The sequence below is a fragment of the Crinia signifera genome, chromosome 1, assembly GCF_055691185.1.
Source record: "Crinia signifera chromosome 1, ASM5569118v1, whole genome shotgun sequence".
NCBI classification, from domain to species: Eukaryota; Metazoa; Chordata; class Amphibia; order Anura; family Myobatrachidae; genus Crinia; species Crinia signifera.
The window spans coordinates 49,391,164-49,452,111 of NC_139217.1; the positions used below are offsets into that span (position 1 = coordinate 49,391,164).

At 46.2% G+C, this 60,948-nt stretch overlaps 1 protein-coding gene across 4 annotated transcripts; it reads right to left on the reverse strand.

Annotated features, from left to right (window-relative positions):
• Positions 1 to 27,618: 27,618 nt before the first annotated feature.
• Positions 27,619 to 59,720, reverse strand: LETM1 (leucine zipper and EF-hand containing transmembrane protein 1). Of its 4 annotated transcripts, none has more exons than XM_083151227.1 (14): positions 59,471 to 59,719; positions 48,487 to 48,544; positions 46,914 to 47,367; positions 42,131 to 42,274; positions 41,450 to 41,587; positions 37,876 to 38,079; positions 37,273 to 37,392; positions 36,748 to 36,879; positions 33,200 to 33,361; positions 32,471 to 32,596; positions 32,012 to 32,146; positions 29,360 to 29,553; positions 28,380 to 28,536; positions 27,619 to 27,937 (listed from the first exon to the last, which is right to left on the reverse strand). In XM_083151227.1, exons 1-14 carry the CDS (start codon positions 59,544 to 59,546, stop codon positions 27,785 to 27,787), a joined length of 2,253 nt encoding a protein of 750 aa, XP_083007353.1. In that variant the 5' UTR covers positions 59,547 to 59,719; the 3' UTR covers positions 27,619 to 27,784. The 4 variants fall into 4 exon arrangements, with proteins under 4 accessions (XP_083007353.1, XP_083007263.1, XP_083007396.1 ...); XM_083151137.1 differs by having other exon boundaries at positions 46,914 to 47,370; positions 59,471 to 59,718; XM_083151270.1 differs by having other exon boundaries at positions 28,380 to 28,518; positions 46,914 to 47,370; positions 59,471 to 59,717.
• Between the last annotated feature and the right edge of the window lie 1,228 nt (positions 59,721 to 60,948).

Sequence of the window (60,948 nt, forward strand, 5' to 3'; positions counted from 1 at the left end):
GACCAATGACCACTGAAGATTAGCACCCATTAATGATTTTCTTTCAATAGTAGAGGTTGTTGTGTGGGAGACAGTCACTGGCTCACAAGTGGGCTCACAGGTGCGTCTGTACTGGGAAACTTCCCTGTACAGTCTATGGCCAATCTGACCCTGGGAGGAGAAGTGGGTGTGTCAAAATGTTCAGTGTTGGGAGGTTTGACACAGCATAGCCGTTTTGAAACTAATACCCCTTTTACACCAAAATCCCTGGTTGGACCCTGCTCTTTGAACACTAGAGTTTCCAGGGTCGGACCCAGCTTCATATTCTGTAAGCTGAGGCAAGGAAACAACAGATAACAGATAACACAGGCAGCAAAACAGCACAATGGTGCCACCTGCTGGACACACAAGAGCTGACACCAGGGATATTAGCATGTGGATCTTTGAATATATCTGTGACCTACACATACGATTTGCCTGGTCATGGCAAGCCAAGTACTGTAAGTACCAAGTTCCTGGTACATGGGCACTAATGTGCCCCATGCATGATAAAGGATACCAAAGAGGAGAAGAAGAATGAAGATACAAAAAATTAATTTTGAGTAAAGAGGTGTAAACGCAGCACAGAAACTTATGTTACATCATAGCATTATCCCATAGGCAGGTTCTGGAATGGGTCTCACTATTACTTCTAGAAACCGCTGGAGCAAGCTTCACCATGCAGACACTAGGAAAAACGTCACCATACTGACCCCTTCCCCACCCCACACTGCCACCAATACCCACTTTCCAGAATCCAGCCCCACAAGTAAAAGTGTGAAGATGGCAACTAAGAAGTTTTTGCTTTGGGCAGTGGGCATGTGCTGTGGTTCTCCTTCTCCCTGAATGGGTTCTGCTGGGGTGGAAGAAGTGAATGTGGAAGGAAAAGGTGAATGCGGTCTGCAGGAGATGGAACGGGGTTTGGGTAAAAACTGGACCCGGCAAGATCCCGGAACACCAGACTGGACATCAAACTGCATTCTGGAGCTTGTAGGGTCTGGTCCAGGGGGTGTCCCGTCCGGGGGGCTTCACGTGACAGCTTTTACCAGAGGAGGAGAGAGAGAATAAAGACGCCCTGTATGGTCCGAGCATGTAGCAAAAACCGGAACGGTCCGGACCACACGGGGAGTGTGTAATCTCCCCTCCCCTATGTCCCTGGTGAAAGCTATCACTGCATACCTCCCAACTGTCACGATTTTAGAGGGACAGTCCCGATTTTCGGGTCCTGTCCCGCTGTCCCACCCGCGGCAGGCATTGTCCCGCTGCGGGGGGTGGCAGTTGGGAGACCCCCCCAATCTAGTAGAATAGACGCTGTGCATGCGCACAGCGTCTATTCTCGTATGAAAATGAGGTCGCGGCTAATTAGCATAAGCCGCGCCCTCATTTGCATACGCCCCGCCCCTTTCCGGACGCTATGTGTCCCTATTTCTTCAGATCAAAAGTTGGGAGGTATGTCACTGGCATCCCCCCCGGACAAGACACCCCTGGACTGGACATTACAAGCTCCAGAATGCAGATTTTGGTGTCCAGTCCGGCAGTCCGGGGTCTTGTCCGGGTCCGGTTTTTACATAGTCCCGGTGGAACGCTGTGTGCCTTCACTCATTATAGACATGCCAACGACCCCTAGTCATACACATATATATATCAGAGTGCTGCAGCCATTATTCTATACATATTCGGTACTTGTGACTTATCTGGGCGTCTGATTTTCTTCATCGCACCTAAAAATCACGTCAAATCATATCGCATACAATCAGATTGCATGCGATGCGATTTGATGCGATTTGAATATGTGAAGGCACCCAGACCCCATTTTTAATTGTATACCCACCCTGATGGCTAAATGCCCCCCATTGTTAACGCCACCCCACTATCAACGCCAACCCGAAGCGTGGCGAGCGGCGACGGTACGCGTCCTCCGACCTTTTCATACCCCCACTATCCACGTCGGCGTGGAGTTGATTTTATATAGTGTGGCGAGCCACCGAGCCCAAAGCGTGGCGAGCGCACGCGGATACCTGTGAAAACCGCGAGGGGACGCCTATAGCTGTGAAGGTATCCACGTCCCCTCGCGGGGCTCGCTGCGCTCGCCACCCTTCGGGCTCGGTGGCTCGCTGCGCTCGCCACACTATATAAGATCAACTCCACGCCGATGTGGATAGTGGGGGTATGAAAAGGTCGGAGGACGCGTACCGCCGCCCCTCGCGGGCTCGCTGCGCTCGCCACGCTTCGGGTTGGCGTTGATAGTGGGGTGGCTTTAACAATGGGGGTCATTAAGCCATCAGGGTGGGTATACAATTAAAAATGGGGTCTGGGGGGCCATTTCACATATGAAACAGGCATCTGGGTGCCTGTACATATTAAAATCGCATCAAATCGCATCAAATCGCATCGCATGCAATACAATAGCATACAATGCAACGCGGTTTTCTCTTCAAGGGAATTTCAAGGGAAATTGAGTCAAATCGCATCAAATCGCATGCTTAGGGTACTGGCATACAATTTCAACATCGGGCGCCCAGATAAGTCACAAGTACCACATATTCTTTAGCAAATACATCCCAAGTCCCCACAGGACAGAACCACAACCACCGCTCCGTCTGAGAAAGCTGCGCGTTATGCAGAGCACCAGTAATTGCGTAGCTTCGCTAGCGTGTTGGGTAAAGTAACCAGCGTGACACAAGCCAGATGTTTAACAATTTGGCACTTTCCTGCAACGTGGAGAAAGCATTTCTCCAATGTTAGGATTTCATTTCAGGTATTTTAGCATTGGCAGAAAGCATTGTTACGTTCCCCAGAAACGCGGAGGGACGGGGGCTATGAATAGACGCCTGTGCTTGCTGACAGGCAGACGCGTGCTCTCAGAGTGTAATATTATTCTATCTGCTTTCTCGTAGGACATACTATACCCAGGAATTTCACATGGCAGAAATATATATGTTTTCATAATGCTTTAATATCGTGCTTCAGCACATGTTGTTATTTCTTCTAAGTGAGTGGTGCATTACTGGTGATTACTACTGCACAATGTGTGTACTTTACTACAAATATGTCACAGTGCGGCCAGCAACAACAGCGCTCCTGCACCTGCCAAGCATAACACACTCTAGAATATCTCTTTTGTCATGGAAAATGATCCATCCTGAGTGGCAGATCCTTCTGATAATTGTCCGCCAGGGCTTTTATATTATTTATAGAGCAAAATCAGCTTCTACCGAGCTCTGGGGTTTTTTTCCTTTTAAGATTTTAAGGTGAGTTTGACAAGAGGGTTCAGAACGCATTCCTGTCATCAGTCTGAGGGCCAGATGTACTAAGCTTGAAAAGTGATCAAATGGAGAGTGATAAACATCCAGCCAATCAGCTTCTACCTGCCATGTCACAGGTTGTGTTTGAAAAATGTCAGACAGGAGCTGATTGGTTGGTTGTTTATCGCTCTCCATTTTATCACTTTTGAAGCTTAGTGCAGGCAAACAGCAGAATGTTCACAGGGGCACGGAGTATTTCAGGAAACTTGCTGATCTTGTCAGAAGGTAGCGATATGTCCATTTGATGTGTCGTGTTCAGGAAGGCAGGGCTACATGTGACGGGGAAATGTATACAGCAGGAAGACATAGACTGTATACCTCTCCTGAAAAAGGGTGGAGCATTGCACGGTGGGGCTGAAGTCTTGTAATACATGATGCTGGGCTCTCTCTGCTCCGTGAATAGATGCTGTGCGCACTGTTCACGTGCTGATCTGCATAGCACAGCAGCGGTGAGTGCTCCTCATCGGCAGGACTCTGCAACCCGCAGGTTGGCACAGCGGAATAGTGCCAGAAAACCAGGACAGCTGAGTGACATGTGACCAACCAACACGTGGTGTGAGGGGGAATGGGACAAACAGGGGGCTGCAAACTGACAATTATATATTGGAAGGAGCAGTGACCCACAGCAGCCCAGAGTATATCAGGAAGGGACTCATATCATATAATATTTGTGATTAATTCCACGAAATCAGGTGCAAATATTAAGTATCCCCGAATGTAAATAGGAGGGACCACAGCAGGAAACTACCACAGGGTTGCTGACTCTCCCGGAATGGCCGGGAGTCTCCCGAAAATCGGGACCCCCTCCCGGCCCCCCGGAAGGGTGGGCAACCCTCCCGGATTCAGGGGGGACCCCCCCTGCACCCCGGATCACAGCATTAAAATGCCGCAATTCTCAGGTCTCAGAGGAGGGGGCGGAGCTAAAATTACACAATAGCGTCATTTTAGCCCAGCCCCCTCCACAGAGATCCGTGAATTCGGCAGTTTGCCATCATGGGGGTGGGGCTTACTGACGTCACACTTAAGCCCCGCCCCCTGAGCGGCTGCTGGAACTCTCCTCTCTGGGCTTCTCCCGGAGAGGAGAATTATAAAGTCGGCAACCCTGAACTATCATCAATGCTGCAATTCCTCCTGCCCAGCTCATGGCCACATCCCCCATAGGGAATCCGTAGCTGCCTGATGTATCAATATCGGGCAGCATCACAGTGGGTCCCTGGGTTATCCCCTTTCTTAGATGGTGGTAGCCCAGACCACACTGCCAACGTGGCAGTGCAGTCAGCGCTATCTAGGGATGGCCATCGTTGCCTTTGCCATCGATGGTTGCCATTGATGGCAAAAGTGCAACAGGCCATCGATGATGTATAATTATGCAATGGGTGACCATCGATGTTTTTACATATCGATGGTCATCCATTTGCTTTGAAAGATTGGCCTGTGGGCCAATAAAAATACTGGGGGTGGGGCTTCGCAGGTGTTGGGGGCGGGGCTATGCTCTGTGTCCCGACCCCTTAATGAAAAAATAAAAACAAAACTATTCAGTTAAGCCTGACATCGATGGTGGGAAAGCATCTGGTTCTCCCCCATCGATGTCAAAACTATTCGACATCGGCCATAAACCATCGATGATTTGTAATCATCGATGGTCGATGGCCATCCCTAGCGCTAACCGCACATATGCAGACCCAGAGCATAGCACAGTGCAGGAACGGGCTCCTTTCGGAGACCCTATCCCAGGATTCGATATTGCAATGCTATCCTAGGAGGTAAATGCCACCCAGATCGCATTGCATATGTGATTCAATAATAAAAGGACCCCTTAGTTTGGACATAACTGCATGTGACAGGGTAGATGTGAGGTGAGTTCATACTTCCAAACTGTCCCGAATACCGCGGGAATGTCCCAGTTTTCAGGGATGTACCCGCGTCCCTCCCACGGCTGGCAGTGTCCAACGTCGAGGGGGTGCAGTAGGGAGTCGTCGTCCCCCCCCCCCCCCCGAGTTGCTGACCAGCGCTAAATAGATGCGGAAGCTCTTTCTATTAACCTGGCCCCGTGGAGGGTTCCACTTTAACCCTTTGTGCACCCACTAAGATAGGTTACATCAGGCATGTCCAAACGATGGCCCTCCAGCTGTTGTGAAACTACAAGTCCCATCATGCCTTGCCATAGTTTTAGCATGCCCTAATATCAAAACTGTGGCAAGGCATGATGGGACTTGTAGTTTCACAACCGCTGGAGGGCCACAGTTTGGACATGCCGAAGTTACATATAAACCCAAAGGACATACCGACCGGCCACAGCTCAGGCCAGTATTATTATCCGCATGAGAGAACGATAACCTGAAATACAGAAGAGAACGGCGCAGACAAGCACGGAATGTATTTTATTAAGCCTATAAAGCATCTGTTTCCTCCATCCTTAGGAGTCCCACTTAAATGAAGGCACATGTGCTGCCCCCCTCGGCCCGCTAATGACAAGCTCGCACTGGGGATTGTTAGGCCATATGGGCTTGTTTGGTTTTGGGTATGAAAATACATCAGGCCGCGCTGCGTTACCGGCTTAATTAATGTAAGCATGATTTAAGAGGCAGGCTCTCGCCCGATGAGTGATAGGAGGGTGTAATGTAAACATTCCTACTATTAGCTAGTCAGGAGCAGCCTGTGAGTGGATGCGGCCCTGGCCGCGCATTGGGAACACTGGCTGGATTCATTCATACTGCAATAACCGGCTCCTCTCATTTCATGCTCGGTGTGTACGCAAGTTCCAGCGGTGGCTTATAAATCACGTCTCTGTGTTACATCTGACCCCAAGTGCTGAAATACCTCTCGCTAGTTACATAAGTCATCATTCCATCAGGGCAACACCGGCCCGCAGGATAGGCCGCAATAAGGACTGACTGACATGTAACCTGAAAGCAGCTAGCACACTTCTGACAGACAATGCAGCTCACACACAATGGGCCTGATTCAGTCTCAGTTGTAGTTTGTCGAAAGTTTGCTAAACGGCAAATGCCGGCGGTAGGGGGCACGTCGCTGAAGTGCAAGCGCTTCGCTACAACGAACGAGCACTTCGCTACAACGAGCAGCGATTTCCGCACTTCAGCATTTGGGTCTAAATCAGGTCAATGTCCATTGCACGGGTTCCCTCTCTTACGCAGTGCACTGTATGTGGCACTTGGGTTTGGGCACTGACTATTGCAGCCGGCAGTGGTTTTTTTATTATTTTTTATTTCTTGGAACACAAAATATTATAACTTAATTTTTATTTTGTTTTAGGGAAAAGACGACACCTGTGGATTTACAATATAATGTGTCAGTATATTTACACAAACGTGTATAATTTATTTTGTTTTTGTTAATGGCCAAAGACGATAAGGGACGACCAAGACCAGGGGCTGGCTGGCAACTTTTAGCCTGGGGGGCAATTCTAGAGCACTGGCTCATAAGTAGCGCATAAGTGGCCCATACAGTAAGTAGCGCATTGTTAAATGAAGGTTTTTAATTAATATAATTTATTATACAGAGGGAGCAGCTAGTGGTGCCATGGCATTACTTTTTTTTTTAATAAAGTGTTTTTATTTCACAGGTCATAAATACAGAACAGAACATCAAATCAAGCAATGTGCATATGCAGAAGTCAATCAAAGTCCAGCATTATATGCCAAGATGTACATTATGTTTACAAACAGTGTCGTCAAGTTGCACATGTATTTGAAGTAAAATAAAGTGTCAATTAATGGAGAGAAATTATATCACCGTCCTATTCTGACTGAGTAGCGATATTTTGATTTTTTGAAATATTACATTGAAATAGCAAAGGAAAAAAAAAAGAAACGAAAGAGAGAGAGAGAACATTAGTCATGCATTAATGTGCATATTAGGGGTTCCATCCCACTTAGGGTGGTATACCTATGCAAAATCTTAGGTTGAACAGTTCTTACATATATGTGAGCGGTGTGGCTACCAGTAACTACAATTAAAGTCATTGCCCAGCTTTGCAGCATCAGGAATGTGAGGAGTGTGGAGACTCCAACCACCTGCCCCATATCTTGTCAAATTTAGGCAGGGTGCCCCGAGACATATAGACATATCTTTCATGCTGTACAGTGGTGTTAACTAGAGCTCTCCATTCCACCATCGTGGGTCCCGAGCTAGCCATCCAATGCCTAGCTATGACGACTTTAGCTAGGGAGCATAAGTTGATCACATATTGTCCCTCCGTATTATTCAATGATGTATTTTCCTTACTTCCCAATATACACAACTTGGGCATCAAGGTTTGCCCAGAAATCCCAGTTGATGTAATGGTTGATTTAACCGCCACCCAAAAAGAGTTAACCAGAGGACAGTCCCAGAGGAGATGCCATAGGTTCCCCTGTGAGAAACCACACTTTGGGCAGGCCGGGGAGGCCCGTCCACCGAATTTAACCATAGTACACGGTGTTAGGTATGTTCTGTGCAAAATAAATAGCTGGACTTGTTGGAATCTTGCGGAAACCGTGGCATGTCGTGGTAAAGCCAGTGCCTCCTCCCACTCCTCCTCGAGAGCACCCACATCAACCTCCCATTTAGTTTTTAAAGTGGAAAGTGAATCCTTGTGTAGAAAGGATGCCATGGCATTACTTTTATATTATACAGGGGGAGCAGCCTGTGGTGTCATGCCATTATTATTATACAGAGGGAGCAGCCTGTGGTGTCATGGCATAATGCCATGACACCACAGGCTGCTCCCCCTGTACAATAATAATTATGACACCACAGGTTGCTCCCCCTGTATAATATAAAAGTAATGCCATGACACCACTGGCTGCTCCCTCTGTATAATAATAATGCAATGACACCACATGCTGCTCCCGCTGTATAATAATAATGCAATGACACCACAGGCTGCTCCCGCTGTATAATAATAATGCAATGACACCACTGGCTGCTCCCTCTGTATAATAATAATGCAATGACACCACCGGCTGCTCCCTCTGTATAATAATAATAATGCAATGACACCACAGGCTGCTCCCGCTGTATAATAATAATGCAATGACACCACAGGCTGCTCCCGCTGTATAATAATAATGCAAAGACACCACAGGCTGCTCCTGCTGTATAATATAACAATTGTAATGCCATGACACAAATTATTATACAGGGGGAGCAGCCTGTGGCGTCATTGCATTATTATTATACAGAGGGAGCAGCCTGTGGTGTCATGGCATTACTTTTATATTATACAGGGGGAGCAGCCTGTGGTGTCATGGCATTATTATTATACAGAGGGAGCAGCCTGTGGTGTCATGGCATAATGCCATGACACCACAGGCTGCTCCCCCTGTTCAATAATAATGACACCACAGGCTGCTCCCCCTGAATAATAATTTGTGTCATGGCATTACTATTATTAATAGTAATGCCATGACACAAATTATTATACAGGGGGAGCAGCCTGTGGTGTCATTGCATTATTATTAATATACATGAAACAGCAGATATATCCTTTTAGGTGTTTAATGTTAACTTACTGTCTTTTATCCCTCAGGCTCCTCCTGTCCTGCTGCGGCTCCACGAATTTCAATTCCCCTCTCTGCGGCCTCCTGAAGCGGCCCCCAAGACTTGTCCTGCGGCCTGCCTGCCTTCCTCCAGTCTCTGCAGACGCGTGGGTGGGAGGCGTCATCGTCATGACGTCCCTACCCAGTGTCTGCTACTGCCGCCGGGGATAACAGGGATTCAGGGAACAGGCTGCCGGGGCCCTCCTCCACGTAGCCGTGGAGGCCGGCGGCCACGTTCCTGTGGCCGCAGACATCATTTAAAAGACCACAGGAACATGGCCGCCGGCAGTGAAAAAAAAACTGTAAGGCGGCCTCGGACACGGCCTCGGCCCGCAGCACACCTGCCAGAGTGGCCTGGGGGGCAGATGGCACCCTGCCCCCCGGCCTAGCCCACCCCTGACCAAGACGATAAGGGAGTGCCAAGGTAGTGATAGTTATGATAGGATATTGCTGTATTATGAGTACAACATATGGGTAAAATGCTCAGAGCACCCAGTAGTTAAAATAGGATTGAAACGGTGGCACTTTTTATAGTGATGGAATGTGATAAGGAACTAGCCAATCAGCTGTGTTTGAAAAATGACAGAAAGGAGTTGATTGGTAAAGTTCTAAAAACTCAACAACCAGTCTTAATACATCTGCCCCCCACGGTTCCGAGTTGAGTCAGACCCAGGACTTACCTCATTCCCAGGTTGGTGCTGTTTACACTGCACACGAGTGCAGTCATGTTGTGGGGACCCTGAGGTGTGGCCCATTAGGCCATGCCCCCTTATTGATGGCACTCCACATCATGCTGGCAGGTAACATAGCCTCCATCTCTGGGCACTGAATGCGTGCAGCATCCATTTACTTTCACAGACAGCGCAGCTCAGAAAAGCAGCAGCTGTAAGCACCTGTTCTTGGCAATGGCGGGGTCATACTGACTCTTTGTGGAGGCCCTATGGTCCCCGTGGCCCCTGATTTCCTGATCTCCTGAAGTATATATAAAATGAAATAAGCTGTGCTTCTATGTCATCCTGAGGTTCAGTAATGAGGTGAAGGACGGGATTTGCTTCTATTTGTCACATAAACTTAGTTTGCCACCAGCACTGGTTTTGTCGGTTACATTGACCATAAATAGTTTGAATTGGTCCTGAACCACCAACCCGAGTCACCCCTTCAAGTGCACACAGTTGGGCAACCATTGCCTTAGGTTAATTTTCCTAACCCACTTGTCTAGGTCCTTCTGGTGCTCTATAACCCAGGTTCCCAAAGTCGGTCCTCAGGACCCCAACACAGTGCATAATTAGAACCACAAATGGATCTTTCAAAAATGTGTCAGTCAGTAATGAGTTCTGGGTGACCTGGAAAACATGTACTGTGTGAGGTCCTGAGGACAGAGCTTGAGAACCACTGCTCTATAATTTTGGGGAATTTAACCATGTTCTCCAGGGTAGTACCGTATTAGTGGCAATCGATCCTTGTTTATCCTTTGATTTATTTATCCTTTCTCCCGAAGCCATAACATCGGTCACCTACTGTTTAATGGGTTCAGCAATATCCGCTTGCATGATGGCAGTGCAATAAATAATAATCCATACAATGTATTTGCCTCAGTACATGGAAGTTTACGGTCACCGGCATCTTCCTGCACAGGCCTCCTCCACGTGCTGCAGGTACAGTTGGAGATCTCGGTTTTGCATCTGTGTCAGGTTGCTCACCTGACCTTCTCACTATTTCAAATGAAAACTCAATGTAGCCATTTATAGACAGCGTACTGAATAGGGCCAAATTCTACCATACATGGGAAATTCCACAGCCAAATGTGAAAAGAGCTGAACAGGCCTGAGAATTCCATTGCTCTGGATTGCCATCCCCGGCAGTGTGCTTGTTGTCTTGCACTGTGAAGTACGCTGCTTGTATTTCCTAACTACAAGACACCTGAGTGCACCTTTGTTCATTTGCTTACTTTCATTCACGTACAGGACTTGTTTTCCTCCGTCTGAGAAATGTGTCGTATTTTCATCCGATGTCTCTTTTTCTAGTGTTACTGGAACTGTTTAGGAGCCAGTCTGAGAACACCAAGAGGACTGCCCTCAAGCCCAACCCAACCGCCAAATGAGTGTTTATCGTCTGCAGTCACACAGAATATCCCTGTGTATCCTCTGCTTACCCAGTGGTATTTATATTTGATAAAATGTTTCCTTATAGGTGTTCCTCTTCCAATAAGTCTAGGTTTACTTTATTACCGGCACAGATTTACAATCGGCAGCGGAAGCGGCTCAACCCCATGAATCAACAAGTAATGCATCTGCCTCTACTGGAAAGCCGGCAATAATAAAATAATTCAGATGTAAATGTCATTATATAAAAGAGCAAAAAATGTAAAGAAAAAAAATACTTTTTTTTCTTTTTTAATTCAAACTTCTAGACACAGATTTGTGTTTTAGTGGGAAATGTTTATTGAGTTGTTCTATGCTGAATTACCTCAAAATGATAGTTATACCTTGTGTACAGTCGTTTCGGCAGTGGACAAGCAAAGAGGAGAGAGACTAGAGTACAAAGAGACAGGTACAAAAAAGGGGCAATAACGCAGGAGCTGGGATTAAAAAAAAAAAAAACTTTTGAATTTTTTGTTTTTTTAAAGCATTACTGTGCCTTTATAAGCCATGATGAATGCAGCCAGAGCGCCCCCCCGTGCTTCTCTCCCATGGTTTTTCCATCATAATGATGTTTCAGACAATTCCGCATAAAAAAAAAAACCTGAATAAAATTGCTTCTGATCATTCTATTAAAAATAGCGACTTTTTGTTGATTTTCAAATCAACTTCTAGTTAATATGGTTTACAGATAAAACTCGTTGTTAAAGTTCTATTGCAGTTCCGTTGACGTGCAATGCTGTTTTAGTCCATTTTGACTTTAGTAAATACCTGACAGACAAAAATCGACAGAAGATTGACTGTAAAACCCAAATCCCCCTTTAGTAAATCTAACCCTTGGTCTTGACTTTCAGAAACCAGCAACAGCACAGCCATACATACAGGATATAATACTGAAATAAGGAAAGGGGAATTCTATTCATGGCATGGTTTTCTCTGCCAAGGATTGTGTGAGGAGAAACTGCCGGGACCACATGGCTACCGCCATCTTGCCACCGGCACATTTCCCGCTTGCTATAGGAATGTGGCTGTAGTCGGATCATCCTGTGGCTGCACTGGGGGTGATACAAGGCAGATCAGCTTTCTGCTACTCTGCTCCAGGGTCAGGCAGCTTCCCTCCCCTCTGGCCCAAGGTTGATTCACATGTGCCCAGCTCTGCCATCGCCTGCCCACGAAAACCCCCAGACATTGTCCCTGTCTGAGGAGGACATGGCTGCTGGAGGTGCTGGTGGGAGATACACAGACTTTATTTTGTTTTGCTAGACTCTCACTTGCAAAACTACCCAATGAAAATGCCACCTACAGCCTTGTATGGTTTATCTCCTACACCATAACCTTCATAGTGAGCCCAACATGGCTGCTGCATGTGGTATGCTCGTGGACTGGATGAAGGTAACATGGACCAGATAGTTACAGTGGAAATAAATAAACATAGAAACACAGAATGTGACGGCAGATAAGAACCACTTGGCCCATCTAGTCTGCCCCTTTTTTAAACATGTTACCTCAAACCATATTTGATCCTTATTCCTTTGTAAGGATATCAATATGCCTATCCCAAGCATGTTTACATTGTACTACTGTATTTGCCTCTACCACCTCTGATGGGAGGCCATTCCACTTATCTACTACTCATTCTGGTGGCGATGTACTAAAGGGAAAATGCGGTAAAACCCCCGTTTTACCGCATTTTCCTATGTACTATTACCCGACCGCACCGTCACCGCAGGGCAGGGTATCGCCACCTTTGGGTGGCGATACCCTATAGAAGCCTATGGGCTTCTTTTCGCCGCCCGCCGCGTCGCCGCAACACCGCCACCTCGCCGACCCCCCCTTTCCCCCCTCCCTTGGGCTTACCTTCTTGCAGGTCCTCCTGGACCCCGGAAGGTAAGCCCTTCCTCCCCCTAGCAACGCAGCCGGACGTCCTTCCGGCTGCAGGGGGAGGAGGAAGCGCCGGGGACAGCTTGCTTAGCTGTCCCCGGCGTGAAAGCTGCAGAGAAGCCGGCTGGGAGGTGACGGAGACCCCCCGCAGACCACAGTACAGGTATCGCGGGGGGCCTCCGTCTCCGCATCGCGATGCCAGCCGCATATGTTAGTACATATGCGGCGGGGGGGGCGCAAAGGGCGGCGATGTATTTTAATACATCCCGCCCTCTGTGAGGTAATTTTTCCTCAAATTTCCCCTGAATCTTCCTCCCTCTAGTTTCAGTGCAATAATATTAGTCTTCTCTGTAAACAGATGTAAGTTTCACACAAATACATATAATTGTATACTTCAGCAATAAAGTGTAACATTTAAAGTAATATTTATAATTAAGGGCACAATTTAAAAAATAAATTGATTGATGTAACCTATCTGAAAACAGACATTGCCTGGCATACTCCAGAGCTACAGAAAGTCAGCATTTTCCTGTAGTCCAATTGTGCCATCTAGTGGTTACATAGAAACATAGAATTTGATGGCAGATAAGAACCATTTGGCCCATCTAGTCTGCCCCTTATTTATCCTTCAGGTAATCTCAACCCTTTTTGATCCTTATTTCTTTGTAAGGATATTCATATGCCTATCCCAAAAATGTTTAAATTGTTCTACTGCCTTAGCCTCTACCACCTCTGATGGGAGGCTATTCCACTTATCCACTACCCTTTCTGTGAAGTAATTCTTCCTCAAATTTCCCCTGAATCTTCCTCCCTCTAGTTTCAGTGCATGTCCTCGTGTTCTATTACAACTTTTCCTTTGGAGAAAATTTCCCTCCTGTACTATGTTAAAACCCTTGATATATTTGAATATGTCTATTATGTCCCCCCTTTCCCTTCTCTGCTCCAAACTATACATGTTAAGATCTTTTAGTCTTTCCAGGTAAGTTTTGTGATTGGTTCTCTTCAGTCATACAAGGATTAAACATGAAAATAAATCACCCTCCTAAAATATGAAGGTTCATATAAAAAAAAAGGGGTCAGAAGATTTACCATTAATCTTTACACTACAAAATATGTAGGGATAGAACAAAATGGCAATAAGCAGTACACAAAACACAAGAGAAGTTTCCACAGCACTTCTGGAATAATCATCACCATAATAAACTACTGTATCTGGATTGCAGTCCCTCCATGTTCACACACAGAAGTCTCCATGATGACAAGGCAAATAGAATAAGAAAAATAACAAAACCCCCAACCTCCCCCCTCTCGCGATTCACGGCACCCTCCCCTCCCGCAATTCACGCCCCCCCCCCCCCCCCCTGTGACTCCCCCCCTCCCTCGATTCGCGGCAAGCCCCGCAACCCCCCCTCCCGCGATTTGCGGCACAACACCCACCCACCCACCCCCCCCCCCCCCCCCCCCCGTGACGCCCCCTCCCGCGATTCGCAGCAACCCTGCCCCTGCAACACCCCCCTCCCGCGATTCGCGGCACCCCCCCTCCCGCGATTTGTGGACACACCCCACCTCCCCCCCCCCCCCCGTGCGATTCACGGCAACCCCAGGATTAAATGGCACATGCAAAACACTGACATGGCTCTATGGTCGACAATGAAAAAGGTTGACATGAGTTTTTGAAGATATATTTTTCAATTTTTGAATGTTTTCATATTCATTCTCATGTGTCGACATGGACACCAATGAAGTGCCACACTTATGTCAACGTTTACATGTGTTGACCTTTCTGTGTTGATTTTTTTCTTGTGGCGATTCGCGGCACACACCCCCTCCCCCCACACACACAATTCGTCCCACCCCCGCGACCCCCCCCCCCCCCCGCGCAATTCTCGGCACACACCACCCCCCCGCGCGCGATTCGCGGACACCCCGCGATTCACGGCAACCCCAGGATTAAATGGCACAAGCAAAACACTGATATGGCTATGGTCGACAATGAAAAAGGTTGACATGAGTTTTTGAAGATTTCTTTTTCATTTTTTGAATGTTTTCATATTCATTCTCATGTGTCGACATGGACACCAATGAAGTGCCACACTCCCCCCGTATGCCCACACACCCCTATCACTACCCAGCTTCCTGCTCTCCTGAACCGTATCTTCCACCACTGGGGAGTCGCTGAAGCTGTGTTGCCCACATACCCCTATCATGCCTCATAGCCCAGCCTCCTGCTCTCATGCACCCTAACTCCCACCCAGTAGGAGGAGACACTGACTCAGGGCCACCGTCCTGTACTCCTGTACTGCCATGCTGGACCCCCACCCACTGCCAGAAGCTGCACAGTGTCTCCCACCCTCCTCTTTAGTCCCCCTTATGCCCACACACCCCTATCACTACCCAGCCTCCTGTTTTTCTGTGTCGTGACCTCCGTCAGTGGGGAGCCGCTGACTCAAAAACACCCTACTATACTATTGCACACACACGCACACACAGCCACCCTCCCACACCCACAAATGTCACTGTACCATCCACACTATCAATGTACATCTTACTCTGTAACCGCTTTTTAATTAAACAGAACAATACACACCCCCTTCCACATCATATGCTCTCTATGTAACACATTTCACCTATAACTCAAGTTGCAATACAGGGCATCTTTCATACAATTCTAACCATATTTCTCATATACAAACATTCACAAATTAAGGGGGCGCAGCCCCTTACGACGGTGTGAAGAGCGTCCGTAGGGCGCGATGAATCACCTAGTACATAATAAGTGGATAAAGTCCCACAAACCAAAAACATGCTACTCTACCTCTGTTAGCGTCTGACAGAAAGATCAAAGTTAAAAGGTGCTTTCTACAGCATTATACATGGAAGGGTGAATAAAATCCCTTCACATAAACCAATACAGCCTTATGGGCAGTCTCTTATGCAATATAATATGAGACGTGTCTTCCTCAGGTATCTTTACCTGCACACCGCCCCGTTCAGAGAAGTACAGTATTCTTCTTCCCTTCTGTCTCCATATTGTACGCAGAAACCAAATGGAAGGAGAATACTTCTCCAACCTAGGAGGTTTGCAGATCAACAAAATAAAAATATGTCATTAAAGCAGCATAGACAACTACATAGAAGCTAACATGCAAAGCCGGCAGCTACACAGATACTATACATACTATATAATATAAATAAAAAGGTAGATGTGGAAAAAAATTATGCAAAGTAAGAATGCTTTCAAAAATAGAAGCGTTCCTTTATTTTTATCAATTAACAAAATGGAAAGTCAATGAAACAGATGAGAAATCTCAATATTTGGTTAACCACTTATTGCCTCCAAAGAAGCATCAATTCTTCTACGTACACTTTTGCAAAGTCAGGGATTTTGTAGGATTATAGTCAGGTGTAGGATTAACCAATCATACCAAACAGATGATAATGATCATCATTTTCATATGGAGGTTGAAACCTCATTAACCGAAACTGCTGTGTAGGAGGCTTTAAACTGGGTGAGGAGCAGCCAAACTCTGCTTCAAAGGTGAGGTCGTTGAAGACTGTTTCATGCCACAGGTCGTACACCATGGCAAGACAGGACAGCAATAAGACAAAAGCTAGTTTATACTGCATTAGCAAGGTCTCTCCCACGAAAAGATTTCAAAGCGGACGGTGGTTTCCAGATGTACTGTTCAAGTGTTTTTTGAAGAAGCACAAAGAAATGGGCAGCATTGAGGACCATAGATGCAGTGGGACCCAGGTACTGTTCTGGACAGACCTCTCCGATGCGGTGTTCATGAAAGAATTGCAGCCAAAAAGACGTACCTTCAATGCCGAAACAAGGCCATGCAACTCAACTATACACAAAAACATAGGAACTGGGGTGCAGAAATATGCCAACAGGTGCTCTCGACTGACGAGACAAAATTTAAAATATGTGGCTGTAACATAAGGCAGTTTGTTCACCAAAGGGCTGAAGAGTGGTACAATAATGAGTGTCTGCAGGGAACAGTGAAGCATGGTGGAGGGTCCGTGGAAGTGTGGGGCAGCATTACAGCAAATGGAGTTGGTGATTTGCTCAGGTGTCCTCAATGCTGAGGAATACAGGCAGGTACTTATCCATCATGCAATGCGCCATCATGGAGGAGTCTGATTGGCTCCAAACTTAATCGGCAGCAGGACAATGACCCCAAACATGCAGCCAATGTCATGAAGAACTATTTTCAGTGTGAAGAATAAGGAGTCCTGGAAGAGCCCTGAACTTCACATCATTGAGTCTGTGTGGGATTACATGAAAAGACAAAAGGATGTGAGCAAGCCAACATACACAGAAGATCTGCGGTAAGTTCTCCAAGATGTTTGCAACCACCTCCCTGCAGAGTTCCTGTAAAGACTATGGGGGTGATTCAGGTTGATTTGCAACTGCGAATGGATGTTTAATAGGCTGCAGGGGAACACCCACATTCGATGGTCGTTGACCATTGAAAGATGACGAAGGTGCACGCATATAAAAGTGACAAGTCTCAAATGTGTGGACGCTCGGGAGAAAGTAGTCTGGCAGCTGACATCCGGTGATGTCAGCTGGCCGCCCCCGGCGTCATCGGGGCATTTGCATGGGAACGCCCATGAAAGACTGGGCATTCCCATATGTAAATGGCCCGGCGCGCCACCCCATGCCCCCAATATTCATTGGTGGGTAGTGGTGCCAGTAGTAAATACATTGCTGGCATGTGCCAGCAATCTATATATTACTGCCTTATGAATGTCATTGGTGCCAGTGATATATACATTGCTAGCACATGCCAGCAATGTATATATTACTGGCTTATAAATATCATTGGTACCCAGTGGTGCCATTAATATATACATTGCTGGCACATGCCAGCAATGTATACATTACTGGCTTAAAAAGGAAAACATTGGTGGACAGTGGTGCAGGACGGAGGGAGGTGGAGGAAGCAGAGTGTAGGGGGGCGTCAGCGTGACCGGGTGGCAGAGCTGGGACCCAGGAGGACAAGTGCGGGGGAGCGGGGCTCTGCAGCATCCTGAGTGGGGCGGCGCAGACCAATCCTGCAGTATGACAGGCGGGGGGAAGCGGGGCGGTGCACCGGGCTGAAAGTGGTTGATCTTTTAGCCCGGCAGGCGTACACACATGGCGATGATGGATGAAAAACCATCCATCATCGCCACATCTGCTGGTAAAACCAGCAGATGAACCACTTTCCTAGCGATAATGCGGGAGCGCGCATCATCGCTAGTAGGCAATCTCTGGGCCATACACACTGGGTGATTTGCAGCAGATTTTTCAGCTGAAAATCATCAAGTGTGTATGGGCCTTAAGACAGAAATGAAAGGGAAAAAAAAGTAAGTATCATTGAATAAAATTGCAGATGTAACATGTGCAAAGTGTGTTATATATGGGTGGGGGTGTCCTGGCTGAAATTAAAATTGCAGTATACAAATATTGTTGTCTGACATGTGGGCTACATGCAAAAGCAGCCAGTTTTAACCCTGCACAGAGAAAAAATAAAAAAAGAATTTTCTCTTCTTGTATAGCAACATGATTTGTTCCAGACACCAAGGGTGAAATGTAATAGGGTGGGACATTTGGTAAGAAACTTCCAATTTTATAAAGCGGCAATCATTTACACTGCAAAATTCATACTGGTTTGCAATGTAAATGATTGCCGCTTTAAAAAAACAAACTGAGATTTCTTACCAAATCTCTCACCTTCTGAATCTCTCACCCTATTAAAATTCACCCCAAGTTCTTGCAGACATGAATCAGACCCATATGCAATGATGTAGAAGTGCTGCTTTAACATGTGCAGTATAAAAGAGCCATATTAGCAATAGTCACTGTAGAAGGGAATAACAGACCCTACTACCAGAGCGCTGTACATACCACACTACCAGAGCGCTGTACATACCACATTAGTCACATTAGTAGAGGCCTGAATTAGACAAACATAGTCACTAATACCACGGTAAACGGATCTGTCCATGTAAAAGCAGCTTTAAGACAATGATTTAGGCATGGTTTTGCACCAGCTTAAGGTACATTTCTCCAAGCTGCATTCCCCTGACGGAGGGACACCGACGAGGAAGACCTCACAATTGTCATCTACTGATTACTAAAAGGAGTACACTGTAATATATAAAGAACACAAGCAGTCAGAAAAGGGGGTAGAGTTACTAAAACTTCTAAAAATTAAGTTTAATGTTGTCCGTAGCAACCAATTTCTGGTCCCTCTGTATTGTATAAAAAAAAAAAAAAAAAAGAGAGAGACACCTCTTATTTTTAGAAGCTTTAATTTAATCTTCCACCCAAAAGAATAGTGTGAGACTGCAGAACAGGGTGCATCAGATGCGCCCCCACCAGGCTGGGCTTTCAATGACATGGTCGCATAGGATACGACCGGTCAAAATGCCTAGTAGCACCCCCTTACGTCTGCAGACATTAGCAGCCACTGGAGAGTTGTATAAAAGCAGCGATTTACATTTTCTCTGGACCCTTGAGGCTATAGAGCGGGATGTATTAAAATACATCGCCGCCTGCCCGCCGCGATGCCAGCACATATGTACTAACCTATGCAGCTGGCATCGCGGTGCGGTGCCGGAGACCCCCGCAATACCTATACTGTGGTGTGCAGGGGTCTCCGTCACCTCCCTGCAGCCTGCTTCTCCCCTGCAGCCGGGACAGCTCAGCGTGGCTGTCCCCGGTGCCTCATCCTCCCCCCTGCAGCCGGAAGGACGTCTGGCTGCGTTGCTAGGGGGAGGAGGTGTTTTCCTTTCAGGAAGCTAAGACCAAGGGAGGGGGAGAGGGGTCGGCCAGGCGGCGGGTTGCGGCAGAGGCGTCGAAAAGAAGCCCATAGGCTTCTATAAGGTATTGACACCCAAAGGTGGCGATACCCTGCCCGCCAATATCGGTGCAGCCGGGTTTTAGTCAACGGGGGTTTTACCGCATTTTCATTTTAATACATCTCGCCCACAGAGAGAAGCATGCAACGAAAAAGTGAAGTTGCGCTGCTCCGGCTGTCTATGTACCAATTCTTTTATTTATTTTTTAAAGACATTTTTTTTTTTTTTAAATAAAATTGTATTGGATATACTTAAAACTGCTGTTTTTAAAGTTTTTCAATTATAAAAATGGTACTTGTTTCCTAGAACGGCCACCATCGGGGGTAATTGTGTACCTTAACTTAAGGTACACGATTACCCCCGATGGACCAGATTTCCTTTGAAATCAGGTCCATTTTGCCGGCAAAGGCAAAATCAGGTCTATCGCGTCGGTCAGGTGCATTAACATGGCACGCGACGCGACCGACGCGATGCACCCGATTTTGCCATAGGGTTTAATGTTAAAATATTTTTAACATTGTAATCGGGAAAAAAATGGGAAATGGGCCAATATGGCCAATTTCTCATTGTATAAGTTATACGCATGCGCTCGCCACGCTTCGGGCTCGGTGGCTCGCCACACTTTATATTCTCAACTCCACACCGACGTGGATAGTAGGGGTATGAAAAGGTCAGAGGACGCTATGCCACGCTTCGGGTTGGCGTCAATCGTGGGGTGCTGTTGAGGGGGTTAAAATTGGAGTCTGGGGAGACTTTTACATTGAATCCAATGTAAAATAGGGTCCCAGGGACCCTATTCACATTTCAATCAATGTAAAAATCGGGACCATCAGGTCGGTCGCATCGCATGCGATTTGGTCGCATGCGATGCGATGCGACCCGATCAACATCGGTGTGGCCGTTCAAGGAAACAAGTACCATAAAAATACTTTGAGCGGTTTTTAGAAAAAATATATAAGCCAGTAACATGGTTAAAAGAGTAACATGGTCAGAACGGAAGGGATTGGTTTAGCCCAGGCCTGAACAACCTTTGGCTCGCCAGCTGTTGTGAAACTACAAGTCCCAGCATGCTATTTTTGCAGTTATGGTATGCTGGGATATGTAGTTTTCCAACATCTGGCGAGGCACAGATTAGCCAGGCCTGGTTTAGTCCCCGGGGATAATATTAGTTACTACAAAATAAAAAGACACAAACCTTTTGTTTTGTATCCAGTGACACAAACTATATCAATGTAACAAATACAGTAACAGAAGAAAGCAAACCACAGCCCAAGCAACTTGTAAACATTGTTTTTTTTTTTGTTTGTTTTTATAATAGACTTGTGTATATTTTATATATTAATGTGCAGTTACCAGAAGTAGGTATAACAAATCCTGTGTCACTGTGCATGTGGTATCAAACAGGCGGGGTATAACAAGATAACATTATCAACCAGCAGAGTCCACATCGTAATATAATGCTATATTGAGGTGCAGAACACAAACCCTGCACTGACCATGTTCCTGTACTCAAGAAATGGTCTCAAGAAATATAAACGCTAACAAGGTTTACTAGGAACTTTACAGATAGATGTATGTATATATATTTTATTAGAGATGTGCAGGTTCGGTTTTACTCGGATCTCAAAGCGGGCTCTTATTGGCTATCAAAAATACGACAGCCAACTGAAAAAAAAAAAAATCAAACTTGCGATAATTTGGTGCTAATTTTTGCCGCTATACTTCGCTTTTTGGCCATAAATAGCATCAACAAACATTAAAATGTAAACATTATGTAAAAGTACACAACTGAAGATCGACATGGACTTATGTCGACCGGGTCGTTAGGTCGACGTGGACAACGTTGACATGGAGTTTCTCGTGTTTTTGACCCGAATGTTAACACAGTCGACATGGACACCGCCACATAGCACCACGTTCCTTCGGATGTCTTGATGCGCTGGCCATGCTTAGGGCACCATTTCAATCTCTCTTCACGCCCTAGTGCAGGGTCCTCAAACTATTTTGCTCCTGGACCCCGTCAGACAATACAAAAAATTAAACAGGACCCCAGCAACTTATGGCAAAATGTCCGCCACTTGTGAGGTAATTGAAGTGAAGTGACAGGAAGGCTGTGGGTAATGGTGGGATGGAAAAGGGTGACAAGGGAATGGAATAGGGAGGCCTTGGGTGTAAACTTAATGACTTAACCTGTCCCCCCTACATCCACAGACATATTCACCTGTTGGTCAGCAACAAGTCATGGCCCCCTGCTTAGGTAGTGGGGACCCACTTTGGGGTCACGACCCACAGTTTGAGAAACTCTGCCCTAGTGGATGGTAGGGCATGACCTGTCGGCACAAGCAGACTCAAAAAAAAGAGCCCATGTTGACCTTTTGGCTGTCAACCTAATGACCTTGTTGACCTAGCCCCATAACCTTCAGTCATGTTGACCGAATACACTTCGACCTACCCCTTGTTGACCTAGTGGCCGTACCTCATTTCGTTTACATGTAGTGCACTGCTGTCCTCTCCATCTGTATAAATACAGGAGGAGGTACGCTAGACTTTATTGTGTATCAGATCTCGGTCTCTCCCCTAAAGCTTTAAGGAATTTCTATAGCCCCACCCAGCCACTGGCAGCTTGCACTGCAGAGATCCAATGAGCATGCTCAGGAATACACAGTGACAGCATACAGTAAGTACCCATGTCCGGCGGTCTAACTTATACAGCAGAGTTACACAGGAAATTGAGTCAGTTCCAGATTTCAGGTTAACGTGATGTATTCTTGTTTGTGGTACTAGAAAACTGCTCTAGCTGCCAACTACTTTGTTAAACGATTCCTTTTATTATCTCACCAATAGCAAGGCCAGACCTACCTCCTGACATCCCCTAGCCCAGTGGTGGCCAACCTGTGGCTCTTGAGCCTCATGCGGCTCTCCCCGTTGTAAAGTGCGGCTCCTGCTCCCACTGCTGCCCGCCGCCCACCGTCTGTCCCAGTCCCTCCTGCTGCCGGTTCCCTGAAACCCTTCTCCTTCTGAGGGGAGGAGAGCGTGCATCGCGCATCTCTCCTACCCCTTACTGTGCATCCTTGTGACTGGGCCGTCCGCCAATCAGAGCTCATGGGCCAGCAGCCAATCAGGAGCCGGCCCATGAGCTTTGATTGGTGGGCGGCCCAGTCACAGGGAAGTGAGGGGGAAGGAGACGCGCGGTGTGCTGTGCTCTCCTCCCATCGGTGACATGACAGGAGGACTGCAGGGGGACACCAGACTGTCCTCTCCCTGCCTGGCAGCAGGAGCAACAACGGTGAGTGCTGCTGCTGGGAAATTTTGCACTGTGGGGGCATAGCAGATTGTGGAACTGTGGGGGCATAGCAGATTGTTGCACTGTGGGGGCATACCAGTTTGTGGCACTGTGGGGGCATACCAGCTTTTTGGCACTGTGGGGGCATACCAGCTTTTTGGCACTGTGGGGGCATACTCGGCACCGTGTGGTGCATACCTGGCACCGTGGGGGGCATATGTGTATCTGGCACTATTGGGGGCATATGTATATATGGCACTGCACTATTGGAGGCATATTTGTATCACACCCACCCAAGGGGACAAAATAGCTACGCCCTTTTTTTGGCGCATGCGCCTTTGGCGCTCGCATGATGTCGGCTCTTTAGCTTGACTACCGACATTTTTCGGCTCTTTACCTCTGACCGGTTGGCCACCCCTGCCCTAGCCCATCCAGGATAAGGTTCACTTTCACCTTCCTGAAAGTTCTAAGGATTCTTATTCATGTTTGATCTACCTGAAGCCGTACACTATAGAATACAAGCTTCAGTTACACCTAAATGTTAAGTCATATTAATCCTTTGAGTGCCAAGTAAATTTGGTTCATCATAATGACCTGTAATTATTTCCTTATATAGGAAATATCTTTTTTTTTTTCAAAACTTTTTTTTTATTTGAAATGATATAACAAATGTGAGCGACGCTGGAATTTTTAAGTGGCTATTTTGCCCAATTTTTTGGCACTCAAAGGGGTTAATAACCCAAAAGTACAAATAGAATAGAAAAAAAATCCACACAAATGAAAAACTGGATGAAAAAGGCAAACAAATTTATTTAAATTAAAGCCACAACATTTCTGTAATTCATAATTTAAACTGGATTTAGAAAGAAAAAAAAAAGTTGTGTATCGAGTGTGTTATTTCTGGAGTGCGGAGGTTCCATTCCGTGGTTTACAGACCATCTATAATCAGGTGGTGATTCACACCCATCTTACAGGGACCCGCAGATCTGCTAAAGCTATGGTGGGCTGTGCTGGCGCTGACTGGAACATTTTATTTTCATTCCGATCCCAGAAAAGTAGTTCTAGGAGAGGCATCTCCTAGCAAGACTGTCTTTAGGACTGTTATTGTAGAACAGAGATATTGCATTTGTTGCACTCATCTTATATTGCAAGATTTATCCACATATGGCATCACTCACTGTTGTAGTGTGCCAAGATAATATACAGGGTGTATCTTCCAGACACGTCCTCACAGCATGTATAACACGCAACGTGACACTACAGCGTAGTTAATTCCTGCTTACAATCTACTCTAGGCATGGCCAAACTATGGCTCTCCAGCTGTTGTGAAACTACTAGTCCCATCATGCCTTGCCACAGTTTGGCTATTAAGGGAATGCTTAAAATATGGCAAGGCATGCTGGGATGTGTAGTTGCACAACAGCTGGAGAGCCATAATTTGGCCATACCTGGTCTACTCCAAAGTTTCCAGGTAATATGGAAAATATAAGAAAACCACATTAAATTGGCTAAGAAATAAACAATTGGGTTGTAAGTCTTAAGACCCGTACACACTGGGAAACTTTGAGCTGAAAGCCACTGAAAACAGCAAGTTAGAGCAGCTTTCAGCTCGAAGCCGCCCAGCTTGTATGGCCCAGGCGATGAGCACTGCTGCGCGCTCCCACATCATAGCCGGGGAAGCCGCACATAGTCGCCCAGTGTGCATGGACCTTTAATAAAATGCTGATTAAACTTGACATGAAAAAAAAAAAAATGGCGACCGGGCTTTTAATGAAATTTGCATGCCAGTAACATGATTTACTGACGCCAATCTTTGGTATCTAGGATGTGGGCTCACAGCGTAGCTATAGCTAATTATAGGAGATCTACTTGAGGCACCGGGGGGGGGGGGGGGGGGGGGTGCGAATCCCACCGCAAGTATGATATTCAACAAATAATCAGATAAACCAGAACGTAAAACCAAGTACAGACCAACATCCTCTATACAGACACACAGACATGTGTTACATTACTTTGATGAGCGCATTTAGCTCCATGATAAGTGCACTGGTCAACAGATAAAGAATAAAATCATAATTCAATTGCAGAAAAAAAAAGAAATAAAAACATGTCACAAATTTACATTTTCTCAAAAACAAAAAAACAATTTTTCATTTTTTATTTTAAACAAAATACCTACAAAGTTATTTTATAGAACTTCCAATGCTAATGATGTACTTGTCCTATATATAATGCACTGGTACTTATGTAGTATCTGGGCTGCCGATTTTTTGATTGTATGCCTTAAGTTAAGGCATACAATCAGATGCGATGCGATGCGATATCGCATCGCATCGCATCCGATATCGGATGCGATGACCCGATTTTTCCATAGGAATCAATGTTAAAATGATTCCTATGGAAAAATGGGTCCTTTTCATACCCCTACTATCCAAGTGGGCATGGAGTTGGATATAAACCTGTGGCGAGCGTAGCGAGCCACCGAGCCCGAAGCGTGGCGAGCGAAGCGAGCCCCGCGAGGGGACGAATACCGTCCCCTCGCGGGGCTCGCTTCGCTCGCCACGCTTCGGGCTCGGTGGCTCGCTACGCTCGCCACAGGTTTATATCCAACTCCATGCCCACTTGGATAGTAGGGGTATGAAAAGGACCCATTTTTCCCATTGAATTCCATGTTAAAATGGACTCAGTCCATTTTAACATTGATTCCTATGGAAAAATCGGGTCATCGCATCGCATCGCATCGCATCGAATCGCATGGTCGCATGCGATGCGATGCGATCTCCCGATCCGACCCGATTTAGAAATCGGCAGCCCAGATACTACATAAGTACCAATGCACTTTCATGTGCAGTGGTTACATTCAGGTCTGTATTCCAATATAGATGCTGTACTAAAGACCCAGACCACGATACATACCAGCAGATGTCCAATAATTAACAATGCAAAAGCAAGGCAGTGTCCATCGTCAATCAATAGGTGTAATCCCCGTTCCCACCGCTAGAGGTCAATGCAGATACTATTTTCCTATTTATTAATGGCCCCTTATAATAGAGTTTAAGCATAAGGCAAAGCTCAAAAGGTCTCCATCCTAACTATACTCTATCTGCATCATACATCAAAAGATTTAAAAAAAAAATGGTACTGAGTAGCTTTGGCGATAAGGCAACTTTACATTTCACCTTCTGATCTTGATGGTCGCTTACGGCAATTTACATTCAAATCGCTTTAAAAAAGAAGGCAAAACCCTGCAAGGGACACCAAAACCTTCTGCTACACATTAAAGCGAACTAAATAGAAAACTCAAAAAAAACGCAAACGAAAACAGTTAATGCGTAAAAAAAAAAAAAAAAAATTAATTAGACGCACTTTTCTGAAAACTTATTTTCCCGTTAGTGGTCCCCCTAAGTGTAGCAAGATCCTACTCCAATACATCTGAATATTTATCATGAACACCATTGTTTTTAAGGAAGTTCTTTAAAATAAGTATATATATATTGCAATTCCCATGAAAGGAAGCGTACATTCACATGGATATGTTTTACAGACATTGTTCTTATTAAAGCAGCAGTAATAGTAAGTGTGCATACTTAAAAGCGCAAGTTCTAGATTAATTACCTACCTAGATACTAGTCAGATACATTTCTGTTAGGCTGGATACACACTAATAGATATCGGTATCTACATACGGATTGGGCAAGAGTGTTCTCCATACACGCTGCCTGATCCGCTGGGACTGTTGTCACAAATGGGCGGGTGCATTTACATGTGCCCGCCCATTGAGCTGTCAAATCACCGCCAACCTCTGGTGCGAGTCGGCAGATCGACCGTACACACAGTATGATGTGCCACTATACCTTTATATGTCTGTGAATGAAGCCGTTCACAGACATATCGCTGGTACATGCTGGCTGATGGTCCAGCAATATAATCGGCCGTTCAATTAAACTATAATATAATAAAATATATCGGCCAGTGTGTAGCCAGCATTACGCTGCATCTGCGTTTAAGGACAACCAGAGATATTGGCAACTTTATTCACACCAGATTTACTTATAGTATAAACTGATTGGATGCGATATACTAGCCCGTGATTATTAGGTACTGCTGCAATAAAACACATTCCTGGTGTTGAACTCAGAAGAGCACCGCAGGTTTGTTCCCGTAATAAATAGCAGGATTGTTATAGTCTATGAATGAAGGCAATTTCTTAAAAAAAAAAAAAGTAACACTAAAACACAGTAATAGACTCTGCCAATGAGGCACGCTCATGAATTTAAATATTCAAATAATATATATGCCAATATACAACACAAGAGTGTCAAAAAAAAAAGCAATACTTAAAAAGGTTTTAAATCTTAAATGCTCACAGAACTAGCGGTGAGATGACTCCGAAGGCTCTGCTATACACCCAGACACTAAACCAAAAATGGAGGGATGCGTTAATACCAAAAAAATAAAAAAATAATTGTGCTTTGTGATTTTAATTCATCTTCACTCTCTATTAATTCCTTTTTTTTTTTTTTTTTTAAGAGTGACACGAAGATAAAAAATTGCACTAGTCATGTTTGCGGGAAAAACAAAAATGCCTGATACTGATGGAATGATGGTAAATGACTAGAGGAAGCCTTTATTTCACTCCAGATGACAGTGCATACTAATATGTCGCTTGGCAATTATACCACCTGAAAAACTGTAGCAGCGCAATAATTAATTGGACAGGATGTGCAAGAACCATGTGGATCTGATGTCATCCCGTTTCCAGGTTTAATTCTGCACTTCGGCCGCTTGCTCCTTCTCCGCTTTTTCCTTTGCCTTCTCCTTCTCTACCAGTTTGTCTTCCTTCTGCAGAAGCTCCATAATCTCTGCCACTTGGCTGGTGGAGATGTCAATGTCCTCCTTGTCGATCAGTTCCACCACCTGAGGATACAAGATAGGCTTAATGGAATGCTTACTGGTCCTTACGTGTAACTGTATCAAGATTGGAGAAAGATCAAGCATTGTACTTGGACTCATGTCCTTCATTTTATAGATTGTGCACGATACATGGACAGAAGGTGGTTTATCGCTCTAGAAGACCTGATGCATCTCCCTCTCGGGCTTTTAACTGTGCCGAGAGAAAACCTTTTGAAAAAACGATTCATTCAATATTATATATGAACTATAAATGTATCGATAAAGGTGGTTTCCACTCTAAAAGCTAGCCATCACAGCAGGACACAGATGCGGTTACATAAAACATTCCTATGCTGAACAAGGAAGTCCTACCCAACATTGATGGAACTCAATAAGGTGGAAACCATCATATTATATAAAACCCCACTACATCCCTTGCTTTTGGTAATCCCAGATGGATCCATACCTTTGCAACGTCGTCAAGGTCTATCTTCCCGTCCCGGTTTTCATCCAAGGCCTCGGCAAGCCTCAGCAGCTTTTGCTCCGGGATGTTCTGAATGTGCCTCATGATATTTATAAGTTCGTTAATGCTGACCAGATTTTCCCTAAAGGCGAAATACAATCTGTGTACAGCAAATAGTTATAGCCATTAAAATGAGCAGAAAGTAGAAAGAACATAAAAGTTTAAAAGGAATCGGGGGAGTTGCAATTATGCCAGGGGACCTCTGATGATTGCGGATTCACAACAGACCTGAAAGTGATTGTATGATCATGATACGACAGGCACAAATCACATTAATCACCGCAAACTGAGCTAAAAGGCAAGAAAGCAGAAGACACAATGTAATGGAAGATGCCAGACATCACCAATCAAACCTCATGAGGAATCAGTAACATGGATATTCAAAGCGGATTACATATTCAATAGACTGTCCAAACAAAAAAGTGGAGGAAGTCAGCAGCAAGAGCAGTATACGGAAACATGGCTACTGCTCATTTGGTCTTCCCTTTGGCCTTCAAAGTTGATCTAGTTCACATAACCACTATACAATTGGAATGAATGCTGTCGCTAGGAGAAGAGAGCTGTTTACCGCCACATACTGAAGAGTTACCAATCAGCAGATATATCATGGGCTTCACAAAGTCAACATTAAGCATTTGTGAACATTAGGCGCCATTTTGTTTTAGAAGCCATTTTGTATATTCGTATTTAGAAAGTGACAAAATGCAACATCCTTCCATGCACTTAGGTGCCGCCAGAAAACAAGGTCTCTCCAAGTTTGATACATCGCCCCCCTAAATGAGCACACACATTCTTCACACTGATGTTCAGCCTTTGCAGAGAAATCCATGAAGAAATGGGTCTAATCTACAGAGTATTTGGAAGTTTATTCAAATTAAATTTTGATTTAGTCCCCAAGAAAGTGAAAGACGCCCTGCACTTACCCAACAGGTGGAGCAACGCCATCTCCTGTGTGTGCGTCCAACACCCGGTCTTCGTTCTCCAGCTCTGTTATGATTTTGTCGATCTGACCAATCATGTGGTTCACGCGCTTCGTTAGTCTCTTGCTCGCCTTGGTTTCCTCCACAACAGTCTCTTGTCCGGACTTTGAAAGCTCCTTCTTTATTTCCTCCAGATCCTGCAACGGGCACACACATAAAGTACCCACCTCATTCAGGCCAATAAGTCTATCAACTTCTCAATTCTAACAGACTACACACTGCCCAAAAAGTTCAAGGTCCATCAGATTAACGGGGGATGGGGTTCTTCATGCCCAAATACTACACTGGTTATCCACGCAGGAAAGCCATATTCATCATACCTTCTATGCCGACTAGAACCACTGCAGTTAAGACCACGGCGGTTAGGAACCCCACAGTCCAAAAGCGGACATCAGAATCTCAATGATTTAAGACATCAAGTTTTGATACAGTAAATTATGCCAATATTATCTAAATATACCGAGCCTTACAATCAAGATCAACAAGGTTCAACCTTGGTCTCGTTTGCAAAAGAAAAATGAAAATGTATTGCATAATTGAAATGGTCATAGAACACCTTTTTTCTGAAATACAGCTTACACCATGTCAGCCTCACCCATCACAGATGCCTGCCGAATGTGGGACTGGCACCTCTCAAAAATAACATCTATTTGATGTTTTTGAGACCTCCCTAAAAGAACCGTTGTCCAGATAGGATCCAGCAGAAGAAAACTCCAAGGGAATACTACAGGAACTGTGGACTGGTGTATGGGGTTAATAACAGTCCCTTTATTTGACAATGATTTTGAAGGTGACTAACTGAAAACCTCTACAGAGTAATTCTGAAAGTGCCCGCAACCGGAATATTATAGGATTTGTATTTTTTTTCATATGAACAGAGTTCTCCGAGCCACATTAAACGTTTGACAAAGTCAGACATGATTTATCTTTACATTATATTTAAGATCATAAAAAATGGCAATTGCAATAAGGGGGTGTAGACTTTTCGTATCCACCATGCTTTCACTGCTTGAAGAATGTTGTCATGTTAAGAGGGAGGTGCTTCTCCAATCAAAGCAGTGATATGGTTATAGACAGACTTGTGTGGATTTGTGGTCTCATGCACACATTCTCAGTGATGTTACAGCAGCTCAAATGACTGCAGTCTTACATGGGAACTAGCATGCCCACCTCACTGTACCCCCCCCCCCCACTAATACAACACAGGACCGTGCATTCTACTGCACTGTACCCCCCCCCCCCCCCAACCCAACTAATACAACACAGGACCATAATTTTTACCTCATTGTATCCTCCCAACCAATACAACACAGAACCATGCATCCTACTGCACTGTACCCCCCAACTAATACAACAAAGGACTGTGCCTACTACCTCACTGTACCCCCGTACCAATACAGCACAGGACTGTGCCTCCTACCTCACTGTAACCCCCAATCAATACAACAAAGGACTGGGTACTTGTGTACTTTCACGGCTCTTATCGCATGCCATATGTAGTGGCATGCGATGCAATGCGATTTTCCTGTGGTTTTGTGCATTTTTTATAAAATCGCATGCGATTGCATGCGATCTGATGCGATGCGATGTCATTTTTCACAGAAATTATGGACATGAGTTGACATAATGTAAAATGCACCCCAAATGTCATTTATCACACTGTACCACCCCCACTATCAACGCCAACCCGAAGCGTGGCGAGCGCAGCGAGCCCGCAAGGGGCGGCGGTACGCGTCCTACGACCTTTTCATACCCCCACTATCCATGTCGGCGTGGAGTTGAGAATAGAAAGTGTGGCGAGCGCAGCGAGCCACCGAGCCCCGCAAGGGGACGCGGATACCTTCACAGGTATCCATGTCCCCTCGCGGGCTTCACAGGTATCTGTGTCCCCTCGCGGGCTTCACAGGTATCCGTGTCCCCTGGCTGCGCTCGCCACGCTTCGGGCTCGCCACACTTTCTATTCTCAACTTCACGCCAACGTGGATAGTGTGGGTATGAAAAGGTTGTAGGACGCGTTCCGCTCGCCACGCTTCGGGTTGGAGTTGATAGTGGGGGTGGTACAGTGTGAAAAATGACATTTGGGGTGCATTTTACATGATGTCAACTCATGTCCATAATTTCTGTGAAACATGACATCGCATGCGATGCGATTTTTCCCTGTACGATGCACATCGTCAGAGCCGTGAATGTACACAAGTACCAAGGACTGTGCCTCCTACCTCACTGTATCCCCCAACCAATACAACAAAGGACTGTGCCTCCTACCTCACTGTACCCTCTCAACCAATACAAAGGACTGTGCCTCCCAACCAATACAACAAAGGACTGTGCCTCCTACCGCACTGTACCCCCCAACTAATATAACACTGATAAACGCCTCCCTACCACACTGTACCCAACTAATATAACATGGGAACATACCTCCCTACCTCACTGTACCCCCCAACATTTTATAACAGGACCTTCCTTATTTTACCCCCAAATAATACACGCAACCACACCTCCTACCTCACATAACTGCTGACTAATACAAGGTACAATGCCTCCTACCTCGCTGTACCCCCGACTAATACAACACGTCACCATGCCTCCTACCTCGCTGTACTCCTGCACATCATCCTTCAGCTCGGACAGCTCCTCCTTCTCCTTTGTCAGCAGCTTCTTCTGCTCCTTCAGCTTCGTGCAGGCATCACTTAGAATGTCAATTTCCTCCTTCGTTATCTCTTCACCCTGAAAACAAGAGGCGTATTGTGACACAGGACGGGCTCCGGGCTGTGTGTGCCCGCTTCTTTCAGGAGGGTAAAGGTTTAGTTTCTCCACACACATCTATCGGGATCAGGCTGGGGACGGGACGGTTTAAGGTTTATGCCAGTGGTATAAACATGGACGGCAACTGGCAGCTATAGAAGAGCACGGAGGTGAATGACATCGGCCAATTCCTGTGTATTCAGATAGCGTTCAAGGTGGAGGTCATCCAAAACATCCAATATAACTGAGGTATGGGTCGTGTGTAGATTATTACAAGGAAGGGCTTAATGTAATCACTGCACGTACCTTAATACCCTCCAAGACAGGTGCAGTGTCTATCAGCACCTCCGCCTGTTCAGACGCGCTCACCGGAGCCACGTCAGGCCTGGCCGCAGACACTGGCTCCAACTCAGGAACAGGCTGGGCCTCCACCTGCGGGAGTAGAGTAGGTGCATCAACAAACAATAGCAGCTGCTCAATTGCTAAGTGCATGGGCTAGAAAATGATGAAAAGCGAGACACTTGCTAAAGAGCCTGACTCACACTTCCCTTAACCCCTTGTGGGACACTTCCACAGGGTCTTGCTTTCAGATTTAGAAACTGTACATGAACGAGGGCCAAATTGCCATCGGTGTTGAGGGGAAGGGGGAATGAGGGTTGCACTGCGATAGGTGCTGGGCTCGAACCAGGGTTGCACTGCGATAGATGCTGGGCAGGAACCAGGGTTGCACTGCAATAGGTGCTGGGCTCGAACCAGGGTTGCACTGCGATAGGTGCTGGACTTGAACCAGGGTTGCACTGCGATAGGTGCTGGGTGGGAACGGGGGTCGCATTGCTATATGTGGCTTGGTGGGAACAAGGTCATGTTGTGACAGTTGGGAATGTAACAAAATAAGGGTTCACTATCCCTCTAACAAGACTAAAACAATGACCAGGAGACGTAAGCCTACCAATTGCAATGAATTACAGAAATTCTCGTCTATGTTCTTGTGAAGGTCAAAGAGATTTGCGCAATCCAATAAGAGCTGGCCTTTACCTTAGCTGCGGTCTGTAAGCTCTCCTTGGCGACCTCAGCCAACCTATCCATCTCCTTCTCCTTCTTAATCGCTTCCTCCTCCTGGAGGGTGGCTTCCAGCTTGGTTTTGTTGTCCACCTTACCCCCCTCCACCGCGGCCACTTTCATCTGGGCCTCTTTAGCCTGCAAAACATGGTAAAGGTCATTGCCCGAAGCAGTGTCCTTTAATATAGCTGCACAACTGCTTCCGCCATGTGTCTATAGCGCGTCCAAATGCGCAAAGTACAAATCTCGTGTTTCCAAGCATGTTAAAATCCTTGTGTTCTAAGTGAGCATTTGAAAAAACTGGGCATGTAACGTGTGGGCCCATTAGAGAGCCGGGGAAAGGTTCTATGTTACTGCCCTGTGACAAATGCACCAAAACAGGTCAGGCGAGAAGAAAAAGCAATGCTAGTATCAATTGTGACTGGTTCGGGCTGAGTTCTGCATGTTATTTCTACATGGCTGGTTTCCAGGAACACACAGTGCAAGTGTGTTTCACACATTCAGGGATGACTAAAATAAATGACACGGCTAATAGTCTATAATTGTCTATAGCACAGATTCCCAAAGTCGACCCTCAGGACCCCACACACGGTGCAGGTTTTGCAGATCTACTCACAGAATCCAGTGAAATAATTATCTCCACCTGTGAATCTTTCAAAATGTGTCAGTCAGTAATGAATGCACCTGTCAAGTGACTTGAAAAAATGTGAACTGTGGTGTCATGAGAACCACTGCGCTAAAGTAATAGTAGTAACTCAAGGTGGAAAACCACTTTATAGTCTGAATATGTTTTCCAAAATCAGCTATTCCGTACCCTGAAGACAGAACAGTTTAACCCCCACCCAGCTTGTGATGGGTCAATCCAGCATCTTACCCATCACCTGCACTCCTCTCTAGAAAAGCTCCAGAATAAAATGGTTGGAAGTAACAGGCACAGGGGTTCTTCTAGAGAGGAGGCTGCCCATGTTCAGAGTCTGTGCCCGTTCCTCTAAGCCGGCAGTGTGTAGACTCTGGGCACTAGGGGACCCTAGCGCTGCTCCAGGATCTACTGCACATGCACGAAACACTGAGAAAATGGCCACCGCTTCATTTTTCCGGTGATTTTTTCAGCACTGCTGTTGCCAACATGGGACTCTAGAGGGTAAGTATTGAAAAAATGGGTGCAGGGTGTGTGGCATGACCAGTGAACTGCCCCCAGTACTCCGGTTGTGGATGGAATCTTTAAAGCATCACTAAACCGTAATATGGACATATTATAGATATGAATTAAGACCGTAAAACAATGACAAATAACTAACGCTCCTCCCTCCCATATGCCCTGTTAATATTAGTAGTATGTTAAAATGTAGAGGCTGCAGTGATACAAGCTGCTGTGACGTCACTGCAATGACGCACCAATCATTGTACATTACGGCTGCAGACCAATCTGCCCTGCTGTCAGTCACCTCCCTAACAGCATGGCATCCTGCTCCAGCTGAGTGACAAAGAGTGTTGGGAAAACCATTGTGCTATTCAAATATGTTAGCTTCATAATATAACAATAATAGTAATAACTATATGTATGCACAAATACACCTAATACTGGAAATATTACAGCTTGGAGAGAGATAAAGTACTAGCTTCTGTCATTTTACAGGCTGTGTTTGTAAAAGTGCAGGAGCTATTTGGCTGCTACCGTGTCCCACTCCAAGCTGTTATATATTCCCCCCCCCCCCCCCCTCTGCTTGTACTTGCTCCTTAAATAGCTCTTGTTGTCAGCCCTCTGTGCAATGTAACTGCAGTGAGTCACCATTGTCTCAGTGGCTCATTCAGGGCATGTATAAAGTCAATTAGTTATGCAGAGGAAAATACTGGCGGCTTCTTACACACAGAGTGATTGGTCGCTGAGCGATGTAGATCGCTCAGCGGCCAAATTGCTCAATGTCCCGTTTTCATCAGCGACCATTGAAATGAGACACTCCCCTGGGGGAAGCCACTGGTCTCAGCGACCATATCCCTGCCAATTCTGGCTAGACTCGCCCCATGTGTATGGAGCTTATGACCCCGTGCTGGCAAGTGCCGAATGACGTCATGACAGTTGGGATTCCAACATCAGAATCCCAACTGTTCAAATGCCCGACAGTCAGGATCCCAACTGACTGGGGCTATTAGCCCTCATGGGGGTCAGCGACCCCACAGAGGGAGAATAGAACCTGTGGTGAACGCAGCGAGCCAACGAGCCCGCAAAGGGCTTCTCTTCACTCGCCTTGCCATCTGTCAGAATCCTGACTGTCGGGCTCGCAACACCAACGCTGGCCAGCTATGAATCTCTCTGCACCTTCTAAATCTGCCCCACCTGCCGTGCAGCATGGTTATCTCGGAACCAGTTATCAGCCTATTATAGAGGCGCCGTCATGAAAAGCAGATGTATTACAGCTGTGTGCCTAACGAAGAGTTCTAACAAAATCTCATCTTACAGGTTTCCTGGTTTAGGATTTAAAAATGAAAAAACTAAATTATACCATTAAAAATAAATTAAACAGAAGTCATCTCATCCCTGTAGATGTACCCACGCTTTTGGAAATTCGTACAAATACATAGTAGACCCCAAATAAAAAGTACAAAAAGGCTAAAAAAAAAAAAAAAAAGCCACACACATAAAACACACGCAGACACAACCGCACCCAAACAGACGAGCATTGCTTTCTGGTTATTTCATTATCATGTTGCAATCCATTGAGCTGGCTGCCAAGATGCATTTCAACTCAGAGCATGAGGACACATCACTGGAAAATATGGCCCCGGTTCTGGTTCACTCGCAAAAGCCAATTCCCTCTCTAATGGGCAAAACCATGTGCAGCGCAGGTGGGGCAGATGTATCACGTGCAGAGAGAATTAGATTTGGGTGGGGCTTGTACTTCAAACTGATATCTATATTGCAGTGTACAAATAAAACAGACAGTATTTACCCTGCATGGAAACAAAACACCCAAATGTAACTCTCTCTGCACATGTTACATCAGCCGCCCCCCCCCCCCCCCCCCCTCCCTACGGTGAACATGGTTTTGTCCATTAAAGTGAGCATTCGCGAGTGACTCAGACCCTATATCAGAGGCAGCACAGAAACAATGAATAGTAGTAAAAATACATCACAGTATAATGCATGTACTAAGTCAGTCATCTTCCAATTACATTCAGGCAGAGAGAGATGTTCTGTCACCTAACCACTGTTGCGCCCTCAGCCAACATTACCAGGTATGAATTATCCCTCCATTATTTAACACACTGCAACCATGTACGGGATTGGTACTAAATCCCGGCGGCGGGAATCCCGGCGTTCAAATTCTATCCCGACAAGGGGGGGACGTGGATCACCATGCAGCGGGCCCGGTGCCTCGCTACGCTCGGCACACTAATATTATTCTTCCTCTATGGGTGTCGTGGACCCATAGAGGGAGAAAGTATTGGGATTACGGCGGTTGGGTTTCCGACCGCCGGGATTGTAACTGCATCCCCATGTACACCTATCATAGACGGATACCTACCATGCTCTCAGGTAAAGTCTGCAGGGTGGACTTCAGCTGATCGGCGGGTGAGAGCGTGTCCGGGAGATACAACGCTCGGGACAACAGCAGCAATGAAGTGGGAATTTGCTGATTTAAATGTAGTTCCAGCCACTGAAATAGTAGAAACAAATAAGAATCATCTAGCACTGCACACAACCTAACAGCACTTCATATATAAGGGAGGGGGGGGGGGGGATTACCAGGGTGGCGCTCAGTTACCTCACACCAAGGTATTACAAACTCTTTAATATATCTATATTGGCTATAGTATATATTAAATGGCAGTGTGCAACGGAACTTACTGCGCTCTATGAGAAACAATTAAAATAATAACTATACTATATGTTATATTTAACATGCAATAAACTGATTGTAGGGCTTCCACTGGTGACAAGAAAAAGGGTTGTAAAAGGCGGCAGCATCTCCTTAGTTAGGTATAGAAGTTCAGACAGCTGAGGAGACATGAGGTACGGATCCAGAGGACATTTACAAATGGTTTCTGACCTGTTTCAGTTGCTCTCTTAACCGTTCCTCTGTGACGCCGAGCGCCCTCATCCCCCTAGCCCGACATGCCGCCTGCAGCTCCTTCACGTTCAATGTGTCCACTCCTTCATCAGAGATCAGCTGCCGTACACAGAGAAAGCACAGCAGGGTCACAAAGAGTACTAGAGACAGACAGAGGGAGCACTAGAGACAGACAGAGGGAGCACTAGAGACAGACAGAGGGAGCACTAGAGACAGACAGAGGGAGCACTACAGACAGACAGAGGGAGCACTACAGACAGACAGAGGGAGCACTACAGACAGACAGAGGGAGCACTACAGACAGACAGAGGGAGCACTACAGACAGACAGAGGGAGCACTACAGACAGACAGAGGGAGCACTACAGACAGAGGGATGTCAAATGCAAACACAGGAAAATTTAGCTCAGCCGTCACACTTTTAGCTGTAAGCAGAGAACGCCTGTATCTACATCATGATCCTATAGAATTAGGTTTTTTCTATAAAGCAATATGGACTTCGGTACCAATGGCTCACACTAAATGCTTAGCTGTGACGGCTTTCTAGAGAGACAGAACATAAGATACACAGAGACACCATTTACTTTGTCATCAGCCTTAATGGATCTCAGCTTCATGGTGAGCTGGAACCGAAGGAAGTTATTCGTCCCAATCGATTGAAGTTCCAGGAGTTTACACAGAGCCACCAGCTGTGGTCTGGTCAGGTTGTCCAGGGTCAGCTCATCCTCAAACAGCTTGGAAAAGCGCACAATCTCCTCGTTGCTGGGCCTCTCCCCAGAGTTCCGGATCTGTAAGTGACAAACAGATAGAGAGGTGTTACATCACTGCCTTGTGTGCGCTCCGGGTCAGAGTGTAATACTCTGCATTCCGACACATTTTAGGCATGCTGGACGGCACCCAAAAATAACTAGGAAGCACGAGAAAGGAAAACACAGGACAGGGCTGGCTGTCTAGAGGCCTTACTATATGCAAAACACATTATCCAACACTGGAAATCTATCATTAATGTTTTTAAAAACCTATCAGTTTTGTTGTTTGAGCTGCTTTCAGCACACTCCCGCATCATCGCTGGCCAAGCTGCTCATCTGCTGGTATGATTGTACATACAGGGTTGGCAAAATCCCCCAGTGTGTATGGACCTTTAGTGCACTAAGCCAAAAGCCTGTCTGTGTGTATACTCCTTAAGGAATAGGCCAGTAGATAGATATTCACTAGACTTCTTATGGGAACAATGGGGTGGGGGATAAGAGCCAGCGATTAACTCTCTCTCCTTACAGTACTTTGGCCTTTGATTGTAAATGATTTCCCTGTAATGCAATGGTGATTGCAATAATTCATGCAGTCTCTAAGAACACTTCATAAACCAATTCCCAATGCACATTCTGTTTAAAGGCCACTGACCTCTGAATTGTAATCACTCCTGTAACATTTCTATGTATGTAAAAGTTCTCATGGGTTTGCAGGAACTAATGTTTATCTTCCATACATGAAACCATTGAGGTCTACATTGGATAACTGATCTGCAGCCGCCATACCATAGCCCGCATGTGTATCACTCCATAGGTCACCATAACTGATCTGCAGCCACTATACCATAGCCCGCATGTGTATCACTCCATAGATCACCATAACTGATCTGCAGCCACCATACCATAGCCCGCATGTGTATCACTCCATAGGTCACCATAACTGATCTGCAGCCACTATACCATAGCCCGCATGTGTATCACTCCATAGGTCACCATAACTGATCTGCAGCCACTATACTATAGCCCGCATGTGTATCACTCCATAGGTCACCATAACTGATCTGCAGCCACTATACCATAGCCCGCATGTGTATCACTCCATAGGTCACCATAACTGATCTGCAGCCACTATACCATAGCCCGCATGTGTATCACTCCATAGATCACCATAACTGATCTGCAGCCACTATACCATAGCCCGCATGTGTATCACTCCATAGGTCACCATAACTGATCTGCAGCCGCAATACCATAGTCCGCATGTGTATCACTCCATCCGTCACCATAACTGATCTGCAGCCACCATACCATAGCCCGCATGTGTATAACTCCATAGGTCACCACAACTGATCTGCAGCCATACCATAGCCCGCATGTGTATCACTCCATAGGTCACCATAACTGATCTGCAGCCGCAATACCATAGTCCGCATGTGTATCACTCCATAGGTCACCATAACTGATCTGCAGCCACCATACCATAGCCCGCATGTGTATCACTCCATACGTCACCATAACTGATCTGCAGCCACCATACCATAGCCCACATGTGTATCACTCCATACGTCACCATAACTGATCTGCAGCCACCATACCATAGCCCGCATGTGTATCACTCCATAGGTCACCATAACTGATCTGCAGCCGCAATACCATAGCCTGCATGTGTATCACTCCATAGGTCACCATAACTGATCTGCAGCCACCATACCACAACCTGCATGTGTATCACTCCATAGATCACCATAACTGATCTGCAGCCACCATACCACAACCTGCATGTGTATCACTCCATAGGTCACCATAACTGATCTGCAGCCACTATACCATAGCCCGCAGGTGTATCACTCCATAGGTCACCATAACTGATCTGCAGCCACCATACCATAGCCCGCATGTATATCACTCCATAGGTCACCATAACTGATCTGCAGCCGCCATACCATAGCCCGCATGTGTATCACTCCATAGATCACCATAACTGATCTGCAGCCGCCATACCATAGCCCGCATGTATATCACTCCATAGGTCACCATAACTGATCTGCAGCCACTATACCACAGCCCACATGTATATCACTCCATAGGTCACCATAACTGATCTGCAGCCACTATACCATAGCCCGCATGTATATCACTCCATAGGTCACCATAACTGATCTGCAGCCACCATACCATAGCCCGCAGGTGTATCACTCCATAGGTCACCATAACTGATCTGCAGCCACTATACCATAGCCCGCATGTATATCACTCCATAGGTCACCATAACTGATCTGCAGCCACTATACCATAGCCCGCATGTATATCACTCCATAGGTCACCATAACTGATCTGCAGCCACTATACCATAGCCCGCATGTATATCACTCCATAGGTCACCATAACTGATCTGCAGCCACTATACCATAGCCCGCATGTGTATCACTCCATAGGTCACCATAACTGATCTGCAGCCGCAATACCATAGCCCACAGGTGTATCACTCCATAGGTCACCATAACTGATCTGCAGCCACCATACCATAGCCCGCATGTGTATCACTCCATAGGTCACCATAACTGATCTGCAGCCACTATACCATAGCCCGCATGTGTATCACTCCATAGGTCACCATACCATAGCCCGCATGTGTATCACTCCATAGGTCACCATAACTGATCTGCAGCCACTATACCACAACCTGCATGTGTATCACTCCATAGGCCAACAACTGGCTTGTTCTTATTTCATCATCTAGGTCGACATATAGGGAAAATATAATAGAAAGCATGGATCATGGGCAAGCCAAGAGAGCCATGCTAGGGTGCGCATCACACTAATTGGGGCCCATGTCAATAGCCGTTGAAATTTACACACACAAAAAGAAACATGAAATACTCATGTCAACCTTTAGTCCCGGTTATGCTGGGTACACACCAGAACAACTTTGCCTCAATTCCATCAATTTAGATCCAATACTGACTGATTGTATGTAGATTGTATGTACTTATTTTTGTTTTATAATTTTTTTTTGCTCCGATTCCAATCGGATGGGCGTCCCCGGCGGTCGTTTGGCTACTTTGTGGGTTTTACCTGCTGCAGGTAAAATCTGTCAATCCGACTCCGATCGGGTGTCCATCGCATGCAGGTCTTGAGTGTTTTTTTTACGTGCGACCGTCAGGCGACCCCACCTATTTCAGTGACATTTCCTGAACACTCCCCCCGGCGCCATGTTCTTCCACATTGCAAACAGTGCTGGTGCAGCAGTGGGACTCTCCTCCTTCTTGGATCCTATTCCAATCCTACAACCTGGTATGTTTGCTCTCACAATGCTCTCCTGCATGCTTTCTGTGCCCTTGATGCCACCAACCTTTTAACTGTATCTAATAATCCACACCCCAAACAACTGACCCTCATTAAAGGTTACCTTTTGGAAAAATGTGGAAAACTCTGCAGTCACATCTCCTTTGGCAGCTTTGTTCCTCAAGGCCAACTCCTCGATGGTGTCCTGCAAGAACTTGGCCAACTCCAGTTTTACTCTCAGCTCTTTCTTCAACCTCTCCTCCTGGGGGTAGAGAACAGCACAGATATAGATAAAATTGTGGTTGGATAAAGATATGAAAACCGCTAGCTTGCTTGACATTACCTAACCGTAGCCTATAGCATCTCTGAATGGATTTTACTATATTTTGTAGACAAAGGGGGCGATTTTATTCAGAACGATGTGAACAACGCCGGGTGGGAGCTCCCGGTGCTATTGTAATCAGTGCCGCGCCCATCCTGGGGTGGAGAAAAGAAATACAAACAAAACTAGGATGGCAACGATGTTTTGTACCCTAGCGCAACGCAAACAGCATCACATGGGGCACTTAAGCCGGGAAACCGCCAGTTCTCGCAGCTAACACACCCGCAAGTACCGGCATTCTCCAACTTTGCAGGGTGCTGACTAGAATAGCGCCGGTAGCTCTCTCCTGGCGCTATTTACATTGAATTTGAATAGAATCTGCCCAAAGAAAAGTCCTATGAGTTCCATTATTTAGAATAGCACATATAAAACAGAACATCAAGACATAGCCATCCTAAAGGAAGAGCCGCGACTCATGGTCACCTTCTTGGAAACGGTCTCAAACGTAGAAGGCAGCATATTTGGAAACAGCTTCAGTACAACGGGCAGAAGGAACTCCATGAAGGGGACTATAATGAAGACGAGGAAGGGGACCAGCCGGAAGACGTCAGCACATATCCTCAGGAACTGCAAGAGACAAGCATGGTTACACAAAAGGTAGGACATTACTATTCTTGTTCTAGGGGAGAGAGCCCAGACATTACGACTAGTTACAATCTGATATATCAGTGGACTTGTGCATCAGGAGACATCATCTGGGGGTACAAAACCCACAGTTTGTGGAAGCGCCCAGAGGAATTAGGCACTGTGGAAAGTGACTTATTTAACACCAATGCAACGATATTCTCTGCCAGTGTTTAAAAGAGAATTGCGTTTTCTATTACAATGATCAAGTTGTGGTTTTCTGAGGAATGCGTGACCCATGATTATTTTCCACTACAAAGTATGATTACCTATTATAGTAACCAGAATGGCTTATGTGTTCGCATTGGCTATCTGGTTATAAGAGACCGTGAGGTAGATGTATGAAGCAGCGATAAGGGAGGAGAAGTGAGCCAGGGGAGAAGTGGCCCATGGCAACCAATCAGCACTGAAGTGACATCTATAATTTGCATAATATAAAAAATATACAGAACAGCTGATTGGTTGCCATGGAAAACTTCTCTTCCCTTATCACGGCTTCATACATTTACCCCCTGTATACTAAATACATATTTATGCCATAAATAAGCAGGAGATGGTGATAATATACATCCATTGTTCTCATTTTACAGCAACTGCACCTTCCTACAGCAGTAACCCAATGGCTGCGGCTAGTTCCTCTTTATTGAATGTAGTTTAGATCATGTGACCAATGGAACATACCATGTAGCAACCTGACAGACAACACGTCCCTGGAGAACAATGTGACAGAAGTCTTCTGCTCTGCTGACTGTATGTACACAGCACTGATTGGTGACACTGCAGTAATACACGTGTGGCTGTACAGAATGTGTAACGCATATTCAGGGGAAAAGCACTTAGCTCAGGAAACCCGGGTCCCATGGATGGTACAATGCAGTTTTAGCTTTTCTATAATGGCGTACACCAACCTAGATGCGTATGCCTACAGAGAGGGGACCAGCTGATACAGGATACACATTTACACCACCATGGCTGAGGCTCATTGTGACAGAGCTCTGGAGAGGTCTCTCTATACAGTATATGGAGATAAAAGAGCCAGCGCACTGTGTGTGAACAAAGCCTGACGTGACGATCTGTAGTAGATGGTAGCAGGAGAGAGAATGCTGGGGTTATCAGTAGGTTTCACTATACAGGAGGGTGGTTACAAGGGGGGGGGGGGGGGGGGGGTTGATGTTTAGTCAGCTTCCAGGTATGGGTCGATCACAAAATGTCGACACATCAAATAAGTATACATGGTTAACGTCGACAGTGAACAGGTCAACACGAGTTTCACCTTTTTTTGGCCCAAATGTCAACATGGACACCGCCAAAGTGTACTTCTGCGATTGCCGTGCCGAACTTTTGACTGTCGACCTAGCCATTGTGGACCTATTTCAAGTGTTGACCCAAGTCTATCTATAGTGGTTGACCCAATGCGTATCATTCTAACAACCAGCAGCACAGGGATTTACACCAGCAGCATCCTGGCTGAACATCCATCTGTGTGCGCTTACCACAATTCTGCGCTCACGGCAAGCTCGCACTACATGCAAACACCTGTTGCTGCAAGTAGAGATCTGCCACTTTCTGAGCTATGCTGATCGGTAAAACAATCTGCAAACGGTGCGAATAGTCATGCAGAGTCATTTGCCGTACAGAGAACCGCAGATGCCCCCCACTTGTGGGCTTGAATCGGGTCCAGAATTCTGAATAAGTCCTATGGCATTGGTCATTACATTCATTTATCCTGCTTCTGGGCGAGACTGTGCCATCCCCACTCTGACGGGTTGTTCTATTCTGTAATGTAGTGGCGGCCTCTGTGCATGCTGCTCTGACTGGAAACAATATGTCGCAGTTATCATATTGCCGCCATTAATGGGGATATACTGCAGCCCATCACAATACACAGAACAGTCTTATACCACAATACTGTTATGCTAGTTATGTGCTCTCCCGCTACTCTATCAACCATCATTTTAGAATGAAATAGAAGCTATTCAATTGCGCTATTATATATGACTACCAGATTTCTGCTGTTTTCTGGCTTTATCGTGGTGCGAGCTGCATTGCAGAAGGCACTTACGTCAGAGAATGCTGGTTCTCGCTACTAAAAACTTGGTTTCAAGCTCAATGACTGAGATCTCCCGACTAGCACCAAGCACAATTGAATAGCTCCGGGACCTCCTTTCCGACGTTATTAGAATGTCTTTGAATTGAAACGACCCCTATGACTTGACTACCATGAAGTCACATGTACAACATGATCAGACATCAGTGTCTAGCAGTCAGCATTGCTAATTACTAAAAATAACTGCACTGCACACTGGCCTGAGTGCCACCTCAGTCTGTCTGGGAACACGTCAGCTGGGTGGTTGGATATTACCCATAAGAGCAGGTAGCAGTACAAGCGACTATCTTTTCGAGTTTTGCAGTAGGGTACCCATAAACAACATAATACCTCCCATGGAATGAAAGTCTGATCGATTTTTTGGGAGAGGGAAATGTGGGGAAGGAAATTGCCGAAGAGTTTGATTTCAAACAAAAGCTTCATCATGAGGATCAAAGAACATCAAAACTAATTCAAGAAAAGATCATTTGAAAGTCCCACTCATGAGTAAAGCCCTATACACACACACTAGCAGATATTGTGTACACAGCGATACTGTGAACAATATCACCTAGTGTGTACACTCAATGTCATCAACGACCCCCTCCCTCATTAACGATGCCCATGCTGCACAAAATGCCCGGCATTGGCAAGTGTGTGGCGCGCAACCCCCATAAAACTAACACTAGATGCAATGATGCTACATGTCATTGTAAAAACACTGTGTCTATCATGCAGAACCAAGGGGGGGGGGGGGGGGGTCTGACACACCTTTGCATGTGGTTCTGCTGCCCGGAAAGGTCTGGGCGGTTCAAGGGGGATCGGATGGCCATACACTGCTTCTCGTAATAGTGTATGGCCACCTTTAGACAGAAAATGGAAATAGTAACTTAGTAAGGTACTTGTTTCCTAGAACGGCGCCCACGATTTTGATCTTAGGCATCGCAAGGAAAAAAATCACGTCGGTCGCATCGTATGCGGCCAAAAAAATCGCATGTGATGCGACCGACGCGATTACCGCGATTTTACATAGGGAACAATGTTAAATGGCCCACAGACCCCAAATACCCACCCTGAAGTGTGAAATGGCCCCCCCAATTGTTAATGCCACCCCACGATCAACATCAACCCGAAGCGTGGCGAGCGCAGCGAGCCCGCTTGGGGCGGCGGTATGCGTCCTCCGACCTTTTCATACCCCCACTATCCACGTCGGCATGGAGTTGAGAATAGAAAGTGTGGCGAGCGCAGCGAGCCCGTAGCGTGGCCAGCGCAGCGAGCCCCGCGAGGGGACACAGATAACTTAACATGTATTCCGCGTGCGCTCGCCGCGATTCGGGCTCGGTGGCTCGGAGGACGCGTACCGCCGCCGCTCGCCACGCTTCTGGTTGACGTTGATCGTGGGGTGGCGTTAACAATTGGGGGGGCCATTTCACACTTCAGGGTGGCTATTTGGGGTCTGTGGGCCATTTAACATTGTTCCCTATGTAAAATCACGGTAATCGCGTCAGTCGCATCGCATGCGATTTTTTGGCCGCATGCGATGCGACCGACGCAATTTACATTTTACCATGCATTTCTATGTAAAATTGGGGACATCGCATCGGTCGCATCGCATGCCATTATAATGGCATGCGATGCCCGCCGTTCTAGGAAACAAGTCCCCTTAGTAATTATGTAATAAGGTAATTGGATAACGCTATGACTAATAAAGCAGTTAGACTGCCTTTTAGCTAGTGGCAGTAAAAGCCTGGAACCAGGCCAAGTGAGAAATGTGCAACACCAAGGTCAGAGGAGCCAGAAGAATAAAGGAGGCACCAGTATGGGAAGAATGGCACCATAGCATGTTAGCTTTAGACCAAAACAATTAAAAATACTATGTCAAAATTTTAACTGTTTGCGTAATATCGACATAAAGCCCATGCCGACAATCATCAGAACATATCCGCTGTCGACATGTCCTACCACACACATTTGGGCAACATTTCAGTAGCCTAAACATTTATGAAATGCCTCCCCTGAGCAGGCATACAGTGCATATGCATTGTACATTGTGAACGATTTATCGTTCGGAATCACCTTGTAAATGATCAATTGTCCATATTAACGCATAGGGGGGGATATTCAATCTCACGCCGCCAGTCAGAATGGGGGAAATGGCACGGGGCCCTATTCAATGTTGTCTTCCCCTGACAGCATTGAACAGGGGAGCTCGGCAGAACGAGCCCAACTTCGCAAGCAGTCGGGCTTGTTCGGTCGAGAACGGCCGGTAATTGCTGACCTCCCGCCCGCTTCTCGCAGCCACACCCCCTTCTCAGTGCTCGGAGGTTGGGACATTGAATCCCGCTTGTGAAATGAGCGGGCCGAGAATGGGACAGGGTAGCTTAACAGTCGTGACCAGACATTGAATATCCCCCATAGTGTGTGCCCAGCTTTACAAATACAGGGGGGACGGTCCATTACTTTAGGTACTTAGTGTGTACGCTACTCATCCCTTACCTGTCTCCTTTCTCTTCGCGATAAGGCGGCCCCATTGAGAATTCGCCACATTATTCTGGCTCCTATTATGGTGTCAGTCCAGAGAAGACGGAAGCCATGGTAGTAGTGCTTTAACTCGTCCACGACCCGCTGTCCTATAGACTTCTTTACAGTCTCTACCTCTGGACTATAAACAGGACCCCCCTCTTCCAGCTTTTTATTTTTGTCCTTCAAAGATTTCAGCGATTTTTCTACCACAGAGTCGTCGTAGAGAGGGCTGGAAGAGTGGAACCCTCTGACTGACAGGCCCCGGGCTCCTAAACTGCCGCTGCTGGCCAGGCTCCTCCATGTTGGTGAAGAACTGTGAACTTTAAAATAGGCTCTTTCAGGTCTGTTAGTCCATGAAAACCCGTTACCACCGTCTCTTAGTGAAATGTAAACCGAATGGGCAACAGTGCAACTTCGAAAATGGGAACTTCTATTCAGAAAGAAAGAAAAATGGAGGAAAAGACAAATCATGAACAGTGACCGAACAACATCATGGCATAGCTTTTGTACAAAATAATTCTTACAAAAACTTGTTTTCAATTAAATAATAGTCAGTTTGGTCTGTTCTAAGGACTGATTATGCATTTTAGAAGCCTATTATTGTCAAGTGAGACAAAGCAAGAATCCATTTGAATAGGGACATAGGGCCGTATTCAATTGCCAGATCAATTGCATATAAACCTGTGATCTCCCGTTGCGGGAGGTGAAAGATCATGGGGCGATATCTCAATTGATCTTTTTTCACACTAATCTCGCTCATTAGGGTCCGGTATAACCACGCACACTGGCACACTGCCAAAATGTGAGCACTGAAATGGGTGATTCTTTTCAGATTTCAGCTTGCCACCCCCCACTGCAGGAGCATTTGAATATGGCCCATAGAATACTCTATGACAATGGTTCCAAAACTAGCTGCCATGATACCCTTTTGGGTGCCTCCGGTTGGTGGACCAGGACCAATATGAATTATCTATGGCAAATGTAATAAGCAAAACTAATGGTTGTGGCTTTGAATCATAAAATAGGTGGATAAACAGAAGTGAATATTGTCCCTCATAGTGTAAAACAGGCATGTCCAAACTGTGGCCCTCCAGTCGTTATGCAACTACACATCCCAGCATGCCTTGCCATAGTTTTACAAGGAGGACATTCGAGCACAACTTGAAATATAATTTCAGATTTTATTCTGAATTTTCCTGTAACAGAGTTTTGGCCTAGGGCTGGTCTGGCCAACCTCTGACTCTCCAGCTGTTGTGAAACTACAAGTCCCAGCATGCACTGCCATAATTGCCATAACTGCCATAATTGCTAAATCTCATACAGGGCATGCTGGGATGTGTAGTTTTTCAACAGCTTGAGAGGCACAGGTTGTCCAGGCCTGGCTTTTATTCCAGTGCAAAATATTTACCATTTAATATTAAATATTTACCATTGTGCACTGCCTTCTGGGAGGGTAACTGGCAAACATATCATATGGGGAGGCGAGACATACAAACAGGCTGTGTAGAACAGACAGAAAGTGTTGCTAATTGCTGAATACTCCTACCTGTGATTCACCAACCGTAGGGAAGTGCAGCCAAGACAGACACGTTCCGTGACCAGACCTGTATAAAAGGAACACAGCACTAGTAATGCCATTCTCAGACTGTAGTTAGAAAGTAGTACTAAAGCTATAAAAAAGTAGTAGATTTGGGGGAAAGTTGTATCAAATCTTCCAAATAGAGGAGTTGTCTATAGCAACCAGCTACTGCTGATAAATGCTAGCAAGGATCTGATTGGGTACTATGAATGGTTTTTAAAGCCTTTATAAGTATTGATGCATTTCCCCCAAGCCTCTGATATCAGAGATGCACAGACACTAATGGAGAACTGATCATCATATGATCCCGCTCCGCTCAGTGCATCTAGGCCTGGGGAAGCCAACCCTAGTCCTCGAGAGCTACCAACAGTGCATGTTTTGCAGGTCTCCTCACAGAATCACAAGTGAGCTAATTAGCTCCATCTGTGGATCTTTTAAAGTGTGTCAGTGATTAATGAGTACAGCTGTGCAGCAGCTAGGTTGTCTGTAAAATGTGAACTGTTGGTAGCTCTCAAGGGCTAGGGTTGGCTACCACTGATCTAGGCCAATAACTAATGCCATGTATATTTGTCTGCAGACGCCTGGGCTCAGGCCGCAGCAAAGTCTCCAAAGTGATCGCTGTTTTCCATTGTCATTTAGTTATAAATAGCATCATCAACAAGAATATACATTTGTGAGGGCAGATGTCTCCTATTGCTTTGGTGAGATAACAGGCTGCCACAATGCACCGAATTTATTGCTTTGCAGATAAGGCATTTAAAGGATATTGTCTGACAGATATAGATTGCTTAGAAAATGTCCCTACATCGCTCCGAGCATAGGGGCAATAGCGCCATCACCCGACAATTAATATCTGGCACGCTGGTTAAATCTAGTTAATCGCTGGTCAGGGCCAATGTTCTCACTGCACATCGCTGTGCTGAGCGATATTGCTGAGCATTCTAGCATCACTCTGAACACTCAGTAAATAGGCCCCTTTAGTAATATAGTCCCTCCCGAAAATCCTGTGGACACAACGGTTTCCACGTGCATTACTTTGATTTTTGTTAAGCCTAAAATGAAGGAGATATAACACCTGTACATGTACACACTACACAGGTGAATATTTATTCCAACCAGCCACATTGGAGAGATAATTGTATAGTGAGCACTGTTGTTGCAGCCACACGCCTCCATTGTCCTCAATGCAGACTTTGGTCTGGGCAAAACATGACTGTGTGTAGCGCAATTAGATAGGTCAATCCCAGGAATTGAGCATTTTTTCAGTCCCAATTCCCGGGATTGAAAAAAATGCCCCGGGATTGTCATCCTTAGCTGGCAGACACATGGCTGTTGAAAACGCAAAGCAACAATGCCATATCCTCTTTTCCTTTAAATGGCAAGTGAAGGATCCTTTACCATGCACCTTGCCAGTCACAGCCCTCCATCTGCAGCAAGCATTATCTCCTATGCTTCAGTACAGCAAACAAAGACTGATCAGGACTACAGCTCTCAGTGGGTTATGTGATGGAAGGTGGGGGGGAGGAGGTAGTGACTGGGGACACAGAACAACACACACTGGGGCAGATGTATTAAGCCTTAACAAGAGATAAATGCAAGGGTGTTAAGGAGAGATAAATGTCCAGCCAATCAGCTCCTTACTGACTTTCTTCAAACACAGCCTGTAACATGGCAGTTAGGATGTGATTGGCTGGACGTTTAGCTCTCTATCACCCTTGCATTTATCTCTTGTTAAGGCTTAATACATCTGCCCCATTGGCCCAAGAGCCTGTGAGTTGCAGACAGCTGCGCCATTTAGCCGCTAGATTTAAGCCAGATACAACTGAAAAGACAAAATCAGGATGTTTGAGTGTAAATTATTGCAGCGGTAAATTCTAGTGTCTAATCGACCAGTAGCGGCATGCCAAATTCAGGCACTGCTACTACATATCGGCCACTGTCTGGATCCCATACTTAGATTCCCAGCATATCCAGAGAAGGATGGGTAGGAAGTCACACAGATAACAACTCTCTGCTTAGAACAGCATGTGCAATGTGACTGTGGTCGTCATGGTAGCACATGGCACTGTAGAAAATATGACGATTTATCATTAATAGTCTAGCACAGGAACCAAAGGAAAAATATAACTGGCATATTGGTAGTATCCCTGTAAAAGATTCTTGTTTTTTGTAAATAAATGTCCAGAGAGAACACATGCGGCACTGCTGATATTGAATGATTGATCTGCGGGTTATTTATTGTTTCTAGTACAGCGCAGCATATTCCGTTGCGTTTCACAATTGGGATCATTCAGTGACATCACCGGTATCTCCGCTGGACATGCAGTAACGGACAATATCGTTAGATGGAACTGCATGCTCAGACGATAGGATCATGCATCGTTAATGATATAGTGGGTACATGAACAATATGCACAGTGATATTGTCCACAATATCATCAACGCAAATCCTGTAGTGTGTACCCACCTTTAGAAGCTGAGAGTAGGGATGGCCATCGACCATCAATGATTCTAAATCGTAGATGGTTAATGGCCGATGTTAAATACTTTTGCTATCGATGAGAAGAACCATATGATTTCCCTCCATAAATGGGACAGCAAAATCTAGGTTTTGCTTTTGTTTTGTTTAAAGTGTCTGGGCAGGGAGCATAGCTCCACCCCCGACACCTGTGAAGCCCCCCATGTTTTGATTGGTCCACAGTCCAGTCAGTCAAATACATTGGATGACCATTGATATGTAAAAACATTGATCATCATCCATTGCCATTAACACTATAGATGGCCAGTTGCACTATTTCCATTGATGGCAATGGCCATCCCTAGCTGAGAGCTGAGTGTATGCATCTTATTCATTTATGTAGCCAGCTCCGAGTAGCCCCCTGTTTGCAGTGTGCAGGTTCTAAAGCCCCACTAAGGGGAAGGAGCAGTTCAGCCGGGAATGTGGGAGCATTAGGACTCTGCCTCCTCCTCCCCCCGTCATAATGGATTAGCAGAGGCCACACATTTCCAGGTTGCTGTTTTATCAGCACAGAACCGAGCAATAACCAGTTTTCACCAGAAATTCCACAAGCGTGCTAGGTAGGATGGGAACAGGTACATAGGCTTTGTCTGTCGGGTAGTAACCACATGCACAAACTGGCCTGTGACATCACCGCAGTAATCCCTGTTATTCACCTCGCTGCTATGTCTCACATAAAACAGCCAATAACAAGCAGATAACAAGTAGTAACATCAGCATAACATCCCGATGCAGAACACTCAGGAGCTCAGGGTTAGGAATCAGAGATCACTGCAGTTTCATGTTCCTTGCCCTTTAAGTTTATTCATAGCTGAACAGCAAATGCTATTATTCTTCACGTAATCAGTAATTGCTATTATGTATTCATCCAGATGATCTTCCCTGGTGCAACAGACGTGCGCTTGCCGTCAGCCACTAATCGCAGGTGCACTTTATAGACAATCCTAGTAAAAATGTGATAGAAATCGGAGCTTACTGTTCCAAGTACAACATGCTATGTTCACACAGTGCTGTAAGTCATGCACTGAAGGTCGCAAGGAATTCTGCCCGTGTCAGCTGTGTGACTGGCCAGACATACACACATTCTGAGTGTGTACTGTCCCATAAGGGCATCGTCTTGCCCAGAGGGGTAGGGTTATGTAATTAGAATGGATTATCTGTCTAGGCAGGTACACTGAGATATCAGAGGCCCGATTCAGGATCGCTCGCCAGGCCGGGCAATGTTCAGCAGCAAATGACTGCTGATTAGCGAGCTGTACTGAATTAGGCCCTTGGTTCATCAGGTTATTCGATTACAAAGGGTAGTTGGTGAGCTTTAAGATTTGAGAGAGTGTTCATCCTAGCACCCTGCATCTAACAAAACCTGTGCAGTTCCTCTTCCCTGCCTGCTGTGTTGCTCTTCGTCGCGTTGCTTTAAGCACAGGCTGATCTGTATATCAGTGCTGAAATACAGACCGGATTGTGCTAGAAGCAAACACAAATCTTCCAATAAGCACCTGAAACGCCCGCATCTATGTATTTGTATTAGTAGCTCCCTACAGAAGTCACATTGTAGTTTTATAATAGGGCGTCCAATCTAGAGCAAAGTGCAGAATTGCAGATTAGAGTGTCTTGGAGTTATACAGTGTAGGCCGCAGGCATGTCCACACTGTGGCCCTCTAGCTGTTGTATACTACACATCCCAGCATGCCTTGTCATAGCTTTAGCATTCCCGAATAGCAAAACTATGGCAAGGCATAATGGGAATTGTAGTTTCACAACAGCTGGAGGGCCATAGTTTGGACATGCCTGTGTAGGGGTTTCTCCACGTATAAAAGCATCTTCCTAAACATGATTTACTAATGTATTATAAACCCGTAAGTATCCACTGACCACATAAGGATCTTCAAACCTGCTCAAATATATTGGGGACAATTGAATACGCACCAAAGCTGGAAGCAGGAGGGTAGTAAAAGCCGTGACAGAGGCTGGTGACAAGAGACTCTGTTATAAGAAGGACCTGGGAAAGTGTGACAAGTAACGTGAATGCAGCAGTGTACACAGGTGCTCAGGTCCTGAATACTGTGGACTGGTAAAACAAACTTATGTACAAAGGCAAATGATTGTCTAATTCAACCAAGTTTCCTCGTTAGATTGATTAGATATAATTAATATGATGAAACCGCTGTATGGACTGGGAGCGGAGAAACGCATCAAAAGACTGAGGTTTACACATACCCCTTTGCTTTGCTTTCTAAAACACCAGCTGTACTTGTGCAACCCCCCCGTGTTAATATCTCCGGCTGATTACAGCTCCAAATGAGTCTATTAAGGCACCACCTCCAGCTGCGATGTTCTAGGTGCGCTACTATACACCATACACACTTATTGCGGACGGCAGGAGACCCAGCTGCTTCATCTGCTCTCCATCCACAGGTGTGAGCTCTTCCAGCACATCATCTATAGCTGGCCCTACATCTACAGTTCGATTGTCAGTTCTGGCTGCTTGGAACAAAATCCTGGTAATGGATGAGAGCAGATCACAGTTGACCATTTGCTTTGAAATGCTGGAAAACTGCCAAAAGCTGTCATTCGGATATTACCAGGTTTTTGTTCCAAGCAGCCCAATCTGACAATCTATCAGTAGATGTATGGCCAAGCTTAAGGCTGATGGCAGACAGCTCGCCCCCTGGACATTCCAGCATTAGTAGTGTTCCCGCTAGGCTGTTTTAGCGGGGCGCTGCACCCTGCCCGATTTTTAAAGGGCAAAATGCGGCCCAGCCCTTCTAGCAGCGCCCAGGCTAAAACAGCCTGGTGTCTGCCCGACACCGCACAGGGAAGCTCAGCACCACCGTAGACGGCGATGCACGGTGCTTCCCCGGCAACACAGCGACTCCAGCGGGCCCAGGCACGCCCCCTTAGATGACGGCGGCGGCCCAGGCACGCCCCCTTAGATGACGGCGGCGGCCCAGGCACGCCCCCTTAGATGACGGCGGCGGCCCAGGCACCCCCCCTTAGATGACGGCGGCGGCCCAGGCACGCCCCCTTAGATGACGGCGGCGGCCCAGGCACGCCCCCTTAGATGATGGCGCGGGAGCGCCCACAGCTACGCCCCCTTAGATGACGGCGCGGGAGCGCCCACAGCTGTGACGTCGGCGGACCAGGTTCACCCGCGGTGCCCTGCCCGCACAAAATCCTAGAGGGAACACTAATTAGTGGTCCGTCAACAGGCGGCGACCACTGAGGGGGGTGGCTTGAGCGGTCTGCAGCAGGATCCTAGAGAGGTCCACTGAGACAAAATTCATCCAGGCCTCAGGTATAAAAAAAAATTCCTATGGCATTATGCCACCATTGAGGCTGACGTGAGGAGAGCCAAGTGAAGTGCCTATACTAACGATGTGAGGAGAGCCAAGTGAAGTGCCTATACTAACTGCACTAATACCCAAGTCTGGGGACTATCACACCGCATAAGTACACAGCAATTTATTCTGGATTTCATATATATGCTTTCTATCACTCATGTTGATTTTTGAAATTTTTATTGTATATATAAATTAATCAATAAATAAATCTTATTGTTATAATTTATCATCCAATTGTGTGGCGCTCAGAGGTTTATGCACAGGGGTGAACCTCTGTTCATATTTATTTTAGTTCTATACTGTGGACCAGGCCTATAGACTGTTGAGAGGGGAATTGGCGAGAAGCTACCAAATCACGTTCCAATTCCACACCAATCTTCAGGTTAAAACTTATGGGGTGGGGGATCCAATTGTGTGTGTGCCAGCAGATGGCGCCCAACACATCTATTCAATTGCTGATCTGTTACAGCACTAAATAGCAAGTGATCCGTATGAATGCTCAAATCTGACATATAACATCGCGCCCATTCATGTAGTCGTGTAAAGTCGCGGAACCTGACTAAACGAACGCGCTGCTAATAAGAGTGATCAGCGAAATAAAAAGAAACAAATATCGCTCTGCGACTGCCACTCACTTTAAACGGGAAATTGAGGGGTGATAAACAATTGAATTCCCCTATGGATGGTCCTCAAATCTATTTTAAGAATTTAGGCAGGAACTTAGACCACAAACCAAACCTTTTACAGTCCAGAATTTTTTTTGCAATTCAAAAAGTCTGGTTTAAATTAATTGTCACTGAGCGGCTTTCCCCCTGCCCGGCGCTGTCAGCAGGGGGCAGATGGCTTTGCATAGCGCAGAGCTATCCTCAAAGCCGCGCACCTGCTAGTTTTGAGCGTCTTTCAGCTCAAAGTCACCCAGTGTGTATGGGCCTTCACTGGTAAATCAGGAGCGGTGTTGGTGACTGTCTCACCTATAAAGGCCAAGAGTTACATGATATATAAACTTTAAAGCAGGGAACATTTTTTCAAGTGAGAATAGTTGTCATGTTCACAAAAATTTGGGTGATAGAGTGGGTGCTGGATGACCTCCTGACAATCGGGATTTCGATGGCCAGTATACAGACATCAGAATCCTGACTGTTAAATGCCCAACAGTCAGGATCGCGACTTACAGGGCTATTCTCCCGCGTGGGGTGCACAACCCTCATAGAGGGAGAATAGACCCTGTGGCAAGGGGCTTCGATGTGCTCACCACCGTCGGAAGTACCAGCAGCTAGGATTCCAATATTAGTATACTGACCAGAATCCCGACTGTGGTGCCACTATACCACATCAGAGTAGGACTTGCAATAAAATTGGGTCCCTTGACGTTGAACTGCAAGGTTATATGAATTTATTAATCAATTAACCACTGTGTGTGATGTATGGGCATATGTGTGATGTAGGGACAATGTCAGGTCACTGTGTGTGATGTATGCATTGATTGATGTATCTCATCTCTTCCCATTCCTCCAATCCCCGACGTCTCTTTGATACTTTCAACACTCTACTTCGCCCTGCACCACCCCTCCTCCCTTCATCCCTCACTGCCGCTGACTTTGCCTCCTTCTTCCTCTCTAAAATTGAGGTAATCCGACAAGATATCTCCTTCCATACCCCCTCTGCAGCCCATCCACCCCAATCATCCTCCCCTACCAACTACCCCACTCTGTCATCCTTCTGCCCTACTACAGCTGAGGAAGTCCGCTCACTCATCTCATCCTCTCCCCCCTCTACCTGTCCCTTGGACCCTCTCCCCTCCCGTCTCCTCAGTTCCCTCTCCCCCACTGGCTGCTCCCACCTTGCTCACCTCTTTAACCTATCTCTTTCTACTGGCATCTTTCCCTCACCCTTCAAACACGCTCTGGTCTCACCTATTCTTAAAAAACCTAACCTGGACCCTTTATCTCCCACAAGCTACCGCCCTATCTCTCTTCTCCCATTTGCCTCTAAAATACTAGAACGGCTGGTTTACAGGCGTCTCACAAGCTACCTGTCTGACCACTCCATCCTAGATCCCCTTCAATCTGGCTTTCGCCCACTTCACTCCACTGAGACTGCCCTAGTGAAAGTCACCAATGACCTGCTGTCAGCCAAATCCAAGGGTCACTTCTCCCTGCTTATCCTTTTGGACCTATCTGCTGCCTTTGACACTGTGGATCACCCTCTCCTCCTCCACACACTCCAAAACATTGGCCTCTCTGGCACAGTCTTCAACTGGTTTTCCTCTTACCTCTTCAACCGTTCCTTCTCAGTCTCTGCCTCTGGCTCTACCTCACCACCTTCTATCCTTCCTGTCGGGGTCCCTCAGGGTTCCGTCCTTGGCCCCATTCTGTTCTCTCTGTACACCTCCTCTCTGGGTGCACTCATTAACTCCTTTGGCTTCCAATATCACCTCTATGCAGATGACACCCAAATCTACCTCTCCTCTCCTGATCTGTCCCCCACTGTTTTCTCTCAAGTTTCCAACTGCCTCGCTGCCATCTCTACCTGGATGTCTGAGCGATTTCTGAAGCTGAATATGGACAAAACCGAACTTATTATCTTTCCCCCACCCAGAGCTATGCCCCCTACTAATATCTCTATCACTGTTAACAACACCATCATCTCCCCTGTTCCCCAACTCCGCTGCCTGGGTGTCACACTTGACTCCTCCCTCTCCTTTGCACCCCACATCCAAGCCCTGGCCCATTCTTGCCGGTTCCAGTTACGCAACATTGCTCGCATCAGGCCCTTTCTCTCACAGAGTGCAACTAAGCTGATCATCCACTCATTAGTCATCTCACGGCTTGACTACTGTAATGCTCTTCTCACTGGCCTCGCTCAATCCCAACTAGCTCCTCTCCAATCTGTCCTCAATGCTGCAGCCAGGCTTATCTTCCTCTCCCGCCGCTCTAACTCTGCTACTCCCCTTCAACAAAATCTGCACTGGCTTCCATTCCCCTACAGAATCCTCTTCAAACACCTCACACTCACATACAGGGCCATCTCTAATTCCATTGCTCCATATATCTCTAACCTCATCTCCATTCATACACCCTCCCGCCCTCTACGGTCAGCTGACGACTGTCGTCTCTCCTCCACCCTGATCACTGCTTCCCATGCTAGAGTACAGGACTTTGCCCGTGCTGCACCCCTTCAGTGGAATGCACTCCCTCGCTCCATTAGACTCTCCCCGACCTTGCAAAGCTTCAAACGGGCACTGAAAACTCACCTATTCATCAAAGCGTACCCTTCCACTGCATAAACCAGCTGGTTCTCCGACCCCTTGCCTGTTTCCTGTTTACATCCTGCTATCTAACCACCACCCCCTCGCTTGCACCTCTTGTAATCTGTCTGTCTCCCCTTCCTACTAGATTGTAAGCTCCTCCGAGTAGGGCCCTCTTCCCTCCTGTTGTCAAAGCCCACTTCTCTTCACATCTCACTCACAGCTCTCCTTTACTCCAACACTCAGTGACCATCTTCATACTCATCTCCATCATTGGCCTCAAGCCTCTAGTTGTATGTTGATTGGGTCCTCACTACTTACATTTAAGCTGTAATGTGTATTGAACTGTGGTGCTCTTAATTTGTACTGTATTTTTGTTATTTATTCAATGTTATGCTAAGTTTTTGTCTCCCTGTATTGTTCCTTTGTACGGCGCTGCGAAACACTTGTGGCGCCTTATAAATAAAATTATAATAATAATAATAATTAATAAATGAACGTGTGTGTGTGTGTGTGTGATGTAGGGACAATGTCAGGACACAGTGTGTGTGTGTGTGTGTGTGTGTGTGTGTGTGTGTGTGTGTGTGTGTGTGTGTGTGTGTGTGTGTGTGTGTATACGGGTGTTCTATATGGCTCAGACAGTCTGTATCCTGTTGGGATGACAACTTCCGGTGCTCTAAAAGGGGGGGGGGAGAGCGCAAAAGTAGCCCCTTGCGGGCTTGCTGCACTTGCCACGCTGCGGGACCGGTGGTTCGCTACGCTCGCCACAACTTATATTCTCCTTCTATGGGGGCCCGTGTGTCGGGATCCCCCTTGTCGGAGCACTGGCAGTCAGGATCCCACTGTCAGACTGTCATCTGGTACCCTGGGTATGCATGTGATTTATGGTTAGGTGTGTGATGTATGGACAGTGCCAGGTCACTGTGTGTGATTTAGGGGTATATGGGTGATGTATGGGTATCTATAGATGAAGTAAGGACAGTGCCAGGTCACTGTGTGTGATGTATGGACAGTGCCAGGTCACTGTGTGTGATTTAGGGGTATATGGGTGATGTATGGGTATCTATAGATGAAGTAAGGACAGTGCCAGGTCACTGTGTGTGATGTATGGACAGTGCCAGGTCACTGTGTGTGTGATTTAGGGGTATATGGGTGATGTATGGGTATCTATAGATGAAGTAAGGACAGTGCCAGGTCACTGTGTGTGATGTATGGACAGTGCCAGGTCACTGTGTGTGATTTAGGGGTATATGGGTGATGTATGGGTATCTATAGATGAAGTAAGGACAGTGCCAGGTCACTGTGTGTGATGTATGGACAGTGCCAGGTCACTGTGTGTGATTTAGGGGTATATGGGTGATGTATGGGTATCTATAGATGAAGTAAGGACAGTGCCAGGTCACTGTGTGTGATGTATGGACAGTGCCAGGTCACTGTGTGTGATTTAGGGGTATATGGGTGATGTATGGGTATCTATAGATGAAGTAAGGACAGTGCCAGGTCACTGTGTGTGATGTATGGACAGTGCCAGGTCACTGTGTGTGATGTAGGGGTATATGGGTGATGTATGGGTATCTACAGATGAAGTAAGGACAGTGCCAGGAGGTCTCTGTGTGTGATGTATGGACAGTGCCAGGTCACTGTGTGTGATGTATGCGCATATGGGTGATGCAGGGACAGTGCCAGGTCTCTGTGTGTGATGTATAGGTTGGGTGTATAATATATGTGTTATGTATGTGCCTCCCCGGGCTGGTGCCTGTGTAAGGCCGGGGCGGCTGCGGGCCTGTGTAACACGCACATCACACATACAGTATAAGCATCGGATATAGTGGAAGCTGCCGGTACCTGCTTGTGCTGTCAGCGGGGTCCGGGCCGCCCAGGAGGGACGCGTCAGGCAGCCTCTCACCAGCAGGGAAGCCATGTTGTCAGGACGGCAAAGAGGAGAAATCAGTCCCCGCGGTGGATGTTGGCTGGATGCTGCTGTTCCATGTCCCCGGCTGCCAACGATCACTCCGCCTCCTGTTCACTGTTGCGCACACCCCACTGCCGGCGAGGGGGGCGGGGACAGGTGACGTAACGCGGGTCACCCACGCATCCTCCGCGTCCTTTCTGATGATTGGCTGCAGGGAGTGTGATGATCAACTGCGTCACTGCACCAACGGCCATCATTTTTGTTGGCACAGTGAAGCGTGATGCATGGGCACGTAATGTCGGTGGCCATTTTAGTTATGGGCACAGAGGCCGTTGATGCAATAGTTCGCAATTAGGTTAGCGGCCATCTTGGTTATGGGCAGAGGCAAGGTTGTGACTTTGCAGAATGATACTGTAATTATATCCGATAATCGGGCACGGAGGGGGCGGTGGGAGAGTGGGATTTCCCCATCGAGCAGGATTTCTGAAACAAAACAAGAATTTCTATAGTAGTAGCGCAACTGCTTGCTTTAATGGCTTATATTTAGATTAGATTAAATGTAGACTAGCACAACAAGGTGGCATCCAATTCAAACTCATAAACAAAGGGGGAAACCATTCCTGATGCATTGTAAGCATCGGATTCCACTGTCTGTCCCCACTAAGATATGAGAAAAAAAAAGAAATCAAAATTCTAAAATAATTGACACTACTGTTCAGAGCGCGCACATGTGACACTTGAGAATTATTTTCAATTGAACACAATTGCATTTTATTAATGCAATTAATATGTAAATCAAAAAAATAAAAAATGGTATTTAGAACATATAAAATCCCTGAAAAACAGTGGACAGAACTCCAACACCTCTTAAACCAGTACTTAGGATATGTATTTAGTTGGAATGTATTCTGGTGTGACCTTATTATAAAAATGCACTTAACTTCTGTGAAAAACACACACACACATATCCCAGAACTGGTAGTCCAGCTAGTTGCTGATTTAAGGGCGCATTTATCAATATCGCATTTACAATGCGATCTGGGCGGAATATTACAGCCCAGGATCGCATTGTAAAATGTGATCATACCGGTGGAATGTATGAAGGTTGAGGGCGCAGGGACAGGGCTCCGAGCCAACCCGCCAACCCCTCTTACCGCACGGGAAGCGGTCATCTATTAGAATGAACTTAGGTCTACAGTCATTAGGTCGACCCCACTAGGTCGACTGGCAGGAAGGTCGACCTGACTTAAGGTCGACATGGGCCAATGTCGACATGACTTAAGGTCGACATGAGGAAGGTCGACTGGTCATAAGGTCGACATGGGTTTTTCACTGTTTTTTTGAGCCGACATGTGCCGACAGGCGGTATTTCACGCCCTACCATCCACTAGGGCGTGGTGGGAGAATAAAA

Coding starts and splice junctions, on each gene's coding strand:
- LETM1 (XM_083151137.1), bottom strand. CDS start 59,546: ATGGCTTCCCTGCTGGTGAGAGGCTGCCTGACGCGTCCCTCCTGGGCG. Junction 42,275..46,913: donor CGCGAAGAGAAAGGAGACAG/GTAAGGGATGAG, acceptor TGTCTCTTGCAG/TTCCTGAGGATATGTGCTGA. Junction 27,938..28,379: donor ACCTTGACGACGTTGCAAAG/GTATGGATCCAT, acceptor TTGTATCCTCAG/GTGGTGGAACTGATCGACAA.